The 72,089-nt window shown below is 36.9% G+C and overlaps 1 protein-coding gene across 1 annotated transcript; it reads right to left on the bottom strand.

The window, feature by feature from the left end:
• Window positions 1–21,189: 21,189 nt before the first annotated feature.
• TMX3 (thioredoxin related transmembrane protein 3) lies at window positions 21,190–47,334 on the bottom strand. The gene is made up of 15 exons (XM_052787642.1): window positions 47,263–47,334; window positions 46,906–46,960; window positions 42,453–42,492; window positions 41,094–41,217; window positions 37,839–37,884; window positions 36,249–36,329; window positions 34,734–34,833; window positions 34,405–34,482; window positions 32,090–32,156; window positions 29,743–29,841; window positions 28,449–28,506; window positions 27,520–27,573; window positions 27,145–27,201; window positions 23,462–23,591; window positions 21,190–21,293 (listed from the first exon to the last, which is right to left on the bottom strand). Exons 1-15 carry the CDS (start codon window positions 47,306–47,308, stop codon window positions 21,264–21,266), a joined length of 1,065 nt encoding a protein of 354 aa, XP_052643602.1. The 5' UTR covers window positions 47,309–47,334; the 3' UTR covers window positions 21,190–21,263.
• Between the last annotated feature and the right edge of the window lie 24,755 nt (window positions 47,335–72,089).

Below are 72,089 nucleotides of genomic sequence, written 5' to 3'. Positions count from 1 at the left end.
GAGTAAGGGAGATGCCATGTATCAGAAATGCAAACCCTAATTTTTATTCTTTTTTAAATATATATACAGACATATGCTTTCTTCAATGAGAAATAGCATAGTGACTCACTTGTAGGCTCCGATGTCACATATTTTTGGGGGGGGGGGGGGAAGGGGGAAGAAACAAATACATTTCAACTTTTTAAATTTTTTTAGATTATCAGGCCTGACAGCTGCTGATTTCTCTGCTCATTCAGGAATGATTAGACAGCAGGTTTGTGCAGACAAACTAACACATTTGCTGGAACGCCAGGCAATGACATTGCCCTATTGGTATTTGCCTCAGCTTTCAGAGCCTTCCCAATAATAGGGGATTAGGAATTGATTTCAGTGAAACATGGAGCTCTGTTTTCAGCAGTATAAATACAGCACAAGACATAAAATGAAAAGTGTCAAAGAAGGATAGGGAGCTGGAAGCACTGGTTTAGATGGAGGCAGGCAGTAGTGCAAGTCAAAGCGACAGCTACTGTTCCCCCATGTTGAAACCATCTTCCATGGATTGGTTTTAGACACGTAATAGGCTCCATTCCACTTCTGATTGCTCATCCAACTCAAACTCTGCTCCTTCAACAGATTTTTACCTCTAGTTCATTATTGTGTCAGGAAGGACAGGCAGCTCAACTCAAACACTAATGGCAAGGTATGAAAGGAGGTCAAAACATAGGCCAGGACTAGCATGAAGACAGCTTATGTCTCTCAACATGAAGCAGTAAATACTTCCAGCTCCTGTACAAGCATAAGCATGGTGTACAAACATAATCTTAGAATGATGCAGCAAATACTTTCAACTCTTTTACAAACACAGCTGTACAAACACAGGTATAAATGCCAACACCTTTCTTTGAAGGCCCTTGTCTCCCTTTACTAGAAGTTCCTGAGTCAGTAGCCTTTCCTAACTTAATAAATATTCTTGGCTTGCTTTAAGATCTCTGCCTTTTGGCAAGATGATTCTTGATGCGTCATTTAGCACCTTATATATATAGTGGCCACAATCAGGTTTTTAACAAGACCATTTCCTAGTATTTTATCTTTTCTACAATAGCTTCTGATACACACTTCAGTCTATATTTATAAAGCTTTACTAAGCAAAATACCCATTAACATATTCTGTAAAAGCTATATAGGTGCTACCATCTTCAAAACAAAAAGATATCATAACAAAAGGAACTACCTTAGCTTAACTTGGATTCAATATACAGCTTTTATTCAGTAAGCATTAGACATAGAAAAGCTGTAGTACCCACAGTGCAAATGTTTTGGCAAAACGTTGTGTAGTTATTCTTGATTCAGCATCAATTTATACTGTCAAAAGATATTAGAAAGTTCCAAAGAAGATGGTTTGGTTGGTTGGTTGGGTTTTTTTAGTAGGATGCTGAATGTAAAGTCATTATGCTCACTGGACTGAATTTTAAGTTAATGATCTAAGTTAAGACAAGTGTGAGGTGCTAGTTTCATCTAGCTGTGCTTTGCTTTGTCCTGAAAACTGGCACGGACAACTTGTTTTTGCAGCTCTTAATGAAATTCCTTTACACATTATAGAAAAAAATAGCATAGGACTGAACATGCATCCTTATACCAAGATGACCAGTAATTCAGATACGATTGGCTTAGTACTGTTTCCCTTTATACATAGGCAGCTTCTTCACCTAACACATCTGAGCAAAAATTCATGATGCTGAATTTTTCACATATTGAATTATTTTCAGTAGAAAATCCAGAGTAAGATTCTGCTTTCAGTTACTTTTATAGTTGTTTTAATACATTCCTAAGTGCACAATCCTTCCAAATTTCAGCTGATACACAGAAAGAAAATCCAGCTCACACCTTTCTTCTTGGCACTTTGCTATCAGAACAGCGAAAAACACTTCATTAACCCAGTAAAAAAAAAGTAGAATGACAACTTAATTGCATCATGAAAATAAGCAGGGAGACATCTACACACCCAGGTATCACATATTTCAAGCAGCACCTTCCAGTTTTTCTAGTTAGCTTTTAAATAGGACTATATTTTAAGGACATACTAAAATGCTTTGGGCTAGTTTACTACATACAGGCATGGATTCTCTGCATGTTGAAGTTACAGTAGCCATAACCTTCGTTTGCTGCCTTTTAAACTAATCTAGCTGTCTTCAGTAACGTCTTTGTCTAATCCTGCTTTCAATTATATTTTAAAGCTTTTTTTTTTTTAACATCAACTTTCTCAGTTTCTGTGCAAAGAAACTGAATATTCACAAGATCTATTGCAAATAATTTTGCTACACTTAGAAATCAATAATAATATCAAGTCTATTCTTTGCTGGTTTCAAACACCACACATTAGAGAGTGCCATCCTAACATCCTATACAATAATCTGAAATGAGTTCTTTTTTTCATAAGCACACATCCAGCTGAGCAATAATTACAGTGAAATGTGCTGTCATCTTTCCTAAGAATAGCAATTAGGGATATGAGCCTGGATGTCTTGTATGCTTATGGAAACATTTTTTCTTTCCAGCTAATGATCATCCCAATAGTAAATCATTAAAAGGAAAATGGCAAAGGGTGTGGATAGTGGCTGCCATCAGCCTTGTGCACCAGCTCCAAACTCTGTCATCTTCCTTTGGAAGGGAAAGCATGATGATGCAATAGTTAAAATTCTTCACGCTTCTTTGGAGAAGAAAACAAGTACAGGTAATTCATCTTGTTATTTATTATTGGTAATATTTAAAGACAAATCTCCCATGTTTTTCTCCCTTTATTGATCTGGGAAAACATCTTTATATTAGACTATCCTTATTATGTGGGGCAAAGAGAGTCAAAGACCATCTCATGCAAAAAATAGCCATGTATTTATGATTATTATAATAATTTAAATCAACATCTAAGAGCACAGGCATCTAAGTACCTCTCATCACCACAGAATCACCAGCTTTCCTTTTTCTAATCAGACCAATTTTTAACATTCACATACTAGTGTGAACTGATTGCCAAGAGGAATGAAAAAGACCTCTTGGGCTCTATCACTGCTCCACTGCACTGGAAACAGGAATCTGGAGCTCTTTTTTGTTTAATGTCTCGGTGTCAAATAAACATTTAAACAAAAGTAATTACTACCAACTCTTGGTATTATTTTTATTATTTTTCAATTAACGCTACAAGGGTAACTGGTACCTTCTTTGCACTTTTTTGAGTGATACACGCCAATCTGTTATACGACCAATGCACCAATAATAACAACATTTTCTTGAGACTCAGAAGAACCAGCTTCCAGAGATACATGAGAAGCTACTTCAAACCAAACAGTGTAGGTGTGACTTTAACTCTTATCTCCCAAATTGTATGTGATCTAATCCCAAAGCCCTAACGGCAAAATTTTCTCCTTTCCACCATTTAGGTGAAAAATCATAGTGTTAATTAAACAAACACCTTCCCCCCCCCCCCCCTTTTTTAAAAAAAAACTCAAGTACAGCAAATTTCTGTGAATTTCCCTCTCAGTGAGTGAGCACATTCCAATGAAAACCATTTTTTTCATCTACTGCTAATTTTGAACTTGTTCAGAAAAATATATTTTAGAACATAGGACATGTCAGCACTGAAAGAAAGCTTCATAAAAAATAGTGAAGAAGGAGACAGCAAAGCAGGACTGAGACACTATTGTTTAATCAAAAAACGCTTCCCTCTTTTCCAAATATTTTGACCAATCTTTTTTTTTTAGAACAAATAAGTGTCATCAAATCTATTGAAAATTATTCCCCTTCCAAGTATTTGTTTTTCTTCCTCCAAGCAATAATGCATTTCAGGTTTTGCATTTGTTAACCAATATATACTGCATACAGACCAGACATAACCGATATATATATACTGCATACAGACCACAGGCATGTTCAGACACAAAGCAACACATTATATTTCGTCAACCTCACCATGATGAAGCCAGTTCGTACATATTCCTGAAGCATGTTACTGCCCACTTTGAAGAAATTCCAAAATTGTGATGGCTGCTACTCATGCTCAGGATATAAAAAGTTTTAAAACTGATAACACTCCACAGCAATATAATTTAAACACCCCCCAGTAAAATATTATAAAAGATAGGACACAAGATTAGAACAATACTGTGTTAGGGCATTATGCAAGATTTATAAACACCTTAGTTACAACCTGCATTAAGCACTACAAGCAAACTAATAACACACAGCTCATGGTTTAATCCCAACACAATAACCAGAGATAAGTATTTTTTTAAATGTTTGATGTTTGACATACAAAACTGTAATTATAGGGATATTCCCATTTAGCTGTGCGTAAGTAATAGCGAACACTTTATAAAAGCCTTATGAACAGAAAGAACAGGCCTAGCAGCACCTCAAAGAGCATGTCTATCGAACATTTGTTATTTACGACTGTCAACAAATCACTCCTGCAGAACAGGTTACACATTTGAACTGAAATTCCACTGCCTTCATTATGACATCAAAGAGCTTCCAACCTAGGAAAACATCAGGGCCGATCTGGATCTCAGAACTGGTTTATCATTATGACAGGTTTTTTTTGGGGGGTGGGGGTTAACCATTTTTATTTTTATGGACAAATATGTATCATAAATTACATATTATATATTATACTAGGATAGATATAAACTTTACCAGTCTTTTTTAATACTGACTGTATGCTTAACTCCCCCATTGCCCTTTTTTTCCCCTTTTGTGTAAAAAAAGATGCAATAGATTTTCCATATTGAAAAACAGAGATTTATTAGATCTTTTAGTTAAGTAAATCCAACACATCCTTTATATTCTTCTGCCTATATCCCTGACCAAAATATATTCTTCCCATGATTTTCCCCATACACTTTCTATTCATATTTATGATTTGGGGGAAACCATGATGAAGTTATGAACCATACTGATTTGTTCTGGAGTCATTTATAATCTGCTGAAAATTAGACAACGCTTTCCTGTGCTTTGGTGTTTATTGATACAAATTAATCTTGCTTATATATCAATCCTTGTTTATACCATGAAAAACCTGTATTTAAATCTGTATTCTGCTACTGTACTGACCTTTGAAAAGTGTCTGTTCCAACAATCCATCAGTACAATATAAAACTTAGAAAAGTTTGGCTATACCTGGCATGTTAAACACTTGACATTCTGAAACACTCAGCTGACACCGAGTGTCTTTCAAGTTCATTTTAAAAAATATATTCAGAAAATCTTGGAGTAATAAGAGTAAGTAAAAAAGACAGAACATAACAGAAAAGTAGCATTATTCCTTACCAGACATATTATTAACCTGACTGTGACTTTTCCTTCCCACACTTAAGAAAAGAGAAATTTAAATAGATTAAGCAATTTTCTAAAAATGAAAGCTTTTGCATTAAACAAAAAAACACCTACATGACTTTAATGATTATCAAGAGATTTAATGCTAACTGTACTCTAAATTAGAATCTAAGTCTAACTTCTCATTTTTTATTAAGAATCACTATAAAACACTGGGTTTAAAAGGTAATCTAAACACAACTGGAGTAAAATGCCTTTTTTTTAAAATGTCTTGATAGAATAAAAAGCAGTCATTATAACCAGAAGTGCAAAAATGTAGCCAAGTAAGGTATATATGGCACATTGTTGAATCTTTTACTGACTTCTGTCCACGATTAATTAGTTAATTTACTATTAATTTCAAAAGAAATAGATGAAGAGTAATCATAACTCAGCAAGTGCATTATCAAATGCCTGAGGTTTTTTTTCTTTTTACTATTAGTGAAACTGGCACAGAAAATAAGCATTAGAAATAGAAAATATTGGGGTGGGTGGGAAAGACCTACTGTAAAAGTTTTTATTGTCTTTCCAGCAGTTCCTAGAGGAAAATCATACACAGCTTATGGTTAGACTGCTAAAGTATCTAACATTTATGTATTATAAGCACGATGCAGACATAAAATGTGTTGTATGAACAGCATTCAAGCACCTAAGCAGCTGAGACTGTTGGCTTCCTTTACATTGGCATTCCCTTTTTTTGGTGAAGAAAGTTGGCTTAAAGATCTTACATACTGCTCTACTGAGTTCTCAGAAAAGGAATTTAAAAGTACTGTAGGGGTAAGAAAGGGGTAAGAAAAATGGGTAAGAAGTAGCTCACACTCTGTTCTCTTGAAGTATATATAAAAAAAAATTAGTATGCAGCTCTAAAAGTTACATTTTAGTAGAAAACACAGTGTAAGAGTCCCAGAAGTTCACTTATGGGACACTTTCATAGTGCATCATATTAGAAATGTTTCTAGAACAGGACAGAGTATCTTCATACTAGAAATGCATACATTCACCAACTACAGGTGAGTAGAACAGTATTAGGAGAAAGATACTGAAACTAATAGATATCTAAATACAACAGACTTTGTTTTGCTGTCTCTATCCTAAAGACAGACAATTGAAGAGTATCCCAGCATGGAGAAAAATAGCATATTCATGGATGGGCCACAACAATAAAAACAAATGCATTGAGTTACAGTAGTCAAATGCTCCAGAAAAAAAATTAGAGTTGGTTTGGGGTTTCTTTTTTTTGGTTTGGAAATGGCATCATCCTCAACATTCTGTAACCCCACTCAGAACAGCACAGCAGAATAATTTTCAAGCAAATTCACCATTTTAGGTGCATGCATTCATTACCTCTCTAAAATAAGGTATTATTTTGAATTACTCAAAAGACAGCTCGAGATGGTAATCAGAGCGTTTTAGAAAACTTGTTCGTAAAAACCAAACAAATGGTTTGCAGCAGATAACTTAGCTCTACAACTAATATTACAACTTTAATTTAAACCTCTAACAGTTAAAACACAGAATGCACAAAACTTTTGGAGCTGAGTCAAACCCATGATTCATTGTAGCAATGTAGTCTCTCTTTTGATTAGTAGGACGTTTTAAGTGGCAATCATCTTTCTCTCAAATATATATGTTAGAATTTTAAACTGTGTTGACCAGTTATTTTCAAATATAAAGCATTAAAATCCACTTCTGGGTTTTATTAGTCGGTGGTAACTAATGAGTCACAAAGTACTCTGAGTGGTGGGGATCATGAGGGGAACATGTTAGAACATTTGCAAAGAGAAAACATTAAAGGAAGAGATGTGAAAACATTATTTTTGAAAATTCTTTTGAAAAACACTATGCTTTTTTCCACTGAATTATTTCTAAATATGTAATTATATTTCAGAGACTTCCAGTGGCCTTGCACTAGGAGGACTGGATTAGGCTGTTAATTATTAAGATCCCACATTAACACACAGAGTTAGATTCAGAGACTTGGCATTTACTAATATTACCATATTAACAGAGAGGCACTGCTGGAAGATTATGACTGGAAATCCCAATTAAATTCTATGGTCTGTTTTCACAAGCAACTGTCCAGAACTGTCTTGATTTTTGTTGAAAAATGCATAGTGTTAACTACAGAGATATTCTTTTAATTTTCTGTGGAACAGACCACCCATGGTATTCTAAATCTATTTTTCAGGGAAGACAATCTACATTTTCTCTATTAACCTCCCTAGTAATTGAATCACATGCTGTTAAAAAATTGAATTATCCAAATGATTGACAGTTATAATCTTTTTCTCTTTTTATTCATCAGTGTGATTTTTTTCCTGAATCTCAGAAGACTTAAAGAATGGATAATTAAACAATCCTTTAATATTGCCCTTGTGTGAATATATGAAACTGAAAAGACATAGATATTAATTTAAATAAGCATATTATCATTGTTACCTGTGTGATCTAGTAACACCTGTGTGATCTAGGTATGAAATTTTATTAATGATGAATTTATTTTGAAGTTTTATATTTTGTCTCTCATTAGGATTTAGAGTTTTAGAGAGACTTCAATTGTTTCTATACTTACACTGTCCGCATTTAAAGACATTTCATAGCGACTGTGTAGATACATGTAGTCTATAAGATTATAAATTTAGATTATTTACCATTACGCAGCAAGTTACTCTAGAACAGCATAAAGGTGCTGAACAAGCTGATGGTCAACGGAACACGGAAGCAAAGAGACAGAAGTAAATTACCTTAGAATTCTGTTTCTTACAGCTGTGTTTCAGACAGTTGACAGGGAGAGGTTATTTTGCTTTGAACAATCTGTAGACTGACTTCTGTTAAAGTTAAGTATTACCTTAGTCTTTCATCTCCAGAGCCCATGGTTCAAATATTTCAATGAACCACAGTTTACCAGACATCAACTACGGTGCTGCAGGACCAGACTAATACAATTTTTTCTGGGAGACTTGAACTGTGGCATAGCCTAAACAGCACCGTATAGAAATCAAACATTTCAGCTCATTGCAGTAGACACAGATACTAGAAATTATACTAACTAGCAGTCTTAATGCCTAAGCTTTAATAATCACAGGCAAATTAACTTTTAATTTGTGATGTTTGGGGGTTGCGTTGTACAAGAGAGAGAGTTTGCCGAATCATCATTTTTCCTGTTCCATTTCTGTAGGCTGCACAGAAATTTAGAACTTGCACATCTAGAAGTTTGCTAACATAATGCCATTGACAAACAAGCAATTCACAGAAAAAATTACCTTGCAAAAAGGTAATAAAGTACAGTGGTAGAAAGCTTTGAAGAATCCACAGAGAACTTATAGTTCTGCTCAAGCATAAACTATTTGGACTAATTGGGAATTATTCTTGCAAATATTACAGAAGCACTGGTCATGTCTAAAACAAGCAAAATGAGATATTTTCATTATGAGAACACAGCTTATCAACTGCACAGGACCCAGTAGTTTGTTTCTATGTTGACATTTATGTTAACAAAGAAAGGGAAGGAGAAAGATACACCTTGGCTAGATGAAAATCAGAACACCATTATGGCATTCTGGAAAAACAAAGACCATTAGTTATGCTCAGTTAAAACAGTTTTGCCAAGAGAACAAACACATATCAACTGCTCTTTGACAGTAACCACTGTGTTTTCCACAGACATTATGCCATTGCATTATAATGACTCGCTTCTAGATCACATTGTCTGCTTTCTCTAGATTTCACTCAAAACTATAAAAACAGGAGACAGGGAGGAAAGAAAAGGCCTCTGAAAAAAAGCATTGTTTTTTTTTTAATCTGAAAAAAATATATGCTCTGCATCCATATTCTAATTAACTAGACATCAACTGCTGATCCAAAGATTAACTATATGAACAACAGAAGTAGCAGATAAGTTTGTATCTACAGTATTTTAATCACAGAAATTAATAATGGGCTAGAGGGAAAGAAGTAATTTGCAAGACCATGTTTATCATCTGAGGTCAAGACAAAATTAATCAGCTAATGCTTATCTGTATGGTCTTCACTGAAAGGAAGGCTTAAATTCTTCATTAACTGTAGTAAAAATTCAAGAGAGGCAAATCTAAAATTGCCTTGTTTTCTAAATATAGGAGTGAAATGTGACAACTCCCAAGAGGAAGGCTCAAAGGCAAGATGTTATATGTACTGCATACAAATGTGTTAAATCTCAAATCTGTAAGTTACCTGTAACAAGCTTTTCCCTTATTTTAATAATAAAATATCCTATTAATTTCAACTCAGCCAGTCAAAATTAATGAACAAATCTGTGTAAGATACCAGAATATTGAGCACGTTGGGCCACCAAGGAAACAACATCATTACGAAACAGCCTGAGAGGTCACGCAGTAGCCTGAATGAAGATTTTTAACTACAGACTGTTTCATCGTTATCTGATATTTTCTGTATCTTTCTGACTGCTAATACATAGGGAGGGAAAGAAAGGAGAATCAAAAAAAGCTTGGAAAAGGGCAGGGGAAAATGACATGGTAAAAGAGCTAGAGGGTACAATACAAAAGGAAAAGAGACAATGAAAATTAGATGAAAGGGGAAAAGAAGGGAAACAAAACAGAACAAGTTAATAGATATAATAGGCAAGTGACCAACTGGTTGAAGAGAGCAGTTTTTTCAGCCAAGAGGAGTGGTCAAGGTTGTCACTAGTCATCAGCATACATCTCTGGCCACTGCTGGTTAAAGGTGTCTTTTGCTTTTCTGTCAAGTTAGTAGGAACATAATATATATAGCATTTGGGACTGTATCCTCTGTTTCTCCAAGGTTACAACCACAATGTTCTCATCTAACTTGGGAAAAGTGCTTCCAAAATAAAGCATTGCAGACATTTGAGATTTTCATTTGACCTTCTTTTGCAATAGTTCTTAAATCTATCCACCTGATAAAGCTCTTAGATTCTCATACGGAAAACTCTACCAAAAAACCTGCAACTGCTACATGCCAGACAGATTAGTCTAAAATTCGTGTAGTTATCTTTCTCTATACATGAAAGAAATTTCTCTCCTAAAATGCAAGTCTGAAAACCCTGTCCCTTTCTATAATGTAGCTCCTGTTTCTCTCGGATATTTGCATAGGTAGTCATGCACAAATGAAAAGGATTGCTGAGTCTGGACTCAGACTTCAAGCATTCTGTGGTTTTAAATGTACATGCAGAACTGCAAAGCAGAATTTATCTACAAAGGTATAACCTAGTGAGTCATCCTATCACTATGACAGCGATTGTCCACAGTTACACTCTGTGAAGTGCATCCTTCCTACTCTTACGTAGTTATATCCTCTGCAAGATGCATTTTGCCTAAAATGACAAGACTTGAGATTTTTTCCTCTTCCATTTTAACTGTCTCCTAGCAAGGAGAGGTTAAGGTACATCACAAACAATATTACTGCACTACTGAAAGAGGGATCATGGGATAGCAACCCACAGGGTCTTCACAGTAAGGACTCGGCCAAATCACCTCTGTTTTCTGGAAGAAGCAAGCAAGGACGAAATAAATACCTAAGTCAGCATAGCCAGCTTGTCATGAAATATCCTTAAAAAGTTTCCCACTTTGCTGCTGCCTCCAAACCCTTGGTGCTCTCTCATACCCTGGCATGCTGTTCCATCCAAGGAGTTGTATTCACCCGGATCAGTTCATTTATCCACTTACAGTGCTGCTCTTCCAACAGCTTGCACGGCCGTAATTTGAAGGGCAGCGTACAAAGGCACAAGGCTAGAAAGTCCTTAAGCCAGCACTGTCATTAAAGTGGCAGTATAATGAAACTATGGCATAAGTGCCTAAAACTGCACTCCACGTCAAAGGAAGATGGCCAGAAACTGAACTTAATGCTCCATGGCATGTCTACACTCCAATTTAAACATGACAGGGCAAGTTCACTGCCCAAGGACCAAGAGGCCCAGACCAACCGGCACAGACCAACCTACATCTATGATCATGAACTCACTGTCCCCAAAACAGAGTGGCCTTGTCCTAGCTTCAAACGAGCATGCATGGGCCAAAGCAGAGGAAATACCCTGCAGGTGTTTGTGTCTGCTCACCTCTATACCTCATGTGTTCTTCCTCGCCTTATGATACATCATCACAGCGATGCAATGATGACTTTAAAGTGTTTAGAAAGAGTCCTTTCCCCTGTGTCTTCAGACGGTCATTAAAACTACTTACAGCAGCACACGTCCTGCATGTCAAAGCTGAGGCTCCCAAAATCTCTGCTACTGCCACTTTTCAGGCTCATGTTCATTGCGGCCAACATCCAACTCTTTCTGAAAACCACTGGGGCTAACCCACGCGTGTGTGACGGAGGCTACCAGAGCCACTGCTCACTGGAGACACTGCTCCATGCAGTCGAGCTCCTGCTTCTGGGAAATGATGTGGCACAAGAAACCAGTGTTGGAGCTCAGCCATGCTACGTCACACCAAGGGTCTGCACCAAGGTATTTTTTCTTCTACAGGGAAGAAGTGAAAAGAACTGCCAATGCTATGGAAACTTTTCACTTTTTCTTGCCAATGTGGTACATCATATCCTGATATAACCTCAGGCTTATTTTTATCACTCTTTTAAGACGACTGGCATGACAGAGTAGCATATTATCTGAATGTGAATATTACAAGCATCGTTATTTTATTATGCACTTCCTTTAGAACTCTTTCCCAGCCTCCATTGCACCTTAACGTGAGGAAGAGTCTTACTTTAAGATCATCCTGCCTTTAGCCCTCATCGCAAACTTCATTCCCCTATGAGCCTTGCTGCACGTTTCCAGCCAAGATCACACCTTTTGGATGCAACAGTTAAGGATGTCAGTATGAAAAATTCCTCCCACCTCATAAACACTACTTACAAAACTAGAGGCAGGCTTGCAACTTCTTCCTTGGGATTAAGCCATAGATAATCATTCTCCATTAGCTAACACACAACACCTGTGCTTGATTAATTTTCCATACACAGCTTGAGCCTTTGCAAAGCTAAGTGAGCAACTCGAGGTCTTATTTCTAGTATGTCTTAACATTTAATTTCTGACAACCGAAGCTGACACAGAGTTATGGCCCACTGAAAGAACCCCATGTTTCTGCATTATGCCTGAACTCCAGGTGCTCTCTGGAAACTAAAATCCAACACGGATTCACATGAATGCACTGACAGCTTTCCTTTTGAAGACAGACCACTTAAATTAAAACACATGATGCAAAGTGTAAAACTAGAAATACACTATGTTCAGGTAAAGATTCATATCTGCATTTAAATCCTGTTCTGAAAATCAAGTATTACTTACTCTCACTCTGCTAGAAGTCCTTCTATTTTAAATCATGACAATATGATATGAGAAGCTTCCAGCTACTTAAAAGATCTGTTCCAAAGAGTATTTTTTATATTCCGGTACAGCTGTCTGTCAGAGGCACTCAACATAGAACAATACTTCTGTTTACCTTTTAGAAAATACTTCTTCTCCTTCAACCCACTCTGAAAGCCTTTTGATACTTCTTACTTCACAGTAGGATCAGATAAATCTTCAAAAGTTAACACCACGATATATCACATCATCTCTTGCAACCTGTGGCATTTGGGATGCGATTGAAGCATTTTGGGATTTCATAAATAAGCCACAAAGAACAAAAATATGCATTCCTTCTGCATTTGTTTTTTAAAAAAGTATGTATTTTTAAAAGATGGGGAAGAAAAGGGAGAAGATATGCACCATAGTATTGCCATCTCAAGGTTTAACTCAATTCTCAAGTGTTTTTTATTTGCATAGAGCATAATTTTGCATGAAGGCACAGCATAATTTATAATTATTTTCTCCACTGAGACTCTTGACATAGCTACTAAATGATAAATCTGCTAAAGGCAATTAATCTCTTTCTCCAGCTCAAGAGCAACTAAGGCACTGTCAAGGACTTCTCTGGGCCAACAAGTATTTCTCCCATCTGCAGGAAATACCTTCAAATTTAATTGTTGTAGTGATTGAAAAGAAGGAAGCCTTAGCTTTTTTCCACTTTACATAAAAGGAGATCTCTTACTTCAAGGGGAATTCTGTTCCTAGAAACTTTGTTTCTATATACACCATCTACATGCCTTCTGCTACTTGAGATGCGGTCTGCCATAGGACCACCTTTTTTGTGTAATTCCTCCTGTTTAGGACAGAGAAGTTATTCTGATACTTCAAGATTTAAATGTTTGTTGACAAAAAAAATTTCCAAAAATGTCACACAAAACCACTCTGATATTTTGATAGCTTCTAAGTGGTATCCTTTTTTTTTTTTTTAAGTCTCCTTTTAGAAAATGTTAACTAATAAATTTTAACATAGAGCTGAGGACAACAGCATATGTTTAGTGAGTTGTGTGATCCTGCAAGAAGTGTTAAGCAGAAGCAGCTCAACGGGCTCGATGTGCAAACATAAGATCAAAAAAAGACATACTTTACAAAAGCAAAGAGGAAATAAAATTAGCCAGTAGCCATCCAGAACACCAGTCTGCATTTTAATTTTTAATGTACAGTGTACTGTCAGGATATTCAGACAAATTCTTTTAGAGAAGCATACTAAGAAAAAAATTGAAGATTAACTAAAAAGTTACAGTCAATTGTAAGTCAAAATGACTCAAGGATAAAAGAAAAAAACCAACAACCAACCCTACTTTGGGAGGGGATTAAAAAACTTAAGTGCATAAGTCCCAAAGTCTTTTTGTTTTCTTTTGAGTCAGTTAAAGTTTTTACAGTCTATGAACAGTACATTGTCTGCTTTGGATTAAGAGTCAACATTTACTATTCAGGTAAAGAGAATGAAATTGCAGCAACTGTTGCAATATTTTTTTTTTTTAATTATTAAAAAAACACCCCAACAACACTTCTTTAGGATGAAAATACAAATCCTACATTTTTTATTAGATCTCTAATTCCTGAAAGCATTAAGACTACAAGTTGCCACCTTTGCAAGAATTTAAATATTCTCTAAGTTATCATTCCTTTAAAGTAGCAGTGTAGCAACCTAAGATGAGAATTGGCTTTTGGGTTTGGTTTTGGTGTGGTGTTTTTTTTTTTTTTTAAACAAACACTGAACATTGAAGTATGTTATTTGGAGTGATTTGGAGTGTATGTTTCTGCTGAGAAACAGCAAAAACATCCATAAGTAATCCTGACTGGGTAGTAATGCTACTTGCTGTCAGGCAAACTTATCCAGCCAAAGGCCCTCTGTAAAGTAAATGGAGATACAAGATTTCTTTTGGAAGGGCTTAAACTCCCACTAGCTATGCACGCATGTTAAACGTAGCTAATCCATATCAAAACATAAGACACAGATACAAGAATACATGGCCCTGCTCCATTCCTTTCTCCCATTCCCATCTCTTCTGTCTATGCATTTTCATCCCCTTCATGTGTCAGCCTTAGTGCTTACCAAAGTTTCAATCTCCTAAAACAGCCTAAAACCAGACATCGTTTTGGTCAGGACAGTCATTAACCCAGCTGAAGACTACGCCAACTTTGCAACAGGGGCTGCTGAGTACTACAACCGATGCAATGGAAGTGACAGAAGCACACATGAGAAAAGCAAAACTGTTTTCAGTACAAACTGGCTGTCAAGTCATACACTCATTCAGTGATGTTTTCCTCTTTTCTCCAATCTAAACTTACAGAGAAACTGACCTAGAAAGCAATACTATTCCTCACATTAGTAAAAGTCTTAAAAGGTCTCCTTGCTCCTCCTCAAAGGACCTTCTAGATCTTTCAGGTTTTATTGTTAAAAGCCACAATACTCAATTCAAAAATGTTTTATGTAAAATACTTGTAGTCTATTTATCCTTGCTAAGCAACTGCAAACACTTCTATACTCCTTGGTGTATAAGCAGAAGGAAGTTTGCTAGCAACAGGAGAGTTCACATCAGCTGCTAAATGGTGCTTTATGTCAGTAAATTGATATACAGGATAGTAGCAGTAATCCTTTAAAATGGTTAAAATTTCAGAAATCAGAGAAAGAGAGTTGTTTCGGGAATGCACACACTGCCTAGGCAGTCTACAAAAACCTTGCAAGTTAAGAGTTCAACAAAGCATTCAACACAATATTGTCAAAATTGTCTTTGTGGGTTACAGCAATATAACATGCAACAGTTTCCTATGATTCAATCTGTTAGCAATGTACTCAGCGATGACAACAGAACAGCAGAAAGTTGCCTTCTTTCCTGAGAAGATTGAGAGCCAGTACCACTCTCTCACAACCTGTAACACCTGTAGTCTCACAAGATTTTAACAGCTTAAGGGAAGTACATTCTGGTTTTGCATGCTTTTCCCCGACTTGAGCTTTTGGCTACCATCAGAACAACTCTCCACCCTCCCACTCTTCCACCTACAACCACTTCTTCAAACATGCTGACAAAAGAGAAACAGGGTAAATTAGTTCTGGGCCAAAACAGAGCAAGCTAAACCTTTTACTTAAATACTTCATGAAAATAAAGCACTTTGCCATCTTCAACACATCAGGTCTACCAGAGTGTAATCATTCCGTTCTTTAAGCAGTGAGCACCACAGCGTGGACAGTATCTGTTAAAACAGCCTAGGTAAATAATGAAGCACTAAGAGACTGCGCACATCAAAGTGTCAAGGCTACTCAAGTTCTTCCAGAAGCAGATGTACGCTATAACAGCCTGCCTCAGGTTCCCTTTGCTACTGAAACTTTCATAAGAATTTGAGAGTATGCTAATGGAACTAACTGGTATTTTAGAATTTCTTTTTCAGAAATGCATTCATTTTATACTGCTAGGATGCTCCTACATCTAGAGAGTATTTTCAAAATACTGACGAGAAGGTATCGGACAGGATGAACTCATTTTTCTTTTTAAAAGCTACCAGCTGCATTTCTGTACTGTGTTACTCCAGGCCTAAATTACGCTTACAACGACTGTCCCAGGAAACACGGCCTCCTACACAATGTGTAATATCTAAGCTTAACACAGTGTAAATTAAGCAAAGGAAACAAGCTCTTTTAAATGTTTTTATTACAGAAAAAACAAAAGGCTTACACTTGACTTAAAAAAGCAGCATTATTTCATGAATTCAAAGTTATTATAGTGAAGTTGCTTTAGGAAACCTTTAAAGACTGAAAAAAACAAAACACACCAGATCCCCCTCAGACAGCATTCTAGATTACTTGCATGACCACACCAAACTCCTTAATTTCACAACACTTCTGACACCCTGCATATGATTTGTATGCTTTTCTTCTCCCTATGTCTTGTTGACTATAGCTGGAAGAAGGATTTGGTGAAAACAGCAGTACATTTCAAGTTTAAACAGTTCAGTACACATCTGATTGATATTACAGTTCAGAAGTGACTGAGACACATGCTTTCCTCCTAACTCTAGCAGTTAAGTGTTGCAGTTTTAACAGACCCTAGTGAGATCTGTTTCTTGCACAGTATTTATCATATTCAGGTCCGTATCTTGGAAGATTTCTCAGCAAGTTATTTGGCTATTACTGATTATAAACACAAACAAAAATAACCACAAAAATTAAGGCTCATAGCTGAAACAGTTCTTAACAGTGCAGCAAAATTCAGAATTATTTTTTTTTAATTACACACCATAGAAGGAACAGCAGTGTTCCAGTGACCACCTCAGGTTTTTTATTAAGTCAAAAGCTGCAGGTTTCCAGCCTGAGCCAAAATTAAATATGTAATTGATCTGTATTTGAAATCTTGAGAAAGGAGACAAACCAAGAAAACATATTACTGCCTTAATAGTCCTACATTTTGACTCTCAGCACTGAGTCGTGCTAAAGTCCAAAGAAATTTATAGGCTTGTCATTAAGAGCTTTTTTTTTTTTCAAAAACAACTCAAGAGCTCTACACGATGTTAAAAAAACTTTCTAAACACATTTTTAAGCAACTCACTCTTCACATATATGCTACAACTACACCTCAAAGATTCTGCCAAAAAATTAAAATAAAATCAAAAAGCAAGAAAACTCAAGTCACTATGTACAACTAGCTATAACAATAAAAAATTAAAAAAGGCAATTCACAGAAGGAAAAAGGAGAAAACAAAAAAGGAAAAAAAAACCCTGTATCAGACACCTGCTGCTCAGTAATCTATGAATTCTTCCCCCCACCCCAAAAAAAAGGTTAGACTTAGAAACAGACATGGAATTCTTCTGAAAAAATTCCTGATCTCCTTAGATATTGATTATACCATTAGATAACAAGAATCTTTGAAGTCAGGCATCTACTTACTGTACTCTGCACTGCAACATGAAGCCAGCTGTTACCAAGCTACTTAAACAGAAGAAACAAGTTTCTTTCCTACAAGGAAAAAGGATGCAATACATTTTCCCTGGTTATGATTTGTATCATCATCAGGTTTACTGAAACACAGAACTTGTCTATTTAAGCTTACCCGTGTTTTTCATTTAAAATTCCTTAATTTAGTGGTATAGCATAGTAATTTCTTATGTGATCAAGCTGCTTTATAAGTAGGACATTATAATCTTTATAATACAGTAATATAGCCTTAAAAAAAAAAAAACCAAAAAAACCAACACCAACCAAAAACAACCCCCAAAAACAAAACCCCCAAAAACCCAAACACAGCATGAATACTAAGAGGAAGAGCAATGTATGTTTTGTTTCTGTGGTACTCTCCATGACATCAATGCCAAAGGCTGCTTATAGCTTATCCTTGGAGATTTTAACCCTGGACACAAACTAGTCCTTTTCACAGTCACAGGGTTGTATTAAAAATAAATTTTATGATTAAACAGGTAACAAAAATGCATTATACTGACCAATCTCCATGAATGTTAATATTATGCTCTTAACTCCCTCCTTCAGAGTAGGTAACAGTCTCAAACAAAAGTATCAATACCAACTACCTCAAAGATATATAACAACCTGAATTAAACACTGTAGAACAAATTTACACCATTCCAAAAGCTTGTCATTAAAGATTTATGCAAAATAGTCAGAGGGTGTTTATATTTTTGTCTTCCTTTATCACGTTGTACTGTGGATTCAGAAAACAAAGATCATTTGCACTGTAAGTTTGTGTAAGCACTCATACAAAACCATTTAACAGGCAATCGTTTTAAAAGGGTTATAATAGTTTTCCATTATTTTTAGCTGCTAAAGCACTAATAAAGACTTAATTTAGCATATAACTCCCACATCCTATATCAAGTAAACATTCTTGACTGCCAATAATTATATTATTACATAGTAAAACAGTCCTCTAATCACTAACAATTTACATTTAACTTGAGAAAATAGAAAAGTTTGGGGTGTTTTTTTTTTTCCAAAAATAATGTGCAACAGGTAGAACACGTGAATTCTTGGAAAACTCTAAGCTGTCTTTAGCTATCAGGCTCTGACAGACTTTAAAAATCTCTTAATCTTTCTTAGTTTTCAGCCTTAATTTTGTATAAATGAGTGTTTTGCTGGGCTGTATTAGTAGTAGTTCATCACATACACTAAGGTCAAGTAGTATTATCTTTATCTCACTGTTCTGGAAATGAACAATTCAAAGATCTTAAAAAAAAAAACCAAAACCAAACAAAAACCAGTGTAGAATTGTACCTGCAAATTTCTTCAGTTTAAATTGTTCTTTGTTAATCTATTAAAGACAAGAGAACATCCATTTTTTTTTCCATCAATTTCTCAGAAAATTTGAATACATGCAAGTCAAAACTACCATAATGCAGACAAAAAGGTCCTCTTTCATGAAGATCATCAATAAATGACTGCCTTCAATAAATAAGTCTATTTGGAAATTCTAGAGAATTCTTTTGCTAAACAAGTTAGTCTTTTTTCTTTTCCATTATGTCTTTCTGTTTAAGCTCTCCATCTGAAAGTTCTGTATATTTTCCGTTCTTTTCCTCCTCTTGCTCTTCCTCACTGCCTTCATCCGAGAGCTCCCGATCACCATTTTCCTTCTTAGCTGCCTCATGTTCATCTACCCCTCCATCTGTATCAGCTGTGCAGATTCCGTAACACATAATGCTGATGACCCCCAGGGGCAACCCAAAGAGAAAGCATCCCAGAAGTGGTGAACTCTTGAACACAGACTGTTGAAACACAAATTTGAAGTAAAACCACTTTCAGTGAATATAAAAAATTACCACATTTCTTCTCTTATTACTCTGTGTATTTATTCAGAAACATCCAAAATGACAGTCAGGTTTTTTAGTTTGGTTTTTTTTTTGGTTGGTTGGTTTTTGTTTTGGTTTTTTTGGGTTGGGGTTTTTTTTGTTTGTTTGTTTGTTTTTCAGAAAGGAGGAGAAGTCTTGATTTTAACAATTCCTACTATAAGTTCATAAAAAAAGACTTGGAAGTTCAAATATCACAATGTTGCATTGAGACAGTTAATGTTAACATGCCAACTGTATATCCTATTCATTGTTTGAAGCTTGAGAAACAGTTGTTCTAACAGTGTTAAAATGACACTTTGAAGCAACCAGTTTCATCTCTTATTTGTGTCTCATTCTCAAAAATTAGTTTGAGTAATAAGGGATTTGCAGAAACATTCTGTTATTAGACAGCTTCCTACTGCAGAGTAGTTTAACGGCACAGGAGGAAGGACTTTTAGCCATCAGTTTCTGAAACCAAATGTTGCACATTCACAGAAGTTTGGAAGCCGCCCACACAGAAACATGTGAGTTTCAATTTAAACTCACAGCACAGGTTTTTTTTGCTTGTGTAGGTCAAGTGAAGAAAAGGATTTGTGTACATCTTCCAAACAAAATTCTGTTAAGCATAATTAACCTACAAGAAAGATGATAAAAATATTTGCTTTAAAACTACACCAAGTGTAGTATTTAATCCCCTTATGCATTAACTAATTAGATTGAAACCATAACATTTCTCAGAACATGAAAATGCTATCAATTTCAGTGAAAGGATGTCAAAAGTGTCAAGAAAAAGATTTGAATTTTCCTTGTTCTATCCCTTAAAGTACATGTCAGACTAATACAGAAAAGGAATGAAAAATGAAGAAATTAAAGTATATTGAATATTTAGCTGTCCTGGTTTCAGCTGGGATAGAGTTAACTGTCTTCCTAGTAGCTGGTACAGTGCTATGTTTTGAGTTCAGTATGCGAAGAATGTTGATAACACTGATGTCTTCAGTTGTTGCTCAGTAGTGTTTAGACTAATGTCAAGGATTTTTCAGCTTCTCATGCCCAGCCAGCGAGAAAGCTGGAGGGGCACAAGAAGTTGGCACAGGACACAGCCAGGGCACCTGACCCAAAGTGGCCAACGGTGTATTCCATACCATGTGACATCACATCTAGTATAGGAACTGGGAAGTGGGGGCAGGGATTCGCCGCTCAGGGGACTGGCTGGGTGTCGGTCGGCGGGTGGTGAGCAATTGCACTGTGCATCATTTGTACATTCCAATCCTTTCATTATTACTGTTGTCATTTTATTAGTGTTATCATTATCATTATTAGTTTCTTCTTTTCTGTTCTATTAAACCGTTCTTATCTCAACCCACGGGTTTTGCTTCTTTTCCCGATTTTCTCCCCCATCCCACTGGGTCGGGGGGGAGTGAGTGAGCGGCTGCGTGGTGTTTAGTTGCTGGCTGGGGTTAAACCACGACATTAGCCCACTGGAAAATATTAAAAACTTTAATCAAGGGTTAAACCTAATGTATACATACCTATAATATATACACAATATATATAATATAAACAAACTTACATAAAAATATTTCTAAACCCTTTGAAAATATTTGCATCTTAATTGACAAGGGCACCATCTAATTTAATGAAAAGTAAAACTTACCACTACAGTAGACTTGGCATCATAGATGATTCTCTTGATTCGTTGCAGAAGTCCATCACCACCCTGTGCCTGAAATTTCAAATGGAACCATGTCAAAACTGCTGACACTTTTCAGTTATGATTCCAAAAGTTCATTCTTCAGACCTTGCAATCTTAAGTCCCTTTAGAAGGAAATGAAAAGTAATTATTCTTGCATCTCATGATGCCCAGACACTCCAACTTCTCAAGCATGGATAAACATTTCAATAGTCTCATGAAAAATTCTCTCACAATTGTTTTAAACAATCAGTGCAAACTTTAACAGTGGACTGGCACTCCACTCTCTTACCATAGAGCAACACTAACAGAAACTACCAACTGTCCTTATATAACAATTACAAAATTGCAGAGATCATCAGAACTTTCCTGCAGTTGGCGGATATCTATTTACGGATTACAACAGAAGCAGTTAGAAAAATCTAAGAACTAAGTAACAAGAAGGTATGAACGTGTAATAAAGAAAACTTGTGTCAAGCAATGACAGACTATACCTACATTGCCATAGCAGCCTTCAAAATAATTACATGAATCCAAAGGCAATTTGTCTGTTGAACAGGACCAATTTTCATGTGTCTTGAGTTGCCAGAGAAACAAACCTATATTTTGGAAGCCAACTGATCAGCACTTGACCCTGACCAAAACCCCTCAAATTACAAAAAAAAGTCCACAAAAATGAAACAGAGTCATAGGAGGCTACCTACGGGGCCTTACAGAAAACAAGATAGTCAAGATGAATAATCCAACACTTCCCAAGGAAGGGAAGGGGTGAATGTTATACTTCTCAGAAATTTAACTGTGGTTCAGAAAGTCTGCATCCTATTACTTGTTTACCAGCATACTTTGGAGACTGTCATTCCTCAACAGCTGCACAATTTCTTGGGCCTGAATGTAGCCAAATTAGTGCCATTTTATGTCTATAGACACCATTTAGCTTAAATGAAATCACATTCCGTATCGTCTGTCTTGTATTAGCACTCTCACATACATATAGGGATATGAATTTAGACAAACCTTTAATCATTCTAGCTGAAATATTGCGAACAAAAGGTAGAAAGACTAAGTGATACTATGGCAAAAACCACAAGGCATCACAAATGAGTTTCCTCACAGTTAAAAAACAGACAGAAACCAATTTCATTTGTTGTTTCAACCAGAAGGATATATTTAAATAGAGTCAAACAGATGTTGATAACATAATTCAAGGCAGTTAACAAAGCATTAAAAAAGTGAGAATTGAAGAACAAAGAACCACCTAATAAGTTAAAAGAATACCCCTCACCTTGCAGCTGGAAGCATGGCCAGTAAAGTCATGAACAGCAAGAAAACCCACCTATATTATGTTGCTACATCAATTTGTCAGATTAAATAAACTAAAGTACCCCATATGACTGAAACAATCTACATCATTACTTGTCATTACCACCCGATGACCTAAAACCACTGGCATAACGTAAAGTGGGATTCAGCTAACGCAGTAAGCATTCAATATACAGTGAATTCGCGCTTAAACCAACACAGGCTTCTCCCAGGAGACAGTCAAATGATTTGTTAGCGCTGCCCCCTTTGTGGCAAAACCTTCTTGCCCCATAAGGGCAAATGAAACCTCTGATCCATGGTCTCTTTCTTCATCCACACAACATAGCCTCCTGTCCAACTTACAGTACACTGACGGAATAAGCAAACCTGAGTTTGTTTTGCCAACATTAAAAAATTGTCTAAGCCATCAATTCCAGATGGATTTATTAATTTTGTCGTTTTAACAAAAGACAGCTCATTTCTAGTTTTAGAGCAGAGAGGGGTAAGCTTGTGTCTGTTTGTAATATACAAAGCAAGTATACCACTGGTTTTTGAATCTGAACCTATCATTCATCAAGCTATTGGATTTATTAATTTACCACCCAAAATAACGGGTAGAGTTGAATTATGCATTACAAAGAAAATTTTAAACAAATGCATTTAAAACAAACCAGGAGATGAATAAAAAGCTTTCAATTTACCAGTGACACCAGTAAAAGGAATATCAAAAGAAGTCAGCTAACATTATGCTATAAACAAAACAAAAAAAAACTTGCTTTCTACAAGAGGTTCTGCAGTCAGAACAGCAAGCAATGGCACACCTCAAGAATTCACAATCACATATTCACTGACAGCACCCAAGACAGGAAGACAGGCAGGACAGGCAGATAAAACACATGGTGTTAACAGTCAGAATAACCAAATTTTTTCCCTACTTTAGCATCTAAGGAAATAAACACCAACCAACATATTCCAAGTCACAATGAAGACTTACTTCAGCTGTACCATCCAAGATATTGTTAATAAACTGAACCATGTCTTCTGTGTTCTCAATGTGCCGATCTGGTAGAAAATACTGCTGATTGGAGGTATTCAATACAACAATAGTAGGGATTGTCAAGTCACTGGAAACATAAAACAGATAGTTTATACATTTAAAGAACTACTGTGTAAAACAACGCAAATAATTCCTACATCATTTAAAAGGTTATCCATTAATCTTCACTTCGTGTGTGCTCCTTATAGCAGTTCCTTAAAGGCAAGACGGAAGGGAGAAGAGAGTCACCTGAAGGGTACGAGCATGTTTCTCATTAATATCTTTTCTTTCACATCCATGTCAGTGACACTACTGAAGCTTATTACATTTTACATACCCATAGTGACTGCAAATCAGGTAACTTACAACTTGCCAATTAATAAGAGATCACAAATAATAGCCTTGCATATGAAAGGTACTATTAACATAACTTGTTAAGTGTTTTAGTGCACAAAGGCAAATGCATAGTCCAAAAATTCAGTCCCATACAGCCATGGTCCAACTGATTAGCTCTATCAATCAACCTCTACCTGACAAGTCAAAAGAATAAGCTATACCAACCAAAGTTTTTCTACATCTCTTTTAGACATGGCAGATGAGCTACAGAGTTTTTAAACAATTATTACGCAGCAGTTGACCTTCACATGCATAAGCATTATTTAGTAACACAGAATCAGAAAGAAAGAAAAAAGAAAAAAAAAAAAAGAAAAAAGAAAAAAAAGGTTAGAAATTATCTCTGAATATAAACCAGTATAATGTACTGTTCAAAGTAGCCCTAAATTCAAAATTAGATCAGGTTTAGGAAAATGTAATACTGTACAAGTACATTGTTCAACAAGAAAGACTGAAAATACATTAAATAAGTAAGGTGAAAAGTCTCCTGTATTCTTTGCCAGTTATCTACACTTCTGTCAATAATGAACTTAAATACTAGGTGGCTTTTCTTCACAGCAGAAGATGCAAACCTTGTTCTTCTACATTTTCATTCTTGTCTAATAGTGCCCCACCCATGTACATTTGTAATCCATGCAATATTGATGATGATTTCAGCCTTAACTGCGGCTATCAATCCATAATCAATTATTTCATGAAAATATTGTTTAGCATTTACTCAAGATTCCCATTTTTCTTTGAAGTCATAGAAATTATTCTAATTTTTCTCACACATTTTAGGTGGTTTGTTTGTTTAATTTAAGTTCAATTCCAAACCTAGAAGTGAACAAGTTTAATACTTATACATAAAATTTTCTAAACTCCTAGAAATCTGAATACTCTTAAGACTTCAGGCGCAGACCACATTCCTAGTACTCAAGCTGAAAGCATGGTGGCACCTCAAAAAATATAAGGCCAACTACAGAGATAACAAAATAATTTTATCCTTTCAAAGGAACTTTAAAAAAACCCAACCAAACAGCAAAGCTTTGTCAACAATGACAACCTGCAACATAAGATTCTCTAAATACAATTCTTCCCTCGACATTTTTATTCTCTGTTTATTAGGAATAAACAAGAAATGTAAGTAGGAGGCGATCAAACTAAATCAGATGTTTCTGCAAGAGCCTGGTAACAAGTTATCAACCTCTGCCAAAACACCTCATCCCAGCCAAAACAGAACAAGTTTTATTACTTGGATGCAGAAAAGATCCCCCTCTGCCCCCACCAAAAAAGTGCTTCTATTACATTCAACAGTCTGGTAACTGAGGTTCTTGGAGTTGGTTGTAGAGCAGTTGAAAGATAAAACTCCATATACAAATTTTATATGCTACAGAAAGATTCCTAAAAACACATTTAATAATGTTTTAATGTTTCTTCCAAGAGCTGGGGAATTAATACTTTACATATACCTATAGCTGACATTCCAATGATGCTATATGCCCTAGCTTACACAAAGGTATCTTTGCTTTCAGTAAAATACATAATATTCTGTTTTCTTCTTTTGTGCATAGCTTTAACTATACCATTTTTAATCCAAGAAAAGCATGTTCATCCACTGCTGAAGAAAACAGATAAATTATAATGTCTACTAATGGAGTTACAGCCAGGTTCATAAGTGCTTCTATGAGGGACTACTACTTTTATCCCCATGAATCATACAATATTTTGTCCCTTGTGAAGAAACAGAATTTGTTCCTATGTGCATCTAGCACAGTAAAAAAAGTATTCTGCAATAAGTTTCTCACGATTCAGGAGGCTTTTTCTGTTTCCACTTGCTGCCATCTCGTGGAAAACTAAAGCACTTGAATAATTCGAGTAAAACCGTATTGCAAGTAGCCACTTGAAGAGCAGCTACTTAGAACACTGAACATATTTTGCTGCATTCTTTTGCTGCTTTCCACTTATGCTGGAAATATATACACTCTGTTTAGAAAATAATTAAAAGCCTGTGAGCACTTTAACAGCCATTTCCCATATACTACAAATTATAAAATCAGGTATTTTGCAGATTAAGTTAAACAATCCAGCTGAACAGATCTTGCCACTAGATAACTACCACTGTAAGTGGCTGTTCTGTCGTCTTCCCCTTCATTTTCTTCCTCCCAGGGACCTCATCTCCCTCCCCTGCTTCTTTGCACATCAGTTCTGGTACTCAGCAGAACACGAGGGAAGACATTTAAGGGTTTTATTGGATCAGCAAAATAACTCCCCTACTCTCCTAGCCAAAAAAGTAAACACTTTTCTGCCAGATAGACAGGCTGAACCAGCTCAGCAGACAGACATAAGAACCTGCATAGGAGAAGCAATTAATGAAGTGAGGAGGGTCTCACTTTTGGCAACTATGACGCACTAGATCAATCACATCACTTCAACTGAGAGACAGCTGGTTTTAAATTAATTGTATTCACGTGTTAATCCACAAACATTCCACAGAAAAACAGACCTTGTACATCCTGAGTCCCCATGAAGTTCCTAGAAACTTTAGGGGCACAAACACATGCCTTGTTCATGCTTTGATCCCCAAGAAAGGTGTTTGGAAAACTTACAGGGCTGGCATATTGACCCGTTTTTCTCTTCTTTCACTCAAAAGTCCAGAGGAGAAAAAGTAGTCAACTGTAAATGCCAAGCAACTTAACTTTCTAATTAGGCATTTTTAGACGAGGATCACAATACAGGCAAATGTCAAGCATCTTGTTAAACTACTCAGATATTTCAAAATGTACCATGTACATATCAAGTGCAGACAGCATCTTCCATGCATTTTATGCTTCTCTGCAGAAGTGTATTTCTATGCATGTCTTAAAAATGTATCAAGAATTAAGTGTGCCTCTCCACAAATAAAAGCCATAGATAATGCATAACCATTATTTACATTTCCTGTTACAAATTGACATCATTTTTCTCTAGTGCCCTGTACATTTAAGGAAGGAAAAAAACCCAACACAGTTCTAAGAGTAATTAATTTAACAAAGCAGACCTAAAAAATAAGCTTTGTCAATCAGCATTATCAGTAAGCCAAACTTCCAACATTAAATTATGCAGTTTAATTTAACAAACAATGGACACTATGTTACATGCTGAATTCTGAGGACAGTGATTTTTTTTTTAACCCATGAAAGTCAAGAATTCTTCATAAGATTGTTTGCAATTAAATATACTTAGCAACAAATACAAAAGAAAGAATATTCAAATAAGAATTTACTTACTCCATTAGTAAACTATTAATGTAATCATTTCCATCCATATGGCCAAACTGGAAATCCCTGTAAGAGAATCAGTGAAAAACAGAATGAGGAAAAAGAAAACAGAATAGTGGGTTTCAGCAAAAGTTCTTCCTTAAATATTTTCCCTATAACTGAAGATGAGAGCACACACTCAGCAACATAATTCAAAAATTGACAACCTATAAGACAGTCAGCATCCCAAAACACACTCAGTTAATGGAATGGTCTTATTGAATATCAGTATATGAATATAAAAGCAGGCCCTATAACATTTTTCATGTAGAAAAAAATAACTGCTGCCTTAGAAAGGTTAATGCAGAAGTTCATTTAAGATACCATAGTACCCTATGTACCTACCTGTGAAAGTGATCCCGATAATCTCTAGCAACTTCCTGAATAATAGATTTTAGTCTGGAGGGGGGGGGAAAAAAAAAAAAAAAAAATTGATAATCCAGGATATACTCTGTCAAAATACAACCAATAAGCATTGAGATTTCCCCAGTAAACAGCAAATAGTACCTCATCAGCAATAAGGATTCCCTATTCCATTAACAAAACCCACCTCATTCATCTTTCTTGGTTTCTAAGGGTTGAAAGGCTATCTACCACATAGACTCAACACAAGAAAAACACAGACAGACAGTCAGGCTGCTTCACTCCATCTATTGCCTTCTCAAGATGCAGCACTGTGACTCTGAAGAAAATCCAAAGAGATCTGGGAAAATACCACACAGTACTTGAACAATATTTCTTAGTCTAATTATGTATGCAATCAGAAAGGGACAGGGGAAGGTTTCGTTCCTCTCAGACTCTTCAGCAAACTCCAGCCCAACTGAAAACGCCCATTCTTAATGTAAGTTCCACAGACAACTAATATATAAGCATCACTAAATTCATTTTTAATGCAACCAAGCTAAAGAACAGTCATCTGTTTAAACTTACTAAGTTCATCTCAAAGTCATCTGAACTCAAGTACTGTTGTCTAAGTTTAAAAGGTGAAGCAATAGCTTTAAAAAGCTATGCAATCACTGTTTGCTCCTGTGCTCTCATTAACAAATGGCAGAAGACTGATACAGGAACTCCCATCATCTCATTGAACTCACAAGTGTTTCAACAGAGCCATAAATTAAGTCAATTCAGTAGACTGAAGTCATAAATTGGAGAACATCCACAAGTTAAAACTATTCATTTAACCTAGTATTTTTTAAAATTAAAGAAACTTCCAAAGTTCTCTGTGTGATACCAGCACATTTTTCCCATAGTGTCAACAATACTCAATTCTGTACCTGGTATGTTCCACTGAAGAATTTTTATCATCAATGACTGCAATAGCGACAAGTTTTCCTAAAATAAGGAATAAAATGCTTGAAAACATTTAAAAAGAAAGACGCATTCTCAGATGGAAAATACTCCAAGCTACAAGATCAGATACTCTCCAGGAACAGGAATTATTTTAAGTATAAACCAATCTCGATGCCAAATAGCCTCTCTTAGCTGACCAAATTGTGGTTTTCCTAAAGCTACTGAAAATAAATTAAGACATGGCTTAATGCCACACTACTACCATTTAATGAAAAGCCTATCTATAGAAAGAAGTTAAAAGGGGAAAAACACAGATAAAAATTAATTCCCTACTCAAGCAGCATATTTGCATATACCTAAATAGGAGGCTATGGAAACCTTTATTACAGAATGGCAATTACAAGCTGATTCTAAGTGATTGAATCACGATTGTATGGATTCAGTAATGACTATTTTTCACACTATTGAAAATTTGGAGTATTATCCTCACAAAAAAACCCATGGAAAATTTACTTGCAGAGCCCAGAATTCATTACATCAGAAAAACAACTTAGTTCACAGACCACTGTCAGAAGAGCTGAAAGACCAAACACCAGAATATACTGATCTTTTCAGGATTCACTTTGTGAAGTTTTTCTGATTAAAATAAAAAAATCCAAAGCCTCCTAAGGTGAACCAGATCAAAATATGTTAGAAAGCTGGCCAAAGGTTCTCCAGATCAAGTACTTCCTATTAGGAAAGCAGATCTGTCATCAGCTGGATTAACTAAAGCCTCTGGAGTGCAAAAAATTTTACTAGAGAAAAGCTAAAGTATTCCAGGACAGGTCCACTTTGGTACATACTCTCCTTCTTTCCTTACCATATCTAGTTTAAAGATACCCGAATCTAGCAGATGTAAGACATGTCTAAACCCATCCATATTTGATACTTCTAATTCCAGCCATAAAATTCCCTGTAGGTATTGCAAGAGCTAATAAGTAATTTATACAAAACCTAAACTGCTCCTAAATTAAAAGTCCTACTAATTTTCTGTGAATACTACAGGATTACATATACTAATTTTTATGTTTTGAGGAAAGGACTACTGTAGGCTTTGGATGAAGCCTCTAGTCAATAGAACAGGTCTGACCAACATCAGAAAAAAGACTGGCACTATCAACTCTAACTCTGAGATTAATTAATTTTTGAGGTTTAAAAAACACATTCATAGTGCTTTTTAATTTTTCTTAGTGTTAAGTACAAGAGATGCCAAAGAGTTTAGTGGTAGCAGCATCTTACCTGTATCTCCAAGTTCATACAGCGTAAAGCCATCTACATTAAGATAACCTTGAAATCTTTCTCTATTTATCCAGGATGACAAATCACCATCTTCATACTCTAAAAAAAAGGAAAAAAAAAAGAATGCATTAAAAAATATATTTTTTTTTTTGTAAGGTGGGCAATCAGATTTACTTATTTCAGTACTATAGAGGCAAACACTATTTTTTCCCCTTTTTTCCTTTTTTTGTTGTTAGACAAGACCTCACATATTTCTGGACATTTCTCTTCAGTTTTAAAACTTCTAAAGCTATTTTCAATTGTTGAACAAGAAGTGTATTATAGCAAAGCATGAAAAACTGATTTGATAATTATTTTTTCCCAAATCAAGGATAAACAATACTATTCTAGAAGATAACTGTGACCCACTGCAGAAAGAACAGTTTCAATCCCTGTTTTTAAAGCGGGGCGGGGGGGAGGGGGCAAGTTTCAAAGTAAAGAGATATAAAAATACAGAAAGCAGTATTTGTGAGAGTCCTTAAATGAAATGGAAAGAAATCAAGAAAAAGTAGTTGCATTAACAGAACTGTGAATGTAAATGAACAAATATTTACATATGATTCAGAATCAGTTATACTGAAGGCTACAGTTTCAGATGCTAGATGTTTTAACCCATAAGGAATCAAATTCTAACACATACCACCAACACCATTATAATTAGATCACAAATCACAAGTAAAAAAGAAAAACGTGTATAAACATATATATGATGCATATATATAAATACAGACATATAAATGCACATTAAATAAAAAAATTTATGTTAAATCCTATAGTATAGAGTGAGTTATCAATAACTTCAGGTTAACAACTAATTGTCTTAAGATTGCAGCAAACAATTCCACGCATAAAGCTTCCCATAGATCTGTGTCCCATTCGCCTACTGTGGGGGAAGAAAAAAATGAAAAAAACCACCAGACAATGCCAGAGTATTGAAATGGATTTTGCTAAACCATTTTCTTATAGTGAGCTCTTCAAATCTCTGCCCAATCATAACAGCTGCACATATAACCTTATCCAGTCTCTTATACTGCATCTTTGTAACTTGCTTGACTTACAATAATGTTTCTAGTACATTATAAAAGAGTAAAATTTTTACAAAGTAAATTAGAAGCCTGGATTATTACGAGTTTTGTGTTTCTTTTGAAAGGTATGGAAAAAGCAAGTGAGCCATGCAGCAAAAAGCAGTTCAGAAGTGTTTCTCTGACAAGCTTGCCTTCTCCAAGCCCGTTTAAAAAAAAAAAAAAAAAAAAAATGCAAATCAAGGAGGCTGTAGAGTGAATTTTTATCTGGATGATGATTGGTAAGGCAACAGACTGAAGAGGAAGACAAGTACAGCCACTCCATGAAATCGCAAAGAATATCCTTGATGGCCCATCTGGAGTATTTTGCTGTGGTACTACCGATCTTCAGAAATTAAAACAGGAAAATAATGTTCCAAGTGATAAGTTTTCAACTTACAGTAAAAACCTGCATTTAAAACAATCTAAATCAAGAGTAGATGTTTTTGGAAATAAGCGGTGTATCTATAAGCCAACCCATGATATGTATGCATAGTACGCTCCGTCAGTTATATAAAGAGAGGTTATGCTGTCTGATCCTTTCCCACTACCAATATCCAAGTAACACAAATGTGAAAGTCACATATGCTCAAAGCTATCAGTTAAGGCCCTCCAAATTTTAATATTGGGAATAAAGGCAGAATCAGTTTCCTCTTCCTTCACAGTGTTTGAAGGAAGGCTTGCTGTACTAAGAAACTATGCAGCCTGTCTTGCCAAGGCACAACAAGCTCAAACTGGACCCTTTTACACAATCTCAGAGCAGAGTACACATCTATAAAAACCTCAAGTTAACTTCGAGAGATCTGACTGTCAGGAAGAGCACTTACGAGAAAAATCTGATTAAATATTTGGAACTGTAAATTCATCTTACATGTGACTCATCTTCAGCAAGAGTTTTCTTCTGTTTTGTATATGATGAATTTGGACAGTGAGTGAAGAGATAACTTATAAAAGTGCATTAATGCCAGCAAAGCAGTAATATTAGAAGCTACATCTTACTGATAACACAAAGCAAATGTCATCACTTCTACATCAGTATTACTAAAATGAATTTCTTCTCAAATGCATTTGTTCTATAAGAACTAGTTAGTTTTTTCTCTTCTCCTTCATGAAGGAGCTGTTATTTATCATAAAACTGGGGAATTTCCCAGCACCCCAACACAACCTTCAAAAAAATCCCAACTGTTCCAGTTTCTCCATTTATACTTTAAATATCTTGTTTTAAGGTAATGTCCACTTTTACTTACCATCATAAACAAAGTAAGTTCCATCTTTGAAGACTACAACAGCAGGTAATTCAGGCAACGTCACATACTGAAAGAAGTGGTTTTCAATTAATCCATGGAAGATTAAAAGATTTTTAAACAAACAAACAAACAAAAAAAATCTTGAAATATGGAAATGTAGCCCATGGGGAAAATCTCAAAGTACATTAAAGTGTTTTCTGTCTACATTTACTAAAATAAATTTATCAGCTTCCGCGTATTAAAAAGTAACACAACATAAACATATTTTTGAGAGGTAGGTCTCAAACTGTAAACGAAGCAAGATTTTTACTAGTATCTGCAGTAGCACAAGGAATATTTTATTGGTTGGACATGAACATTAGATAGGAGTTCATAACTTGAAGGTTTTATCAATCATGCTTTCTGTTCCCAAGTTGTGCTGTTGTCACCATACCTGCCATACCGTTACTTCTACTAAAAGGAGAGTTAATATTGTAGAGTAAAATAGTAACATTGACAACATGCCCCACTAAATCGGGGCTATTTCCCGTAGTTCAGGCTAATGGGAATATAAAGACACAGGTTCAGCAGACAGGGCTGCAAATAGCCCTAATTTAGGCAAACAGAACAACGAATGCCTGCATTAAAATCCTAAACATGGTATTTAGGATGGTCAGCAACATACTCAAAAAAACCTACAAGGTGCAGAAACCTTTCCCTTGGAACTTAAAAGAATCTTACTCAGCTCATGTTTTCAGTAAACTGTCACAGAAGAAATACTGCATCTATGCCTTACTGCTTGCTACCATTCTAAGTTAAAATTCTAATAGTATTTGTGGTTAAGAAAGGACTGTATCATTAGCTTAGTTTTGATGATGACATTGGCTGAATAGTCTAATTTACAGATATGTTTGGGAAACATAAGAACAGTATCATGAGCACTTTTGCAAATGACATGCCTTCTGTAATCATTCTGCATTATCCTCCTTGGAAATAAAAGTAAAAGCAGTAGGTTTATAATGTAACACCTTATATGAATGAGCAAGAAGGTGGTAATTCTAGGTGATGCTTTATTCTCTTATCTGCCCAAAACATAGTTTAAGCATCTTTAAAGGGCAAATCAGTCTATATACAGCTTATGGCTTGCAAAAGATGCCTGAAGCTTGGAACAAGATTACCTAAGGTGATGAAACAAAGTCTAACAGTGAATACTGTCATGCAAAGCCTCATTACAACCAGCAACCAATGATTTTGTAACATTTTTATTTCTTTCCATAGAATATTGCATACCATCACTACTTCAGTTTAAATGACATTTGTGTGAAATCACATCCAGTGGGAAAAATAGTTCACTGCTTACATCACTATGATCACAGAATCTCAGAGAGTTCCAGCCTTTTACACTCTTTCCACTGCACGAGTGAACAGTACTTTTCTTGCTCAGCTGGGGCTGAAGTGCAAATAGCAATATTCAAATTGAGGTAGCTTTTGATACAAGGCTTCTGGAAATCTAACAATATACTATTTCTAATGAGGCCAGTTCTACTTATGATGTTGGAAAATGCAGGAGCCTAAAAAAAATAAGTTATGCTAGTTCTCACCCTGCTAGCCCCAAACTAATTTCAAAGTCATGCATTATCAGGCATGGAGTAGATTTGGGTCCCACTTGGAGATAACAATAAATTAAAAAGCCTCTTAATTTTGCTTCAACACATAAGCAACAACAGTTAGACTAACAATAGTAGTAGCAATTTTTTCCACCCTTGTGACTAACCGTAAATAACTTTCTTGTTACAGAATCCTCCAAAGAGCCACATGAGAATTCTGCAGCCAGTAGATTGGATCAGTTGATCCCTGGGCAGACTAATGTTTTGATCAGCTGTATTGCACACGGTGAAAATAACTTACCTTTTCACTTACTTCTCTATTAGGGTACCAGTGGTACTCCATGCCACAGACCCCCAAATTAATTATAAAAGTGCTTGGTGAAAGGGCTGTCAGGAGCAACAAGAGCTTTGCATTGGCTAAAAATCAAAGTATCTACCTTCTTGAGCAGGTTGTACGGTACACGTTGAGTTCTACATATCTTCTGCTTAATTTTATTAATATGACTGAACAAGTAATTTGGCTGATACAAAGCAATGACAGACTGAAACTTTGTTTGTATTGTTTCCCCAAATACTCAAAAATGAAATGTTTCAGTGTAATTAGATTGAAATTTATCAAAGCCAAATATATCGTAAGAAGCAATTTCTGTGCCATCAAAACAGCAAAATTACATATATGAGGAGAACTATACCATTTATGTGGAAATAGTAGGAACTGAAACAGCTTACCTCAGGCAGCACATCTTCTGAGGCAGAAAAAAAGTACGTATAAACTATTAGTTCTGAAGCAACTTCAATGTATTTTTCCTGCAAAAATACAAACAATGTTCTTAATTTCTGAACTTCTAGTATGCTTCACACGGAAGCTTTGTGACATACGTTATCTTCAAACAGTAATTACAAAATATAGTTATGACACAAGATTGTAAGAACGCTTCAATAAACATAAAAAAAGATGAGTATTTATTACAAGCATGCACTTCAGTCTTTTAGAAGATATTTTAAACTATATCTGTGACTAGCCAAAAAAAGTAACTTTATTTAATCAAGCTTCAAACCTTTAAAGGAGATTCACCACCAACATACACAAAGAGTACACGATGTCTCTTTTGCACATGCTCAAACATATGCTGGCTAGGAAGTGGCCTGATAAGAGGTCTGGGAGGAGGGAAAAAAAGAGAAAGAAAAATCTCAGTTTCTGCAAGCTGCAAAACCCAAACAAATGAAAATCCCCAACAAAATGCCATACAGTTTTTTGTGTTTTTCTTTTTTTAAAAAACTAAATTCCCCAATGCAAATTCATTTAGTTTCCCAATTATTTCAGTTTCAGCTAAAAGCAATAAAACTAAAATTCCCCCAAAATAAACCTGTTATGTTCCTCAAACAGCACACTTAAATTTGAAATTAATATCTTAGTACAAAATGCTGCTATGATGTAAACATGCATGCCATTTACTGGCCACAGAATCACAGATTGGGTTGCATTAGAAGATACGTTCAAAGATCATCTAGTCCAACCCCCATGCCATGGGCAGGGTCATCTTTCACTAGACCAGGTTGCTCAAAGCCCCACCCAACCTGGCCTTGAACACTTCCAGGGATGGGGCATCCACAGCTTCTCTGGGCAACCTGTACCAGTGCCTCACCACCCTTACAGCAAAAAATGTCTTCCTTATGCCCAATCTGAATCTACCCTCTTTTAAGTTTAAAATCTTTGCCCCTTATCCTCTCAGTACAGGCCCTGATAATAAGTCTCTCTCCGTCTTTCTTATAAGCCCTCTTTATATAGTGAAAGGCCACAACGAGGTCTTCCCAGCCACAGTAAGGTATTAGTCATTTGAGAGAGAGAATTCTGAATGTAAGCACAACAGTTAGAAAATGTGGTCTTAGAAATAAATAATCCCACAACATTCTGGTAAATTATTAGAGATCACCGATATTCCTAAACTACAGAATTCTGAACAATGATTAATATTATGTACCTATATGAATGCTTCTTAATTATATTTAAGAATGAAGGACAGAAATGTGATTCTTTTTTCTCTCCAAAGATTACCATCTATAACATTTTGAAGCCACAGGCCACTGTAGAGAAGGAGGAAAAAGCCAACAGAAATTGTTATGAACAATTCTGTAAAAGCAATTTCCTTAAGTTGCCAATTGCCGCAACTTTTCAGGTGGATAAGCATATATTAAACTAATATTTATAAGATAACTTTTGAGTATTAAACAGATTCTGCCTTAGTAATGATGTCTATCTATCCGCCAACATTTAGATCAGTATTCTTGTTTCTGGCTTCCGTGAGTTTCATTTGTTCATAGTTTCCACTACTTTGAAAAGCCCTTAGTTCTTGCACTGTAAAGAAGGGATTGTGACTAGCCAGTCTCTACTTACTTTCTCTGTGCCACTCACCACCAGTCTCACATGCAACCACACGTATAGTACATATTCTAGTTTTTAACTTCGTGTCAATGTCTTGTTCTTTTTTAAATAGATTTAATTTTTGGCCAACCTTAAAACCGTTCAGAATTATTAAGTCACCAGAACCAGTCTCACAGAAGAGTAGACTTACCCTGCCACTCTATTAGCAAATTCAATTATATCATCTTTGGTTCTAGGTCCTCTATAGTTGTATGCCAAGTCACCTTTTAAGCTAAAGAAATAGGGAAAACAAAAAAAGAACAGAATTGAAAACAACTAAACTATATCTGCACATGTAGAATTACTCAATCTTCATGTTTATCACAGTCGCCTTTTAGCAAGTGATAAGCAAGATCATTTTTCAAATAGACAGATAAAAGAAGTGGTCAGCAGAATGTAAAACTCAATAATGCAATACAATGCAATTAGGGACTAAAAACTTATTTACACATCATCTGATTTACTGACTTTTAAAAATAATTAAACCTCTTTTACAATTATTTTTTCCTAGTGCACGGAAGTAATTTACTTTGTAAACACAGATCATTTGGAACATTTGCTTATGACCACATAAAAAACCCCACACGCCCAAACCAAACTCCAAACATTCAGCATTTATGCCACTTAGGGATTAGTCCTTTTAAAAGACAAACATATAAACTTCTTTAATGCTTTTTTTATCATTGAAAAGTATCAAATGACCTACAAAACCTTCTGAATTTATGTTTTAAATTAAGCTTCCATGAAGTGTTGGTCAGTTCACTGTACTCTGCTGACAGGGGATGTAGCACACTTGCATTATAAGAATATTCAAGGAAGTTTTACTAATTCTAACAGGCTTTTTCTGAATCCATATAGGTTTAGGAAACTCACAGGAAAAAAGTAATCATAAACTCAATTTTCTATGCCTCTATATGCCAATAAAGTTTTTCATCCTTAAAGATTAATAAGCTGAACATCTCTGCCACCTTTTTGAGAAAACTAACTTGACAAGATTTGTTATATATTATGAATACTCTTTGCTTAAGCAATAACCTGCTAACAAACCCAGTATGTTCACAGTAAAAAGTACATAAGCAAGTACATATAGTATCATTATGGACTGGTATTTTCCTATAAATTTTGCCCTCCATTGATTTTTCTTTTTTAATTACATGAAGAAAAAAATCTACATATACTTCTCTTGTCAAACAACTGCTCTCACACTTCACCCTATATAGTAGCCACTACTGTCATTTACATAAGATTTTCAGGTACACTGAAGAGAAGAGAGAAGTAATTAAAAACAAGAAAATGCAATCAGCAACTCACAAAAACTTAACAGGAAGACTCAGGTATGCACTTACTGCCTGAATCACTCTAAAGGTGTCAGATCAATTGGTGCAAGAAATTCCTTTTTATAGTAATAATTTAAAATATATATATTTATATACATACACTTTTACAAAGTTGCATAGAAAACAGCAGCTAAATGAATTCCAAATTTGCTAACGTGCCTTTATGAATTGTTTTTAAATAAGATGCTTGATATTACTGAATTTCAAAGCAAAACAGTCCAGCAGAAATCAAAGATAATGTCAAAACAAGATGGTGGAGTACTTTTGTTTGTTTTGGGTTTTAGGGCTTTTTTGTGGTTCGTTTGTTTGGGATTTTTAAGTAGAGAGGACTATTTTTTTTACTGTCATAAAATCAGTGGTAGGATACGTAACTGTTCAAAACTCAGCAGGAAGCATCAACTTACAGCTTAATTGTTGGATAGCCTCGCACTCCAAATTCAGATGCAATACCTGAAAGAAATGTGTTAATGCCAAAGTGAACCAAGACTTTCTTGCTCTCCTACCTTAACCTTTAAACATAGTTTACTATTCAAGCCACATAAATAAATGAAAAACCTACCACTTAGTTCAGTATGAATTATTTTACTTGCTTTCAAGCAGCTGCTGTTATGAAGCTATATCATTAAATTTTGGACCTCTTTCAGAGGTACTGCAGGGTCCCATCATAGGCTCTCAATTCATATGCCACAAGTCAAATGGCATGAGAATCCTCTAAATAGACATGCTTGGTCAGTTTTCACCAAAAGGCAGTATGCATTTAATATGCACATACAATTGGCTGAAAATATCAGAGGCAAGAATTAAGCATCATGCATGTAGAGTTGTAAACACTAATGCTTAAAAGAAGAAATATAAAAAAAAGAAATATAAAAGACAAATAACTACTCGTGCTACAGTAATGGGTAACAACAGAAATGCAGTATCATACTGGAGTAGTTACAAAAAAGTCAGTTTTTAAAGCATATTCTGCAGAGGTAAATGTCTACAGTCATCAACTTCACCAGAAATAGACACTTTATACGCAATCAGTTACTTAACTGCTGCTTACTAAAGTGGTAAAAAGTAAGACAATCGCAGAACTTTTTTCCCCTACCTCATGTTTGTTTAAAACCTTATATTTTGCTCCCATCAATTAGAGGAGTACAATTTGCAACCACCCTTCCAGTTGTGAGCATAGCAATTGCCACCTTAAACTACACTTTCCAGTTAATTCAGTGTTTTCCAAAAGTTAAACTAAGTAGTCTTCAAAAAAGGCTAAAATTCTGACAATGCTTGTGCAATTCCCTACTGAAAAACAACCCCTGCACTCAAAATGCACCAAGATTCAATACTTTTAACATAAACATTCTGAAGCTACCAACCACATGCCAGAGCAGCAGATGTGGGAGAACTTGTGTGCAGGGCTCTGAATAACGGTTTCGAAATTGTGACCCTAAGGCTGTTTGCCTGGATCAAAACCATAATTGCACAGAACTACAAATAAATCTACCGGCATCTTAGTCAAAGGAGATTGATCTAAGAAATATGCGTACTAGGATGAATTTGATACTGATCCTTTTCTCTCATAGCTGTACTACATAGAACTAGAATGCATTAAAATGTGTATTAGAACATTCAATCACAAGACCTATTGACAGGCATTTACTTTCTCTTTGTACAGCTCTTGAGCACAGTCAGGAGAACTACAAAATAGACATTTTTTAATTTTATTTTTTTTAAACATCCCAAATATGGAGATTACTAAAATCCTCTCAACATCATGGAAGTGACTTACTTATTTACATCATCACCTCCACTTGTTGATATGAAGAATGCAGAATAGGCAAACAGCAGCAATTATGCTAGCCCCCAGGTGTGACATATTTCTACTTTGATCACATTCAGTGGACTTCTGAGGCTAACCCCCATGAAAATTCAACTGACACCACACCAGGTGACTGTTCTGTTGATGTAACTGCTGTATCCTCTTTCCACACAGCTACCAGAGGCAATGCTTATTGGATGCTTTATATGTTCAGCTGTGATCTCAACTCTCTGATGACAAGCTACCCAAAGTTCTGATTTTTCACACTACTTCATATTCCTATTAGGAACACAAACTGTGCAGAGCCCACTATTCATGTTCCTTCCCAGTTACACGCGTGTGCCCAGCTGCATTTTCTTCTGATGTTCTCAAGATTGAATATACTTTGATTTCAGAGAATCTTTAGATTGGGAAGACATTAAGCAGAGTTAACTGAGCTTTTCATATCCAGATGTTGTAAAATTTCCATTTTCAAAATAAAAGCATGAAACCATTTCAAAGGATTTATCAGACTCTATTCTTCATAAAACTAGTAACAAATCTGAGAAGAAAAATATTTCCAGGGCACAAAGGTACCCTTGCAGTTTGTAGTAATTTTTAAAAATGCAAAACTGAATTTTAGAACAAAACCAACATGCCAATTCTGTTCTAGGTAGCAAATACAAAAATTTAGTATCAGGATGCCAGAATATTTCAGGGTAAGAGTTTATACAATTTGTATGATTTAAAATTTTATATAGATGACTGGAATGTTAGAGATCTACCAAATGTATTCCTAATTTTGAAGTTACCTGGTTGCATGATCTTGAAACTTCTCATTCTCCAGACTTATTTTGCTTTAGCAAATAAGTATCTTTAAGATGAAACATGAGGTCAAATTTATGTGGTTTTACAAAAACAACTACATACAATAAATTGGTGTTTGAGACAAGATCATATTGATCTCAAAAGACCAAACTCTGCCATATGTAGGCACAGAAAAACTGAAATATCACAGAAAAAAAGTATTCTGCATAATATTTTATGCAAATATGACAATCCTGAATAATAAGGTTTAATGGTTATTAACTAAAAACATTACATGTATTAACAGAGTTTCATTACATACAGATCTCACTTGGGCCCCACTGCTCCCTATGCCTTCCCTCTTAAATATCCTCCTGGTTCTACATACTTTTAAGTGAAATGACAATTAAAAAAGCACACTAAAACTAAGAAAATACTGTTAAGCATGCAACAATCCTCTCATGTCTACCCAAACCACTTCTCTAAATACCCAAAGTTTTGGGTTTTCTCTGAAAAGGTCAGTACATATGAAAGGCATCATCAAAAAAGAAAGCATTAAAATAGCTGAAATTGGTTCTTCAAGAAGACATTTACAGAGAAACACAGGGAGAAATTGGCTCAACACTGATGTAATGACTTCAGTGATTTCAGCAGGCTTTTGGTGTAACGTCTTAAGGACTGATTACCTGAAAAGAATAATAGCAAGAACACAAGCACTTGTACAACAATTATACAAGGAACCTAAAATTGGATGCTGTCAAGACACGCACCACAAAGATGCTTGTATAATGGTACTCTAAGAAGCCTATCAAAAGTGGATCTTTGAAAAGCTTTTACCTTCCATTTGTCAGTAAGAATTCCCTACATAAGCAGAAACAAGTGTGATAAAAAATGCATACTACAGCATGTTGTCACTTTTAGAAAGAAAAAGATCAGGAAATTGTTCTCCAACGACTGTTTGCATACATTTGTTATGATACAGAAGAGAAGAATGACTTAATGAAAAAAATTAAGAACAGTTTCAAAACAGAGGCTCTCATGAAATTACCCCTAACCAAACCATACTTACTAGAAAAGGAAGTTGCGTCCATCTTCCCAACTTTTACTGGAGAGCCCATGTTTTTCATTTCTATACCCACTTCATTCCAGACAGGCTCCAGTTTCTTGCAGTGGCCACACCAAGGTGCATAAAACTGAGAAGCAAATGCATTTGAAATAAAAAAAAAAAAAAAAAAAAAAAAAAAAAAAGAGAGAGAAGTTAACAAAGAGAAATAATTAAGAGAAGTTGATTCTATGATTAACCCTCAAATACATCAGCAAGGCTTATTTTCCAGTCATGGTGCGATTTAAGTCTTAACAAAACTGCAAGTTAATTACAATGCTGGACAGAGCTTTTATGATTTGGTGCTACTTTTAATGTGAAAGCACAAGTTTGAAAAGAATACATTCAATTGCTGTACTATTATACCATTTCTTATTTAAAAATAGACTGTGTGGTAACATTTTTTTAAAAAAAAAAATGTCTTTTGGAATATTTTCCTCCTTTTTTGAAAGTTAAAAGATCACGTAATTGATCTACCCAGGAATATGAATTTATTTGCCAACAGGGGAACACTATTCTTCGAAAGGAAAGGCAATATATATATATTGCCCTCTGGATTCCAGTTCTTCAGCAACTACTTTTATACAAGCACACTGTAAAATTGATCCCATTTTCTCAGGGCCAACAACAGCTCAGGGCTGCAACACCTCAGTGAAATTAATAGGGAAGATATCAATATTTTGGTATAACAAGATCAGGTCGCAACTTGACAAAGTTGGATTTTGTTTTCCTATACATTACTGATCAATTCTGAATCTGCATATATAGTTTTCCCCACTCAAAAATCACAAATCTGAATTATACAATTTGGGAATTACAGTTCATATTTGGGTGAGCTAAAAAGAATTTTATCTCATTCCCAAACAAGCTCAATCTTTTAAATAATTCCTTGAAATAAGAAGCACTGAATCTTTCCATATAAGTTAGAAAAGCAAAAGAAACCTCTCATATACTTGATGTTGTAGTGCTAAATGTCTAGAACACAAATTAGCTGGTGTAACTAAAGAATGGAACTAAAAATTCTGAACAGAGATTATCACCTCCTGACTCTAAGTGTTAGGTAATCTGCTTTCCTTTTTTAAGGAGTGTAAAACACAGGATGAAGCATCCTGTCTGCATCCAGTACTCAGTCTAATTCCTGGTTCATCCTGAACACAGACAGATTGCTTATCCATCCTGTCAGAAGAATTACTGTCATGTAATTTTTCAGCACCATGTACAAGCAATTTTCCAAATGATGAAGCAGCCTTACTACAGAGTGTAGCATTGTACATTTTGTGTTTTGATTTCCACTAGCAGGTCTTCCCATTTTTCTCATATACTCACATCTACGAGCCAAATATCATCTTTACGGTTTTCTTTAAACCTAGGAGGGGAAAAAAATGAAATCAGTATATGATATATTTGAAAATAAGTGAAGCGCATGTATGAAACAGGCAAAGTCTACAATTAAGTTGGTATAAACTATAGATACAAGAATTCTGTTTTGTTTCTTTCTTTGAGGGTGGGTGGAAGGAGGAAATAGTTATTTTTCAGCATTAAGATTGCCCCCGCACATGAAATTACATACTCAGTTGTACCAATTAGGTTTCTATAACTATTTGCCAAGACAAAAAAAAAAACAAACCAGAAAAACAGTAAGAAATCAGAAAACACACCAAAACACACAAAAGATATTTGATTAGGACATGTAATCTAAGGGGAAGAAGTATTTTGCAGCTGTTCTAGTTATATTAAATACTGTTGTTGACTGTTTAGAAAATATTGCATTTTTATAGATCCACTGATACAGACTCTTAGAGCATTGGTTTACACTGTTAATCTTAGCTTTACTGAATGTAGACTAACTAAATTATCTTTAATGTTAACATGCAAAGCAATTTTAATTCAACATCCTTTAACATTTTACTATAGGTGTGTCAGTTTTTGTTTTTATCAAAGGTGCACACAAGAAACCAACTTATTGGAATAAAAATGTTCAAGTTATTGATAAAAAACAGAGATACACAGGTACTACTGAATACTCTTAATGCTAGAAAAATAACATCTTAATTAACTGACTAGCTTTATTAACTGTAAATTTGTCACTAAATGCTAAAACCTCTCAAACAAAAATAGAACATGATAAATCAAAGTTCCTCATTACCTCTTGAAATGTTCCCTACACATTTCACTGAACTGTTGTCACTACAAGATCATAGAAATTATCACATTAGTTAATTATTTCTATGTTGAGAGTTAAATAAGCCAGAATTTTAATGTAAGGTTTAGTTTTGTAAAAGATAGGCTTCATAAAAGTAACTAGAAGTGGGAGTAATGTCACATGCTATAAAATACATTACACACATTCTTACTGTACCACTCTTACTGTGAATGGAGATGAATATATATATAATTACTCAATAAGTGTGTGATCTACACTCCAAATTAAGATCCAATTAATCGAAGTTATAGCCCAACTTGTCAACTCCCAATATGCAGCATGCCTATAAATGGCTCATAGGTGGCAAGCAGAATCAGAGAACATTTATTATATTACATTTAAAGTTGAACAGACCTGTAATGGTCCATAATGGTTTTGAAGAAACAATAATGCTGATGCTGGCCTACTCTTTGAAAGAAATAATTCAGAAATCATTAATATAATCTAATTACAGCACTGAGTATATTAAACTTAGAATTGCAGCATTTCACTGGTATTTTCAAGCCTTCTTTGTTTTATTGACGGCATACCAAGGTTGCAATTCTTGTACAGCAGAAAAGGTATTTGCAGTGACTAACATAAAACTGCTACAGGAAAGCATCATTTTTAAGTCACAAAATTGCTTAGTTGACCACCTCACTAAATATTTACTTCACCACCCTAAGTGCTACAGAGCTAATGAAAGAACTAGCTAGAGTCTAGCGTCTCTTGAGAATGCCAATGAAGCTCCAGCTAACTTCCAATTACAATGTCAAATAATTCGTTATGATGCAAAAGGCAGAAAGCAGCTACTGAATCATCAGATCCTGGGCCGTGCTTCAATTTAGAGTACCACCTTTGGCTTGTAAAAGAATAATATACAATGAAATGTTCTCCTCCCCCTGCCACAGTATGACTGTTATGGGAGATTGCAGAAAGCGTTAAAGCACTGAGAAAGGTAGACTGAAATCTTGCAAAACCAGTAGACATCAAGGAAAAGAGGGAAAGAAAGGAAATGCCTGGAGGCAGAACATTTTTCAATGGAACTTAACAACTTTAGCCTAAGATACTGTAAAAAATACTGTAGTTCTTACAATAACAAATTTCAATCTTTACCACTCATTTACAAGTGCCTATTTAATCAACTTCCACAGAAACCAATATATGAAGTGTGACAAAACCCAACTATCTGAACTCATTCTAGGTTTGGTAATGTCAATGACTGAACTATTAGACAGTTTTAAGAAAGTTCAACATACTGTTGAAGAAAAATGGAAATCTCTGTACAAATAGGTATTCAAGCATTTTCTGAAGGTGCTGTTTCTAGGCTCTGTAAATACATTTCCAAGTGCAAAATTTCAGTCTTTTTTTAACTGTCCTATGCAATCCTCTCTCTGTCAGCTGACACAGGCACAATCATACTGGTGGAAAAATGACATAGGTGTTGCATATCCTTGAATCAAAATTATTTGCTCAAATACATACAATTTCCCAACATTTGGCACTACATGATCAAATGTTGCCTCAACCTCCACTTAATCCATGCACCCCACTTAATGGTTAATGGTTAAAGGAAACCGGTGTGAAGCAAAACTGAAGACCAAGGCCGCAATTCCAATGGCCTTAAACTAATCCAGCTGCTGTTTCTATTCCTCCCCATCTCCCTTCTCACCGCCCGGCACTATTTCTGATGCTTCTGTTCCTGAGTTGAGCCACCAATGCAACCTCGCAGACAGAAAAATATTTCCCTTTTAGTCAGGTTACTTATCTGCTTCATTATCACACTAGAACAAGTCACCAAATATTGCAAGATGAGTGCTGATCCGAGGCAGCCAGCAGTTCGATCAGCATAAGCTGATAGGAACCATAGCTCTTATTCTGCATCCCTTCCACAGCCCAGTTGGGTGATGCTGGGTAACTTGCATCTCTGTTAGTTCTTCTCTGCTACTTGTTTTCCTATATCCTGTAAGCTTGGGAAAGGGACCTGCACCTTGTGCTAGGAGGCATTGTTTGCAACTACCAAAATTCAAATAAAACCCAAAGTTTTCAGCAACAGCAAAAACTCCATGATGTTTAGGCATCTATAAAATAGAAAACTTGAAACTTTCACCAGTCACTGCTCCCAAATTTTTTTTAAACTGTTTTCCTGACCTTCTTCACCATCTGCCAATTAGCTAAAAAGAAAAAAAAAAAACCAACAACCTATCCTGAACAAATCCCCATTTAATTTTTACTCCCAACTACAAATACAGACTTCTGTATAGTTTTGTAGTTGAAAAATCCAAGTATTCTAAAACAGGATTTTCTTTTATCAGCTATTTCAAAAAAGTTACGTGACTACAGAATTATGCTTCTTCACTCCAAAACAGCAATTACATTTAAATTTATACCTGTGGAAACATAATATGGGAACATGATAGGGGAGCACAGATACATGCTATTTTATTCACTTAGCCTCTTTATCTTCAGTCCTTGAAAATATGAGGCATGTTTCAAAAATAAGCTTTGAAAATCAAGTCCAAGCAGTTTCTGTGTTTCGGTTGCTGTTTTACATCACTTTAAACACCAGTCAGAGGTGCTGATGTATCCCTCTTCAGTACCCCTTCCATATATTCTTATTCTCTCCCCCATAATTCCACTGTACCTCATTTGATCCTATGATTATCTGGTCTAGCTGAATAAGCAATATGGTAAAAAAGTGAATGGTTTTCTGACTTTTTAGCTCTATGATGCAATTTATCATGGATTGAACCCTCATGAAAACATCACCTTCGCCTGGCTTAAATTTATCATACAGCAGCCATCTAACACCACCTTCTGCTCCCCTACCAGCTAGTATTTTCTATACCTTCTATTTCAATTATAATAATTGTTCTGCTTTGTAGCACTTTAGATCAACCAGCTGATCTGACAAAACCAAAAATAATTTCATTTTTGGAAAGCTAGTTTTTATTACAAACAGCAAGTATGTAGCCATCAAACTGCTAAAGCAAGGCAGTACATGAACAATAACACTACATAACCAAGTTAAGGGCAGGACTACCCATTTCAACACCTCCAGAGTCTCAGGGCTAAATCTGCTGTAAAAGCACATTTTTACACCAGAATATAATTGGGACCTCAAGCAGCCATGAACTCGTCCTGCAGGCCTCCTTCTCTCTTCCATTTCTGGCCATGCATGAATGCACTTATACTCGTTCTCCCAACTCCCTGTGCCAGCTACGCAGCAAACCCTACTGAAGAATTTGGTCAAGCACAATCAGCTTTTAATTGGGGCAGGCAGCAATCTACCAATACGTTTACTCTACCGAAAAGAAAGAAAGAGCAAGGAAGCCTGAGAACATTTTTGGCAACAGCACCCATAATAACAGCTTTAAAAAGAATCGCAAAATTAAAGTGTTCCTCAGCTTCATTAAATTGCACCTACTTAATACAGGCCACAATCTTTCTGCCATTCCTGCTAAGAAAAAGACAAACTTTTCCAGTGTAGTTTTCTTGACAACCACACTCTGCACGAAGCTGTGTGTCCTGGATCATCCCCCCCGCAAAAAGAAAAACAATACTTAAGTTAATAAGGCAAGGCACCCCAGTACTTACGACTCATCTAGATCCTCCACAAAACCGGCACCTGATGCCACCGCATGTGCAACCACTGCGAGGTAAGAAAAAGCGTACTGTGGCTGATCTCCAAACCAAACCTGGGGTGCTCACCCACGCCAGCTGACAGGCTCGCTGACAGGCTCAGCGCCAGCGCACCTTCCCCCCCCCGTCCCTGCCCTCCAACCCTCTCCCACAGCCCCAGCCTTCCCCGCACCGCCCGCCCGCCCGCGGCAGCGCTGCCCGCTGCTCCCCTCGACCCTTCTTCCGCCTCCGAACCCCACCGCTTTTCCTCCCCTCCGCCCGACCAGGCCGCAGCCGGGAGCCCGAAGCGGCTGGCAGCCGCCCGGCCGTTACCTGCCGCCCACAGGAGCCACCGCCGCCGCGCGCCCGCCGCTGCCATCTTGACAAGAGCCCCGGCGCGGCCGGAAGGGGAAGCGGCGCGCGGCGGCGTCGACCTTTCCCGCAGCTGCGCAGGCGCGGGGACGGCGGGAGGCTGTTGCGGGTCCGTTCCCGCGCGCGAGAAGGCGGAGGCGGCGGTTCTGCCTGAGGGGAGTAACGGCAGCCACGGGCCGGCCCGGCGGCGGCGGCGTGCCCCCCGCTCATCCCCGGGTCTCTGCGCCGCCGAAAGGCGCCCTCGGAGGCGGGGGGGGGGGGGGGGGCGGTGGACAGTTGTGACACCCGGACACGGTGACGGGACGCGGCGTGGCTGGCCGTTGTCATCTTCCCGCTGGTTTCCAGAGTTGGGGCCCGCCAGACTCTCATTGAGTAAAATCAATGCTCTGATTCCTTGGAACGTGAGTTACGGCAGAAAAACGTGTACCACCTGTCTGGTTGCCAGCTGTCTTCCATGGATAGAGCTCATCCCGTACCACTTGCTGCTGCTGCTGTATCAGCAACCCTCCTTCAGCACGTTTATGAAAAATAGGGGCTCGCTCCCTGCTGCGTAACGTCCGTGTCATTCTCTTCAGCTTTCCTCATTCTTTCAAACCTGTTGCAGTCTTTCCTATCTTCAACTAGCTTGTCTTTCTTCCAATACAGATCTGCAGGTCCTGGAAGGGCAAGTAATCCAGCAGAGAAACCTTTTTTTAAAAAGTTCAGTTAAAGCAGGTCTGGGACTATTCGGCCTGGAGAAGAGAAGGCTCAGGGGGATCTTACTAAGGTGTACAAGTACCTGAAGGGAGGGCATAAGGAAGATGAAGCCAGGCTCTTTTCAGTGGTGCCAGGTGATAGGACCAGAGGCAATGGCCACACACTGAAACACAGGAGGTTCCCTCTGAACTTTAGGTACACTGCTTTAGTGTGAGGGTGACCAAGCACTGCCCACCAGACTCCCACCTTGGAGATAATTCGAAAGCCACTTGGACACAGTCCTGAACTGTGGGTTGCTGTGGGTGACCCTGCTTGAGCAGGGGGTTGGACCAGATGACCTCCAGAGGTCCCTTCCAACCTCAACCATTCTGTGATTCCGTAATCTGTTCCTTTTCAGTTTTGATTCCTTCAGTATAAGTTCTTACATACACCTTTCTCCCCTGTACTGGAGTTACTTTCCTCAGCTGTACTTGCAAATGTTTGAGGCCTTTGTTGGAGAAGGATAGATTCTTTCCAGTGACAATTCAGTTCCTCTGACTTCAGTGTTCAAGTCTCTTCTAACAATAGGGTCTGCAAGCAGCAAACATTGCAGTTGCCTCACTTTTGGGCTGCTCTGTGTGTGTGTGTGTGCACGCATGCGTGTATCTATACGTATGTAGATACACGTTCTCCTTCTCTAGCAATAAAAATGAACTGGCTATTCATTACCTTCCTCACTAGCCCATACCTGGCCTGGTGAGGACCTCCCCTTCACTTAATGCTTTTTGGGTATATATGTTGGATTCATCAAATAATCCCGAGTTGTCCAGCACTTTGAAAAAGCCAACCACCATATCACAGGTTTATTGGCTGAGAAATAGGTCAAAACCTGAGAGTGCCATGGCTCACATTAGAATTCAAAAGTATCTGACTCTGGCCTCTGGTAGATGCATCTTTTTCTTACCCGTGTTTCACTGAAAGATTATGCGGTATTACACATCTTGATAAGACTATTTAACTTTTTTTTCTCCTCCCCCTGCCCCCATCAATAGGAGAGCTAATAAGTTGCTAACATCTGTATTGGATAAACTATGAGAACTATTCACTGAATACAGAGAATTTGTTCCACAGCATTTCACTTTCTGTATACCACCGTTAGCTAAGTGGTATCTGTATGCCTGACCAAATGAGAGCTGGCATCTGTTTTGATCCTAATCTAGCTGCTGTCTAGACTGAGACAATGAAAACAATTTACCCTATCAATCCTTTAGTGGAAAATCCATACTGGAGAAAATGGGAATAGACAAGTAACTGTTAAATTGGTATAATCCTCTTTTCTTACTCAGACAGTTCATGGTTGGCGTTAAATAACTTTTAAAGTGAAAGGAACATTTTATATAGTTTTGTATAGATTTGAATAAAGCTATTTGCACATCCTTTAAGTCCTGTTAGTTAGTGCTGAAGTTTATTCTCTCAGCAAATAATGGGATATGATTGTTCTACCTTTTGCATTTTGCGAGCCAAAGTCATCTTCTGCAAACCTGTACACTATTCTTGAACGATATTATTTTTAAATTGAAGGAGTCACTGTTTATTTACACCTTTGTAACTAAATTTATGTACACCCACATACACAACAGCGTGCTATATTTATTTATACAATTTATAGTGCAGCTTTACTGCCTAAAATGCGATATGCATGTAAAAGATAGCTCTTGCGCTGAAGCCAAGCAACAAAGTATCGTGGGAAAAGCACGTGACATGCAAAAGACATAAATAAGATAATGATAGATGAGGTCTAGAGAAATCTCATGGGGGTTTTGTGTTTGTGTTATTTCTACTATGAACATTTCATTTGAAAAAAAAAAGGTACAGGTGTTCCGTACATTGAGAATATTCACCTCCTTGGTATTTATCTTTTATCGAACAGTTAAGATTACAGTGCTCGCAGTTAAGAACTGCTGTCAAAGACACATTAAGCAAAACAAAAATCTGAATAAATACTGCTCAAGTAGTTTTTCACATAAACCAGATAGACTGTAGCAGTGAAGGGGAAGGGAGGATGTGTACTTTAGTTTGAAAGTGGTAAGTGCACATTTGTGAGCAAACACTTCTTTTGTTATTACGTTTTTTACAAAACACACCCATGCACTCTCAAAACTACAGGCCAGCTACACAAGTGTTTGCCTTCATGTTTAATACAAGTACTATTACAAACAAGAATATCAGTCACTGTATCATTCAGTATTGAATTTTGTAATAGGCACCATGCAAAGTTATGCTGCTATAAATAGTTTACGTTAGTGCTGTTTATGCTCTTCCATTACAGGAATAAGCTGTACTGATACGTAGTATCTTCCTGTAGTGACTGCACCTATGATAGCGGGCTTGTACCACTTGAACTGTGTCAGTACCTTCCTATAGATACAGCCTAAGCCTGTGTCATAAAATGAACTAAACCAGTTATAGGGTTGTCATTAATCATAGTTAAATTCAAAGTAGTGATAAACTTGTAGTGAAATAACTTCATGTCTAATTAGAAGAACAGATAATTGCACATGTTCTGGTACCCTTTGGGGATTTTTTCACATACTTTGCATAAGAATGCTTGCAGTTTTTGCAAGGTGCAACATGACGTAGAATCTGAATTAAAAACATAATTGTGATGGCATCAATACTGTTGACACTGGCAGCAGAATTTAGCTGATCTTGTATTAACATTTCACCTTCCCATATAATTTTAGTTTTTAGACCAGCTTGAACTCATCCTTAGAGGGCTTTGAATTTTTTTTAAACATTACATTTTTACATTCCTTTTACTACAGAGACACCTGGTGGTCTTTGGGTGTATTTACAAAAATAATATTTTCCTTTTTTTGTCTGGGTTTGCTTTAAAGCTTGCTTTATCATTTATAATATATCACTTATATTTATACCCTCCTACATTATGGTACTACATCATTTGAAAATTAAATTGAGAACATTTACATATTATCCAGTATGTACCAGATATTGATTCTCTTGGTTGATCATGGGTATTTTTCTTGCATCTTTACTATCAGACCTATATGGAGGAGAGATTTGGGCATATTATAGGCTAAGTGAAGTAAAAATACATTTCTTCCAAAATTTAATGTTAGAATAATCAGTATTTGGTTTTCATGTTTTCAATATTCAGTTTATGTGTTTTGTTTCTGATTTGTCTGTTTTAAGAGATTGAAATGATGACCAAAAAGTTACATCAGAAGCAGTTTAGTGTCCAGATCAACATGTTAGAACATAAAGGAAGTGGTTTCTGCACTAGAAGCACAAGAATAGGACTATGCTACCTTAGAAAAGTTTTAATAATACTCCATGCATATCACATTTTATAAATAATAGGTAATTACAGGTAATTGCACAGCATAATAGGTAATTACACGGGATACTAATGTTAGATCTCTTCTCACACCATGCCCAGACTGTCAGGCAGACAGCGTCAATCAGATCCTGTAGCAACAGCCTCTGGTGTTACAGCAGCTTCTTCCAGTTTCCATCCCTGTAGCCATCCTGCCACAGCAGCTCTCAACACCCACCCACAGCAGGGACCTGTTTGCACAGTTCCAGCAGATTCATGACCTCCTCGTAACGCAGCTGGGCATAACCATAAGCAACTGCAAGCAGGTGGAAAGGCGCTGTTGTCCAGCCATGGCCTTAACCAGCAGTGAGGTTTGGCTTTTAGGTTAAAAAAATCCCCATCCTCTCTTTCTCTGTGGCATGTACTGCAAAGCAAGTTTTAAATGGTAGGTATCTATATTTTACACAGGGTGGGGGTGGGTGGGAGTCAAACTGAATTTTTGCAGCTAAAATGAATGCTATTCACTTCAAGGAATACAAGTAACATAGGGACATTCTTACCCAAATTTAGAATGCGGTTTTACAGCTTTTACCTTAGTGAAACAAAACTGGCATTGCAGGTTTTTTTATTGGAAATTATCTTTGTGGGTTGGTTTGGGGTTTTTTTTCATTTGGCAGTTATGAGACCTGTGCCCATGATGTCATTTGTCAGTCTTTAAGGGCTAATTAACACAATCTCTTTTTTTTTTTTTTAATTAAGAAAAGTTTACAGACACTTTGAAGTGATTTTTTGCAATGCTTACAATTGCACTTCAGTTGAGGAGTGGTTTTCATGTCTGAATTTCTATTATGTTTAGTACAGTGATTTTTTGTATGTTGCAACACTGATTTGATATAGTTAGAAACTCCAAGAGAATAATTCAGGCAAAAGAAATGTATGCAACTCTAGGGAGCTGTCCTATGCAATATTTGTATTTAGTTTTATTATACTTTAATTTTCACTCCTCTGCTGGCTGCCAGAAAACTTGCCCATCACTCTGACTATAGGAACCAGAACAGATTCATGGTATTTTTGGGAGACCCAGAGGAAATGTAAAGAGTTACTCAACAGTATTTTCTCCCCAACTTAGCCACATCATTTCCTAGCAAAAATATTCAGCATATAGGAGGAAAGAACAAGAAAACAAAAGAAAATATGCTTTAAATTAACATTAGTTAACAAGCTGGTGGTGTAATTTAAGTCAAAACACATTAGTAATAGTGTAGTCAGATAAATTTAGAAGTATTCTTGGTGTGCAGCAGATGCTACCTTGCAAATAGGAACCTTGTAGTTGGAGTCAGTAGACAGGCAGAAAGTTGAAATGACACATGGACAAAGTTATTAGTGAATTCTTAAGGACCTAATTCAGAGTAATTAAAACAAAGATTACTTGTACATCTCGGTGATTTTTAGACCTGGCCTAGAAAACTGAATGCCTGTATTTGCAAATTTTGTTTTTCTTTAACAAAAAGACAGTTGCAGCCAAAGAAATAATGCTTTTGGAATTTACATCAACTTGTTTGGCAAGAAGTTCTTCTTTAACTTGATGGAACTGTGCAGAATCCAGGATCTGAGAGCAATCTTTCATTATTGTCATTCACTTATTAAGGGAAAGGCTCCCAATGGCACGGAGTGAATGACTTATATGTCTCACACGCTCTGAACCCACATCAGATGTAAAGTTAAACTAGAATACACTTTCCTGTTAGGTTTTATCAGTTTAAAAAAAAAAAAGAAAAAAAAAATGTTTCATTGTTTCTTAGCACTAGTAAGTAGAGCTATCTTTCCTATTTCAGACTTTTCAGTTATGTCGGTGTTTGACATGACTAAAGCAACGGTTCCTTGCTGATAAACAATGTTACATAGCTTTTTTCTGACATCCTGATGACTACCTGATTGGGTAGTGTCATGTAAGTGATGACACTTGCATGTCAAAAAGTTGCAAAGCTGGAGGTGGAGCAGGAGCCATCCTTTGAGTGCCAGAAGTCACCAGCTTCCAGTCTTCACCTTCATGGGAGGCTCCATTTTCACACTCTGTAAGCACAGACTCTGCCTGCACCCCCTTCATTACTGTTGAAGGTTCAGACTCTTGAAGCTGCAGGGTCTTGGAGAAGATCCAGTTGTTAAGGGATGTTATAAGTGACCATCACCTCCAGGCACAGGGGTTCCTCCTGCGTGGCCACTGGAGCCCAGCTTAGTGTGCCCAGACAGATGGGGATCTCCATCCCAGGTCAATGGGTTTGGCTGCTGCTTTCCTGTTTGCATGTTCAACCAGCAGCAAAGTTGAATGTGTATCCCAGAGACACAGATGCACAAAGGACACTGACATGGCAGGCTACACAGACTGACATAAGCAAGGTGCTGCCTTCAACAGCACCTACATACAGGACTCACATAAAACATAAGTATAGATGGGCTAGACTCCTTCCTCCTCTTTGGCTGGTAGAGGTAGAAGTTCATTAATGAGAGCATACACCACTCCATATTCAGAACCACATGTACAGTCATAGATCCCTTAAGTATCAGCACAGCCCCTCTGTCTGTCCGATACCACTGTCCAGATCCCAGGTCCTCTTACCTGCTCCACAGGTCTCATATTCTCTGGGTTGTTCTGCTCTGTGCTCACTAGTAAACATGCATGTGCTCACAGAGGCATCTCACAGGCATCCCAAACTCATGGGTGTCCCCCAGCACAGACCCTGTGCCCAAACCCAGGGCCTCCTACTCACCCTCTGGTCCGGCTTGAAGTTTGCTAGTGCATTACACACACATACTCCCATGTACACCAGGTTTGGGGAAGATGCAGACTCTGGTAACCCCCAGCAGCTGGCACCAGCCACATGGGCTGTGACTGACAGTCCTGCTCCAGCTGCTGTGACTGAGCCTCTCACTCGCTTTGCTCACCCCAGTCCCCACCAGTAGCTGTGCCTGGGACACCCACCAGTCCCATCCCAGTGGCTGGAGCGGAGACCCCCATTCACTCCAGCTGCTGACACCACAGGCCAGGGGTGCCTGCACCCTCAGTCTGACTCCAGTTGCCAGCTCTGTCTGCACTCACTAGTCCTTCCAGTAGCTGGCACACCAAACACAAAGTCTGTGGGACCCATAGAGATGTTCCCAAGAGCTATGGCCCCCCCTCAGCTATTGATGCTAAGACTCTTGCCTGCTCCAGTAGCTGGCAACAAACCCACTGACACCTGTCTCACCTGTAGCTGTCACCTAGCCCTTACAGCATTCACACACATGAGATAGAGAGTGAGATTCCATAGAAAGATAGTTAAGAAAGGATTTAATGAAAGGATAGGACAGACTGCAGCCATCAGGCACGGGGCTTGGTCAAAGGGCACTGGCCGGTTGTGTTTTACATGTGACTGGTCCCTTTTATAGCCCTTTGTGTCTGTCTCTTACTTTGTCCCTCCCTGACCCTCTTCCTCTAAACATGCCTTCAACAGTTTTGCATGGTCCCACAGGCTGCCCTCGAATATCCCAAATCCTCATGTTCCTCTTGTTTGCTACTTCCTACCAGTTACAAGGTCCAGGTTGGCCCTTTCCAAAGCTGTGCCTGCAGTTTCTTGATGGCCCATCAGTTAGCAACTGGAGGCTTCTGGTCCTTGGCATTGTCTCTGTTATCCCTTGTTTGTGACCAGGTTTGTGCCTCTGTGGGCTCTTGTTTATGGTTTTCCCCCTTTACTCATTACTGAGTAAAGAGTGATCAATGCATTGGAAATGTCCTTGATCAGATGATGACCTTAATGAAGCAGGTGCTCTCCTCTTCCACGTGCACCCTTACACCAACCTATTTCTCATCATCTCTGATGCTGCACAGCCTGGTGACCTCCTCCTGCAGCTCCTTTGCTCAGTGACAAAATGAGCAGGCAGGCAAGGAGCCCATCTGCCCCTGCCCGAGCCTCAGCAAGAGGCCCCAGGCATCCCTGCAGCCGCATCCCTGCAGAGCTGCAGCTCATTCGGGAGCTCGCTTTGGGTCGAGGCCTCTGCTGTGCAGGGTTAATTCCTCCAGTGGAGGTTGGGGACTGTGCCCTGTGGGACATCACCACTGCTGCTGAGCACAGGGACGCTCTTGGCAGAGCATCGGTCCCTTTCTGTGCACCCTTCTGTGCCAACCGCTGTGTCTGTCAGCTGCCTCCATGGGCAGTGCCCTGTGTCAGAGAGGGCAGAGCCCTGTCCCTCACCACTCACACCAGAGTGGATCTGTAACTGCTGATCATGAGGGCAAGAAGCAAATACACCAGATTTGGTGCACTGCAGATTACACAAAGATGCCAGTCATGGCCTAGGGACAAATCAAGTAGGTGGAGAGGGTTACCGTCACTAGTGCCATCAAGGCACTAAGAATTCCTTCTGGGATAAATCATGTTCTAGCCAGCTGACATACGGCAATACAGTAACAGGCAGGTAGTGCTGAGATACAGCCTTTACAGAAGAGGAGTGCTCTGTCTGGACATGCTGCAGACCATCCTTGTTTGTTTATTTTTAGGACCTCTGTATAACAAATTAATCAAAACATAGCTGCCCTCTGATGATAAAATAAAGTTTATGTGTTTACCTGATTCTTTAGATACAGAGAATATTTCAGATTTTCAAGTTTCTTGCTTCCCCCCACTCCTTGTTCCCATATAAGTAACAATAAGTAGATTCTATAAAGCAAAATTCTCAGAAAATCTTACAGCATTTTCCTGTTTTGGAGATTGGGAAACTGAGACAGACAAAAAAGAGAAAGTAAAAGTGAGGTGTCTATGCACTGCAGCTTTAAGAGATAACCCAGAGTCCTGTAATAAAACCATGACAAAAGCCAAAACTAGCACCTGGAGTGCAAAATCACTAATTCTAACAAGTAGCCATTCAGCTACACGTCTGGGAAATAAAACTGCATTGGCCAAGGAAAGATAAATGCAAAGGAACCAGGGGTGTCTTACATGAAAGGGAGAATCTACAAAAGTTATGCCAAGGATCTTTTCTCCTGTGATAACTACACTGCCTTGAGAATAGTCACAGCATATATGTAGAACTTACCTATATTATATCTCAAAATTAGCGCCAAATATATCTGAAATATAAAGATTACATTTTCTAGTTTGAAATACTGCATTTTGCTATATATGACTTCATTCTGATTGCACCTACTCTGTAACCCGGACATTTTGCTCGTGAAGAGTCCAGCTAATAATAATGTTATTTTATATAATTTTCATCCAAAGAAATTACTTATGCCTGTGCAATCAAGGAGACAGCTTTAGTAGCTAAGTAGCTAGTAGAATTTTCTAATTATTCAAATATTAATTATTATATTCACTACAGGGTGAATAATGAGATGCTAATAGTTTTCATCAATTTGCTTAAAATATACTTCTACCAATTTTGAATTATTTTATGTGCCCGATTTAATTTTCATAATTAGTCATCAGTAAGCAAATCTACATAAATATCACAGCTATGGACATAAAATGTAATAAACAAGCATTTGTATTAGAGCTTGGATTTTAATTGTATTTGATCCTAGCAGCCAAAGCAGTCAGTTACTATTCACAATTAACTGTATGCTCAGAATGCAGACTAGAAACTGCATAGATATAATTTTCCAGTTATGTAAAGGATAAATAGATGGAAATATTTTGAAGGAAACAATTGTAAACAAAAGCAAAGAAAGAAAAAAATCAAATTTATTTTATTTAAATAGTTTACTATAAGTTATTATCCTGATACTGCGAAAAATCACCCCTCACTAGGCCATATTTCACATATGTGGAAAACGTATTGTCAACAAGACACTATGCAACATCTGCAGGAGGAATTGGGACAAAAGTATAGTTGTTCTGTAGCTTCCTTATTCTTTCTTTGGCAACTCCACAGTTAGAATTTTCTACAATTAAAATAGAAAATTATTTTGCAGTTTCAGATTAAAGTGCTATATCAGATTAAATGTGAGTAAAATAACTTCTTAATACCGACCGCTGTAATTGTAGTACCTATAGATCTCATTAACCACACAAGAATAATCCCATTTCGTTTATGCAAGTTATGTGTCACTATGTGTACGATGACCACTACCCTTCTTGAATTTGAATAAGTTAATTTGTTACTCTCGGGCTGCACATGTCGATGTTTCACTGGATACCTAAGTATTTTCTTTCTCCTCCTTCTAATGGAGTGTTTTTGTAGACATACTGTAGCATGGACTGTAATATGCTTGCATGGTGGGAAAAAAAAAGATAAAAAAAATAATTTTCATTTAATAAGAACAATGTTATATTGTTTTAGATGGACATGCAAGCACATTTTTGTTTTCCATGGTTCTGACATTTTTGCTTGTTCAAGGGCCTTTGACAAAGAGGGTGAATAATTCCCAGGGTTTTTTTCTTTGGTGAAATAGTTTCTAAATTGTGGGTAATAGCAAACATCTGCAGAGCTCTATTTGTAGAGCCAACAGGATGCAAGTAGATTGTGGGGTGCTAATGTAATAGCTGTGATAAAAACCAGACACTGTATTAAAGAAAACCAACCTCTTTGGCTGGTAACTATTACGATTTCTGTATTGTATCTCTCTCTGTATACTTTCCGCATAAGAAATGTCGTCGTCTTTTGAAAGAGAGTCGCTGCAGTATGTTACGCAGAACTCAAACCACGTTACATTCACAATCTTCCACGCAGGACGTCTTTCCGTGGTTGCACATGGCCAGAAGAGCTGAAGACCACCGGGGCGTCCATCAACAGCCTGAGCCTCTGAGACTGCCTAGCGCCAAGGGAGAAGCCCTCAGACCGCTGTGAGGGCTGGTGGCCCTGGGAGGGGGGCAGGAGGACAGCGGGGGCTCCCTATGGGCCGTCAGGGCCCATCCCACCCCCCAGCCAGGAGCAGGGCAGCCAGGGGGGGCACCAGGGCAGCCCCAGCCCCAGGCAGCAGGCAATTCCCTGGGCCCATGGGTGGGCAGGACAGGGCTGTGGGAGCTGGAGACCAGCCCAGCTGGGGCTGACTGCTGCAGAGCGCAAGTGGGATTGTTCTGCTTGAATAGAAGGATACGGCAGAACCCACAAAGATCATTGTTGGTATTTTAAACATCCAAGTGAATAACAGTCCTGTGAATTTTCTTTTAGAGCCAGACAATTTCTGTCACTAGACATCCAGTGCTGCGCTGTGATGACCTTTGCTCTGTCCTAGCTTTGTAATCTCCCATTGTCCTGAGGTTAGAGGCTTAGAATTAAGGTTAATGTTTTCCCATGGTTCAAAAGTAAGATTTATTTTTCTTTAAAGTAATCTGAAAGCATTAACATATTATCCATCCTTTTTGGGTTTTGAGACACAATTACACATGCAAAAATTCAGCATTTGCCAGACAAGAGTTTCAATAACAACTACAGAGATTTTTAGGATTCCAACCTCATGTAATTGACAGAAGTATAATTACAGAAGAACTTTCTAAATGCTGTCCCAAAATACCAAAATTTCAAAAGGACACACTCATGTCATCAGGAAAATACCTGCACAAGGTACAGAATTAGACAGACAATACAATATACATGAATAAAATATTACTGCTTTCCATAACTGGTAGTGCACAAATAGACACACAGCTGGACACCAGGCTGAGGCCCCTAAGAAAAACTTTCTCAGCCTATTTTTTACAGCCCGCGTAGAAAGCAACCCTGTTGCCAGATGTTTTCTTGAAGTTAGATCTGCGATATCCCCTCTGGAATGATGGCCAGCATCTTTGTAACAAACAGCTTAGCTTATGCCTTAGCTTTCCAGCATCCCACTGATTTTCACAGAACTCTATGTCCTCCTTTTGGGCTTTGAAGCTGCAAAAGAAAGTAATGTTTTGTTGGCTTGTGATCCAGTCTGTCAACATCTCCGGACTGTAAATTACGGCATGCTTACTACAGTTTGCTTGGATTGGCAGAAACTAGTTGTACACATGTCAGCATCCTGTGATTATTAGCAGCAGCAGAAACTGGAAGAGCTAACATAATAAGGGACTAAATGAGATATCTGGTAAAAATATTTTTGAGGGTTGCTGTTATTTTGTTCTGATTCTTCCATTCATGTGAGAAATTATTCTGCTTTTATTGACCTGAAAACATTATGTTCTGGTAGGTAATCATACAATCTTGTTTGAATTTAAAAAAAAAAAAAAAAAAAAACAAAACTCCCAGCATTTTTTTTTATACTCTTTCAAATTTATTTGCTTGTTTTGGCACTCTCTTTTTCTCCTATATCTAAGAATTGGGTTTCTGCCCATTTTTTTAAAGATTCTAATCTGGCAGAGTCTAGGAGTCTGAATTCCATATCATCTGTCATTTACTTCCTGTGTGACATACATTGTATTAATTTACTTCATCTGCAAAGACACAAAAAATATTATCTTAAGGTTGTTGTGGGATCTAATGTTTGTAAAGCACACTAATCCCTTCCATTGAGAAGTCTCATAAGAGAAAATTTATGCTGTTCAGAACATTACCTCTGAAGAATATGAACATATAAACTACACATATAAAAATCTCACTCTGGGAAGATTTACTTTGGCTTCAAGTTAAATAAGTCAATATTATGTATGATCCATAGATATTCCCTGCATTATACCAATACCAATATGAAAAAAAGGATTAAGGAGTTTAAGTTCTTATACAGTGAAAAGGCAATGTGGGAGAAGTTGACACATTACATGAAATAAAGTTTTTGTAATTTCTGTCATTCCTTTATCCCAGATATTAAATTTCCCCTGATATCATTGCTTATAAAGTATAGTTTAACATTATTTTTTTTTATTTGTAGTAGCATCTGTCTTTATAAGAATAGTTTTAACATTAAACCTCATAATACAATAGGGATGAATTTGAAATATCCATGAACATCAAGGAAAATGTGAGGGGCACGAGTCCCAGGTAAAGTCTGCAGTAGGATTTAAAGGACAGAATTTAATAACCTGCTATGCCAGAGACTTTCTTTCTGAGAAGTCACTGTGTCTTAGGGTCTTAGTTTCAAGAAAGGGAAATAGTGTGCTAACATAAATTTCCAAGAATTTAGATATTCTGAGAATCTTCCGTTTCCAGATACCTGCAGGAATTTCTTAACAGGATTTCATCAGAAGGGTGTGTGTCACTCCATGCATGCTGATTTAGATGTACTTTTATTAGCTGCTTACACTGAGAACATGGGTGCCAGTAACTGAAAATTAGTTTCTATAGGGATTCTTCCATAGTGGTGTTAGATGAATACATGGTGTCTAAAAACTTCAGTTTTCTAGAGCTATCATGCCTTAGTCTCCTTTATTTTAATGGAAGACCCACACCAAATCCAAAAAAATGTTTTTCAGCAAGATGTTTTTCACTGAAAATGCATATCAGAAACAAAACTGTTGATGCAAAAGTGTTGTATTCAATTAACATTTCATGGGTACAAAGAAAAGGGGGTCTTAAATTCTAATAATGGCACTATTTTGAAAATGAATAAAATATCTTTACTTTTTCAGTCACTAATTTTGAATTTTGAGATGACTACATAAAGACATTAAGTGCTCTCATTTTATCCTTTCTAAATTTTTCCTCTATATTTTTACAGCTGATTGTTAGAGATTTCTGGATAATAGTTGCTTTTTAGTCTAATTTCTCACAGGACAGGAAAACATTTTGCTAGCTGTAAAATGGACAGAGCATCCTTTCTTAGAAGCTGAAAACCCTGATCTGTCTTCCCTTCGTTTGGGCAGCTTTCACCACCAGCAGAGACTGTAGCAAGGTACAGCCGAGGGGTACGAAGGGGTTGTTTGTTGGGTAATAGATGTGACGACAGGCTAGAACCAGCAAGCTCCCAGGTTAGGTATTAATGTGCTTGCAACCCCTTTGAGAGCGGCTGAGTCCTCGCGGGCCAGACAAGCTGGGGAAGGGCCAGACTCTTCCAAACGGGCTGACCTGCCCTGCTGCTGCTGAGTTACTGTCTTCCAGTCCCCTGGGGCTGGCAGGAGGGAAAGGTCTTACAGTTTTACGTCAGTACTTTTCCCTTTGAGCCCTGGAGCTGTTAATGGTTGCTGCTTCAACGGTTGCACTTCCATCTGTTTTTACTTTCCTTATCTTGCCTAATTTTAGCTGGCCTGTTTTCTCACACCTAAACAAGAATTTTCTCAGTGAACTGGAGCCAAGGTCAGGCAGAGGGGCCATAAAAACTAGGGCCGTGGATCTCAGACAGCTGAACCCCACAGCAGAGGGTCACACAGCAATTAAAGAGAGAGGTTACTGTGAGAAAAGCACTGGTACAGAAGCCAAGAAGGCAGTGAAACAAAAAATCAAAGTCAGAGATGGGAAAAATGGGCAAAGGAGCATAGCATAAATGGCTTAAGACACCGGTTTCATTGTACGACTATGATCTATTCAAAGTCTAGCTTCGAATTTCATGTCCCTGCATGCAGGTATGAAGTCATGGCCAAGCGTCAAGGTACGATGATGAAAGATAACTATCAAAGGTATCAAAGACAATTACATCTTTTTAAATTCATATAGTAATTAAGTTGACTTCTGTAATATGGTTTTATTTTATATTGATTTGTTTTAAAATATCCGATATTGACTGAATTGGAAAAAAAGACACGATGAGATACCTTGTGTCGTGGCCCTGAGGCGCGGCCAGCCCTGCCTCTCCCTGCCCACCCCCAGGGCTCCCCCCACCCTGCCCACAGCCCGGCACCCCATTGCAGCCCCTGCCCCAGCGATGCCCCGGCCAGCCCGGTCTCCAGCTCCCCACAGCCCCTGCCCTGCCCGGCCACGGGCCCCACCGAGTCGGGCCTACCCACGGGCCCACCTCCCTTCCTGGCCTCGGCCCGTCCCTGTCCCCAGGGAGGTGCCCGCTGCCCGGGGCTGGGGCTGCCCCGGTGCCCCCCCGGCCGCCCTGCCCCTGGCTGGGGCGGTGGGACGGGCCCTGGCTGCCAGGCCCTGCCCGGAGGGAGCCCAGGGGAGCCCCGCCACCATCCTGGCCCCACGGTGCCCTGACACCTTGCACGAAACTGTGTTCGGAGAATATTAGAGGTGAAAAGTCCTACGCACAGGACTATTCATCAAGGCACAGGATGTCTAGAAGAAATGTTACAGTCTCATAATGAATATATTAGCACCGATTCAAGGAGCAGGTGAAATTTAACCACGAGGGAGGTAATATAGACCGATTGGTACTACTGCATTGATGCTCAGGACGTTATTTTCTTTCCTTCATGGTTCTGCTGCTGAGGTGCTTGTAAGCATGATAAAGTCAGATAACTTTCCGCCTAATTTCTCTATGGGAAGATGAGAATAATGATACCTTTGCTTTTGTTGAAATCTGCTTTGTAGAGATTTGGGGTTTTTTGCTGAGATCTGTGGATGAAGAACTGAGATAGACTATTTCATATGTATGCATGATATACCCCAGCCAAAATCTGCTGAAACAGTTTCGATAACTATTGTGCTTTACAACACACAGGTTGAATTATTATTCAAATACCTCTGTATTGCCACAGTCTCACGGCAGGTTCAGGCTGGGTGGAATTTGGTGAATAACACTGTTCATCTTCACTCTTCAGTGCCCTCTCACAGTGTTCATTTCTGGAAACAAACCAGGCAAGAGTTGTGGCTTATTCATTATACATTATTTGATTTTTAAGCTTATTTTGATAGTACAAATGCTTTGTATGATCATACAGTAATGTTGAGTTTGGATACTATAGTCTGAGTCACAGTGCATAAGGTACATAGTGTTCCACAGAACAGCAAAACATTGTTTGTTACTAATTTTTAAGTCTTGTAAACATCATTATGGATAAATAATTTACAAAGTTACTTAACTGTTTATCAATATTTCCTTGGTACCCTTCATTTGAAACAGGTTATTCTTAAGCCCAAGTTCCTGTACCATTGTCTCAGCTTCACTAGTCAGCTCCAACCAGGACTCTCTTAGCTAAACCATAAAAAGTTTTAATAAAACTGACATAGGAGCTGATTTAATCTTTTCCCATGCAGGAGCCACATAGAGTCAAGTTGAAACAGAATGTGTTTCTAACTACCTGGAAACATGTATCCCTTCCAGAATGTAGCCATATAATTGCGAAAAAAACCATCTGAAAACACTAATATGTGTATGTCCAGTCTTTAAAAGGTGGCAGAACTGATGTTTTTCACATGTTTGGAAATGATAGCACATGTGCTGAGAATTGTCCCAGAACATTTTTGCTGCTGACTCAGTTTTATTAGGAAGTTAAAAAATTTTCCATTTAAAACTTTTTTTTCTCTTTGTATTTTGCCATGGTGACAAGAGCCATCATTTCAGTGTAACTATAGCTAAGGTTTCTTTGTCAGAATTTGTTCGTACCTTATTAGATTTATGAACAATGCCTTCTGCAGCACAACTATTGCTCCAGAAGCAAATATTTCCTAGAGAATGTTTGATCACTATCAGAACAAAGACAAATAGAAGGAAAATAGTTATTTTAGGTATTATATAAACAATAATATATACAAATGTATTCTCAAAAATTCTAGTTGTTACCATAACTCAAGACAGTTCAGTTTTGCAAGCTTGCAAATCATTTGTATCATAGTATATGCAGAAGATTTTATTTAAGCAAAGATTTTCTTGATTTCAGCACAATTTCATAGAGATAACATAAATACACTTTAATAGAAACAGGTAATAAAGCATTTTAAAATTCTCCATTTCTCCTATTCTAGAATATTAATATTATTAGCAGAAAAAAACCTGAGCTAAGTATACTTATATGCTTACAGGGAAAAAAGAGATACCAGAATAAGTTCTAACTTTAGCTGTAGTCTACTTCAGGAAACACATACAGAAAGCCTGATTGTAACTTCACCCTGTTTAATACTAGATAACCTAATCTCTTTCTTAGCTGTATTCGGTTGACATTTACCAATGCCAATTTGTTTGTGTATTTAGTTATGTTAGTATGGCAATTGACATATCATAGATATATTAGGAGAATTATAAAATACATAAATGCATAAATATTGAGTAAGAAAGACAATACTTGCACAGGTAGTTAACATTTTGTATTAGACGTTTTTACACTGTGGCAATAAAAACTCATCTTTTGGGGCAAGCTTTTCTAAGATATGTTACCTCTCCCAAAGATCTTACTTCTTTCATACATTTAGGTGATCGTGCATTTAACAAGGGGTTTAGGAGAACTTGAACAGGATATCTAATCGGCAGAATGCAAAATTGTTCAGTGCCTTGAAACATTGAAAATACTGTCTTTGGTAAGGTAGGAGCAAGCTACCACCACTTCTTTGGTTCTGTACATTATCCACTTTCCTCAAGTGAAGAGGAGTATGTTAAGATGAAAAACTACATCAGGTCTACTTTTCAAGTTGCAGCTGTTGGCACTGGTTGACAGTAATTCCTTTGTAGCATAAAATATCAGCATAATCATAATCTTTTTTGATTTTTAGCCTCGGTTAGAATTTGAAAGGTTCCTATTGATGTTCTTTCTGAATTCAGTTAAATCTAGTCTTCATCCGGCAAAGAAAATATTTTTAGTTTAATCAAGCATACCTCCGATGAAATAGCTCCTAAACCGTACTAGTACAAATTAACTGTGTGCTCAGCCTTACATAAAAAAACATGGAATGAACTTTAGGAGAGGAAATTTTGCCATGCATCTCCTTGGTTTCATCTACAGATATTGCACAAGTCAGAGAGAACTAAGGGGATGTATTGAGTGACTGGGAGAGGATTGGAAGGAAGTAATTTTCTATCCTCATGGAGAAACCTAGGGCTCTAGTGCAAGGCACACAGGCCAAGGCACCTTTGGCAGTTCTACCTTACCTGCCAGAAAGGATCTACAGTTGGCTGAGTGTTCCCACAGCTGCCCAGGGACAGCCACAGCAGGAAATGCAGTAAAAGCTAGTACCAATGCAGGTGTTCTCACTCAGCATGAAAGTCAGACAGCTACAGGATTACAATCTGGTGAAAGCAGTTTTTCCAGTTTCTCTATCTTTCTGCTTGTTAATTAAATCTTGTTGAGCCATTTCCAAATATTGCTCAGAATTTCAAGCTTTGGAAGATAATAATCTTTTAGATGAGATAAAGTAAGGTAAATGTGCTCTGAAAGTTGTATCCTATATTTAATATGGAAATGGTAGAACTTTGCCTTGGAGGCCACAAGCCACCGGTGTGCATATAAGATGTTCTAACAATATGTGATGTTGAATCTGGAAAAATTAATAATTAAGGACTAACAGGTCAAAATACAATTTCATTTAGATTTATAAAACAGAATTCATGAATTATTAGCCAGATGTCAGATCTTGGTGCACATAAAGAAGAACAGTTTAAAGCCAAAAGCATGTGGTTGATTTTAAATAACCAGATGTCATGTGTCTCCTCTTAGGATTTAATATTTGCTAAAGCCAGTAAGGAAGAAAAAACTCATGTCAAAGGTGTTATTCTTATTTCATGAGTGCTTTTTTGAGCATGAAGGCATATTAGTATCAGGATTATGAATCTTTTTGATTTATTTGTATTGTCTCCACCTTATATACTTGTATATTCTCCTTTTATTTATACACACAACCTTCAGGAATGGTAATCAGGTGGTAGTAGGTTTCATCTCCTATTTCAGTGAATATCAGCTTGCCATCTAATTTATCTTTTCATATAAATTAAAATACTTTGTAGCCAGACTATAAAATTCATTTGAACTAAACTATATCCATGGTCATATTCATGAATGTGGGTGGGTGGGTGCATTGGACAGATAATTTCATCACAAAATACATAACAGAACACTGCACTTATTTGTGAATAAAGACGAGGCTAAAACCACACATAATTAAAACTAACAAGTTAACTTCTTCAGATTGACCTCAGTGAGTTCAAATCAGCCACAGATATAGAAAAAATAATGTAATCCCATTGCACAGAAAATATGTGCATATGAAAAACATCAATAGAAAAAGAAATTATCTATCTGTCTTTTAAATCTGTTCTTTTAGTCATGGGACTGTTGACAACTAGATCACTCAAGTTCAGAGTTGCCAACAGGGTTGCCTATTTAGTCAAAGGGAAACAGTGGAACTTTTACCACTTATCTTCATCAGCTGTAATTCTTACTGCAAGCTGAATAAAAATAAGCACTGATAATTTAACAGAAAGTGGCATTGTTTCTTTTTCTTAAGAAAAAGGTTATTATTATAACCAGTGTTCTGAGAGCAGGATTGTAGTTGCTTTTCTAAATGTCACATACATTAGACAAAATTAACATTTACTTGGAATGTTTCTTGTTTTACTTATTTGAGAAGTCAAACAATGATTTCCACTTCACTTGATGCCATCATCCCTTCACAATACTGTCTACATTTCAATTTATCTACTTTAGCTTAAAAAGATAAATACTTGCATAGTTTTGATTTGTAATCAATAAGGCATTCCTACTGTCACTAAACCTTTTCATTGTGGTAAATTAAATTGTTACAATATATCACATAATACAGCAAAATATCAGACAGGTGAAATGGTAGTTTTTTGTTTTTAAAATTTCTTGTGTTTTCCTTTCTTACCACCATTCTGTCTTTAATAGCTGTCTTGGAGGGTGGGCAGAGAGGAGAAAAAGAAACAATAAAGGTGCAATAGAAGTTGTATATTGCATTCCTCTGCCTCTTCAGAGACATATCACCAGCAAAATTCTATAACATTTTTTATACAGATCCTTTGATCTTTGTAGATAAAAGCTTTAGATGTACAGATACAATTAAAAATGTCCTTTGATATTTCCATAAGACTTTTTGCAATTAATTTATTTCAACATTTTTCAAGACTATATTAGCTAGAAAATTTCAACTATACCTTAAACTTCTAAACACTAGATGAATTCATACTTGGCTAAGGCGATCAGTCAAAATGATGCTGATCCTAGCCAAACTCTGACAAGTGAAAAGCAGATCACCTGTTCAGGTATTAGGCAGGCTGTAATTCTCAGTCCCTGTTTGTAGAAGAGTAGAACTCATCAGGCACTAAAAGATTTAAGGCTTATCACTGTGACAGACTGATAGTAGCCAACACCCATCTAAAAAAAATAAAATTTATCAGTAATCTAAGTATGCTTGTATTACTAAATTAGTTTATTGATGGTTTCTGTTTCCAATTCTGATATCTGAATTTCCATGCATATTTCTTCTCATTGCAAATCCATATTTTTGAAGCATGTTTTTAATTTACAACAACACAGGTTTTAGTGATTATTAAAGCTGAGTCTTCATAGCTAAATTATGAGAGTTGGAGGACAGAACTCCTTTCGTGTTAGAAAGTGATCTCTCTCCACTTTAGCGCTGATTTTCTTTTGGCAAGGAATGGAGTGGAGATTTAGCAGAACAAGGAATGGAAAAGTCTCACCGAAGTTCACTTTCTGAGTGGATGCTTGCACTGTAGGACAAAACTATTTTTATTAGAATTCAAATTAAGGTGCTGCTCTAAGGGTAGAAGGATCCTTGCTTATAGATACTTTCATACACTATTTGGTTGGCTTGCTTTAGTTTCCTCCCGCACACACACACTTTCCATATGTTATTCCCACCTTCATTTAACTATCCCAAATAATAGAATGAGGGATTAAGTTACTAATATTGTAGATTTTTGAAAATTATCCTTGTAGCTGCTCACATTATCTGTCTGAATTGCGTTAATGAGCGAAGTTTCCACAGAACGGTTTTTATTCTGTTTCTCTCTTGCTTTCCTGCCCTTTTCTTCTTGTTCAGAAGAAATGCTAGCCATCAGCTTGGGTTGAGTTAAACAGTACAGAATGTATTTCTTTGGCTTATCTGTGATAGGATCTTGAATATTGGGAAAGTTCATCCTTTCATTTCTGCTGGGCGTTCCTGTGCTTAAGTATAATGGAAAGCCACTAAGAATAGAAAGAAAGAATTAGATTAAGCAGAATACATTAGTGAGAGGATACTCTGAAGCAGTACAAGGTTGTGCTGTGCAGTTTGCTATTGAAAAAGGTGAAGAAGTTAAAATGTAAAAGAAAGTGTTAAATGAGAGAGTAAATATTTTTAATGCATACACATCACTCTGTAGTACTCCTTTAGAAATGACAAAGACATGTAAGTCCCTGAGAAGCCCAGAATGCAGGTAATAAGCAGCGTCCTTTTCCATTACAATAAAAAAAGTCACAAAACATGGCCAAAGCTCTAGTCTCATTATTATGGAAAATAAATTTTAAACTGGACTCAGGATTACCATTGATATGTTCCCATTGAACATAACCATTCAAAATAAAATTCAATCAATTCAGTTGTAATCTTAATAATTTCCTGGGAAATGGATGTACTTCTCAGGCTAACCCATAGCAGTTATATATGTGTTAGCTTTAGGCCTCTCAAGGGTACAGTTAGAATGGCTTAGTTTACCAAGGGGCTCCTCATTACTGAGGGGTTATGTGGAAAAGTATTTTAAAAAAGATGTACTGCAAGAAGTGTGCGTTATCTTAGATGCAAGACATGTGCAACAATCTTGACCCTCAGCTGCATCATGCTGTCTTCATGGTTATGCATCTGTTCAGACCATTGCTGACAGGTAAACTTTGAAATGTGAATAGAGATGGCTCTGAGACTATATGGAAAAAGCCAGATAAATTGTGCATAGTACTTTTAATAAGGGGGTATTTTTAAACTATAGTAAAGATTCCTGTCTTTAGATTAATGTCAGCTCTCTTTTACAAGCACTTCTAGTACATGGTATGATGTAGTACTTGCAGCTTATTTGTAACATACAAGTACATCTACAGATACTGTTCCTGCTGTCATAACTGAGAATTGATTTGCACCACAGCTTTAATTCAAGACATTTGCCTGACACTCTGCCCAGACCAATGCATTCTTTTATTTTATGCTCTTCAGTAATACTGTAGGAAGTAGTTTGTGTATCTCTCCATGGTACGGTCTTATGCCATATATAGTAGACCTCGGTGATTAATAATATTTTTTTTGAAGCTGTGGTTAATTTTTACAACAATAACAGGTAGGTTAATGAACAATAGAGTAAAAGCTTGCAAGAGGAGATCCCTGTTTTTCTCATTAGGCTACTGAGAAATTCCTTACTAACTAAAATTAGTTATTGAATTATACAAAAATAGTACATTTTTATCATGTTTTAGTGGTGCAGAATAGCCTTGAGTAAAGAAAACTGCAGAAAGATAAAAGTATTCTATTGTTGTAAGTATTATTTGTGTATGAAAAACAAACAAACATAATTACATTGATCCAAACCCAAAAAACAGACTCATGCTTGGCTTTCTACATAGAAATGTGATCTGGATTCTAATTTTGATTTAATCCTGGGTAAGGAAAACTAATCAAAGTCATCACAGGAGTGTGGAGCAAGATCTTAAATACATTCAAGCTTTTCATGGCCTTTTTTACTGCTGTTGACCTATAAGCAGTGCTAAGACACTAAATTTCAACATCTGTACACTGCTGATGTTCATCTTCATTTTGGACTACAGGAAAAAAGTCAGGAACACATCTTTTCTCGGTTATTTATAATCTGCTTATTTAAAGACCTAATTGTGATAGCTTCTTTTCTGAAATAGATACAAATGAAGTCCAGATATTCAGAAACCTAAATGAAAACATTCTTTTTATTAATAACATAGAACCTTCAATCTTGCCAAATTTTGTCACTTAAAATGCTGAAGATACAAGATGTTTTCATTATTGAGAATGGCAGCCCTACACCCAGAGAGATACTGTTGCTTGTAAAAGTGAATAAACCATCACTTTCTAACTCAGTAACTGTATTTACAGTGATTAAAGTTTTTGTGGCAGTCACTGTTGCCGTTTGAATATTGAGTACCTGCAGTAATGCTATCCTAGTAAAAGAAATAACTACTTTTAGATCAAAAAGTAAAATTATGAGTTTTCATTTACTGTGAAAAATTGGAAATAATTGGTTTTTCAGAATGGGTTAGGTGGTGTTTATAATGCAAATTTAGATAACTTCCCTGCTTTAGGTGTGGTCTGATGAAACACTAGTCACATCACGTTGCTGTTACAATCCCGTCTAGAGCAGAGGTATTCACACGGAAGATACTATTATTCTTAGGTTACAGGAGGGGGAAAAAGAAAAGGATGTTTCTAAAGCTGTACTTATAAATAGCAGTCACATTCTAAGGATGCAAAGTAGTATCTCATCCTGCAGCCTTCCCAATGTGATGTTGGAAGACACACATAATTCTTGTACACTTCATTACAGTATTTGTCAACCTTTTCTGAAAAACTACATTTATTTTAAAATTGATATCTGAGGAAAACAAACCAAGATATCTGAGCATATGAATGATTCATCAAGAAATACATTTTCCATAAAAATGTGAGGCTTCATAATTCTTGTTACAGTGGGGGTCCTTTCACATTTTTCACCAGAAATATATGTAGAGATTACTTGATTTCTTTTATAGGAATGTGTTGATTAGTACTGATTCAAAGTCAGAATTTTGGTTTTGATTGAAGGTGATGAAATGAAAAATTTTGCTAAGTCTCCATCTTCTTTGCACCCACATATGCATATCTTTTAATCAGTGCATCTGAGAACAAATCTAGAATTCACAGCAGCATCACACCTGTGTGCAGTTAATGAAAGGTTTGGCAAGGCAGCCTCTCCATACACTCTGGTTACACTGAAGAGCAAGAATAACCATATCTGTTTGATTCAACTCTTTCTAGTTTTTCATATTGAAATTTCAGACTAGAAACAACCTTTTTTCCTTCATAAAAAAAGAAACTGCTTAATTTAGTCTTAAGTTGATTCCATTTAAAATTCTTCTAAAGTATGTTGCTTCTATTTCAACATTACATTACTTCAACAGTAAATTGCAGTCATAAATTATGAAGTTACATTAGTGGTTTCTCCATCAGATGTACCAGAAATTTTTAATAATATTTTTACTGAGGCTTTATTTGGAAACTATTTTGTTGAGTTATTTAAAATGTATTGAAAGGGGGAACATTTCTGTAGGCATTCAGTAGAAAATAATATAAATATCACAAAAGAAGAACAATTCTTTTTGCATTTTTGCTTCTATTTCTCACCTTAAAATTGCTGGAGTGTTGTCCTCTTGCAAATTCCATAGTTTCTTGTAAAAATAACCATCAAACAGTCAGGAGATACCTGGAATAAAATGAGGAACAGTTGAAATAACTGAGCTGGCTTCTCCTAGGGGTTTTTTGTGTGTTTGTTTGTTTCTTTTTTAACCATAAAATGCTCAAATTCTGCTACCATGTGAGAATAATCTCTAGCATACAGGAATCTTCAAATTTAAAGCCTACTTTATAACCTGCTCTGTTTGTATTTCTGGATGTTGGGAATTAGTGGTAGTTCTGCTAAGCTGAGGCCTGTTGAAGTATACTTAGCTATAATGAGCAATCCAGTTTCAGGTGTTACATGTTAATTTTCACTAAAGAGTGTAATGAACAACAGAGAGTGAAGATTATATTTACAGTGAATCTTTAAGAACAAAAGTAATTTTACCACAACTTTGCTATACGTGCTGTGAAGTAATGAATTGCCTAACACCAGTCAAATGTAATATGTAGTTTTTCTTGTCTCACTTCTAATAAGCAAAGAAGAACTTCAATCAGCAGCACAGACCTGTACAAGATAAATTGTCTACATTTATCTGTTGTAACTCTTTGCACCTGTGAATCAATGTAACTTGCACAGGTGAAGTCAGAACTGGACTAAAAAGCTAAGCAA

Source organism: Harpia harpyja, chromosome 5 (assembly GCF_026419915.1).
Source record: "Harpia harpyja isolate bHarHar1 chromosome 5, bHarHar1 primary haplotype, whole genome shotgun sequence".
In the NCBI taxonomy this organism is placed as follows: Eukaryota; Metazoa; Chordata; class Aves; order Accipitriformes; family Accipitridae; genus Harpia; species Harpia harpyja.
Note: the sequence above shows the minus strand (reverse complement) of the source record. Positions and strands in the feature narration are given on the sequence as shown.

Coding starts and splice junctions, on each gene's coding strand:
- TMX3 (XM_052787642.1), bottom strand. CDS start 47,308: ATGGCAGCGGCGGGCGCGCGGCGGCGGTGGCTCCTGTGGGCGGCAG. Junction 46,961..47,262: donor GTGGCTCCTGTGGGCGGCAG/GTAACGGCCGGG, acceptor CTTACCTCGCAG/TGGTTGCACATGCGGTGGCA. Junction 23,592..27,144: donor ATTAATAGTTTACTAATGGA/GTAAGTAAATTC, acceptor TTATGTTTCCAG/TGACTTGACAATCCCTACTA.